Raw genomic sequence first — 72,089 nt, 5'->3', positions numbered from 1 at the left:
GCTCTTTTGACTGTGTGGCAGACCCCATGCACTGGAACAGCTTCCTGAGTGGTCCAGTGACAGTGACCTAAAAACATTACTCACCACAGCACTGTTTCAAACTAAAAACCAATGTAAAACTTATGACCTGATGTATTGAAAAAAAGGTATAGGTAGGCCTCCATCGCTATCAACTGTACACCTTATGGACTAAAACAGGGATATTCAACTGGCGGAACCAAAATTTGACATTTAGTGCCAAAGTGAAAAGCACTATAGTTGTCTTATTTATTGAGAAATGTGTGCGTCGCATGTGGAAAATGTCCGCCCCCCTGAAACGACCCTTTTTTTTTTACATCTGGCCCTCGTAAGAATATAGTTGAATAGCCCTGGAATATAACATTGGCTGTTCCCTTCTTCCCGCTGGTCTTCTGTTGAAATACGAATACTTTCCATATAGAGATTTTATTCACACACATAAGCATGGTATGGTGCGACACACACAAACCATTTACCACTAAGACTTGCATTGAGGTTAGAACTGTGAAATACAGCAGAACAGGCTTTTCAATTCTGAGAAAGTAAAGAAGCAATATTCAGAAAAAGCATTTGAAGAAGCTACTCAGTGGTCCTACTTCCTCCTTTGGAAGACACAGAATAGTGGTTCGATTCTACCTGTGTGTCAGGTGGAGAAGTGTGATTCCTGGCCATGTCTTCATAGACACACTCAGGAATGACCTGGGGTGTGGATCCTCCCTGTTTACAGCACCTCTTCACCTGTGAAACAGGAATGTTGCTTCATTCATATATTATGCGCTACAAGCAATCAAATTGTCTTATTCAACCACTTTTTAATTATTCTTGGACATTGATAAAAAAACATTATGCACCTGAATTGCCCTTTCAGTCACTACAATGACTGGCATTGAAAGGACATTGTGTTTTGACAGAGTTTAGAACAAAATATGAATCTGTACACTAGTGTTATGCTCTGAACATGTTTAGCAGGACGAGGACAACTTTTTGATAAAGGACAACGTTTTGACAGATACACGTGATTGACCCATCACCAAGGCAACCTTCAGCACACTCACCAGTGGAGCAACCCAGATGAGGAAGATGACACACAGCAGGATGGCCAAGATGCTAATGATGATGATGTTTACCACGCCAGATGGGCACGGCTTCTCATTGGCTGGGTGAAAGGGGGTCAGCGTTACTGCAGTAGCTGTAGGACATGGCAGCTGTAAGACATCGTCTATGGAAGACATCACCAAATGGGAAAATCTAATCAGTATGCTGCGGTATTAACACAAAATAACTATCGGAGACAGAGTTGTACAAAAGAAAAGCCCCTGAAGAACAATGTTTCTCAACTTGTTTGTATCCCGGACCAGCACGCTATGGTTGTTTATAATGAAACTAACACTCGAGAGCTGACTAAATGAGTCTGGAACACCAGCCTGTCTGTGAACCACAGATTGAGAAACACTAGTCTGGGTTCTAGATTACACACATTTTTTCTACATGTGGAATTGATTGTTCATTCATGAGAAGAGAAACATATCACATCGCCTATAGCCCTCAAACTCAACTCTGGACCTCGAAGCAACTCCTTATTTTCATTGTTCCCCTCTAATCAGGGACTGATGTAGACCTGGGACACCAGGTGTGTGCAATTCATTATCAGCTAGAACAGAAAACCAGACGGCTCTGGACCTCGTAGGGTAAGAGTTGAATACCCCTGCCCTAGAGTGTAAACACACACCTACCATTCACCACCACCAGAGTGGAGCCTTTGCCTTGGATGAAAAAAGGATTGAACGTGGATTTGTTGAATGTTGTGTAAACACACCAGTAGACTCCTGTGTCCTCTATGGTCAGGTTACTGACGGTGATGGTCAGTTGGTCCACAGGTCCCTCAGTCTTCACTCTGTCCCAGTAGCCTTTCCTGGGGGTCAGCTTGGAGTCACGCTGGTGGTAATACAACACCTCCCTATCCCTGTCCAGCCCAACATACAGGTACATTTCTTCCTGGTCTTTTAGAGTGGTGGAGCACTTCATGGTAAACTTCTCCCCTGTCTTCACCCAGAGAATGACTTCTATAGAAAAGAGGTGAATGAAAAGATAAACCATGATTTGGAGAATTTGTGTAATACATAGATAAACATGTTTCTACAACAAAAACATCAGAGTGGAAATTCAAAGGCTGAACCCGCTTCCCCCCCAGAAAGGGTTAAACACCAAAAACTCAACTTGTATTTTTTCTACATACATTTGTTTTCAGGTAGGGCACAATACACTACTGTGTCATTTTAGTCTCAAAATGTTTAATACCCATCTTAAAAACAGGTGCAAACTGCCTCTAGTGTAAACTTTGCTCCTGGTGCAAAAAGGCTTAACAGAGCCCAAACTGGTGACTCTAAATTCAATGTTGGGAGAAAAAAAAGTTTGTCTTATTACCTGTTGCTGTGGTGATGTGCTGAGAGAGAAACCGATCGACAGCAGACACCAGTGCAGTAACATCTCCATCACTTAAGCCCTGGTTACTGCTGCCTCTCTGTCGGTCTGACTTTTAAAGACAGAGGAAGTGGCGTCAATGTCATCAAAGCCCCTTCTAAACCACCACTCCCTCCTCAACCATCAGTATTGAACATTATACACCATCTAAACAACAACCCTTAATTGAATTATCTTTTTGAGATATGCGTAGTCATCTTAGCGTCAATGGGTGTATTGTAGTAGCCTACTAAAGTACTGCACTTTGTCTGGGGAAATGATTCAAATTGAACTCATTCTGTCTTTCATCAGGGTACCATTTCCTGTACTATCACCATATGACCCCTGGATCATTTTCACTTTTCAATGCTAACTTTATTTATCTTTTTGCTGTTACATTACCCAACTTGACACACAACAACACACACATCACAGGCTGGGGGCAGCCTCAGGAGATCTAGGGTAAGCGGGCCTTGCTGAAGAGCACAACAGTGGAAAGTAGCTGATGGGATATTGAAGCCAGCAACCCTCTGGCTGCCAGTTCACTCAGTTATTGAGGAGAGACTGCCGTCTAGTGTCAAGCTAGAACAAAACAGGCAGAAAGAAAAAGGTTTTATACCATTCCACAGAAGAGTCTATTAATGTGTTTATTAACAAGTAATCAATTAGATTTGAACTAACAAGACTGTTGTTCTACTGTGATAAATAAAATTATAAAAGACTAACTGAAAAAGTACAACAGAAGGAAGAGACGGCTATAAATCCCATAAGTTCAATGGCATACATATTGTAATGATGTAAATAATCAAAACATAATAGAAACATGAAATCTGAATACTACATTTAGCTTAGTAACATAACCCTACATAAACCTTCGGGAGTTTTTCTCCCTCTAAATATGTAACCTGTTTGCCTGACAACTCAAACTGAATTATTCCGCTGCTGTATCATTCGCTACGTACTTCAGTCTGAGACTGCCATCATTGAAGTCATTTGTGATGACATCAGAATGAGAGGTGTTGTACAAAACAAATTAATCAGCGATAGGATCATCTCTAACCAATCAGAGCATCAAAGCCAATGATGAATTTTCAAAACGGTGCTTTACTCACCTGTTCTGGCTCTGGCCCAACCCATCGGTTTGTAGGACCTGTCAGATGGTCTAGAATGGATTTCCATTCTAGAATTCACCGGGGGGGTAACTCAGATCCAGATTCATTGCGGAGAAGAAACTAGCATCAGTGGGCGTGGTGTAGCGTTTGGCTGGAGCAAGGAGTTTGGGTAGCCAGGCGAGCAACCTGTAGGGTGTATGTGGATTGTTTAGACCTGCAGACAGAACAGGTCTCAGGTCTCATGACATCCACTTTGTTCATCTTTTTTTTTTTTACGCAAAACCAAACGGAACACAACAAGAGCTGATAATGCTACTGAACAGACATGAACCATATGCCTGTAAAGTTAAGAGTCCTGATACATATTGAGCCAAAGCGTCCCAGTTTCTGTTCCGAGAGCACCGTCTCTTTAGCAGTAGCACAATCAGGATTCTCCAGATTAGAAGATGACAGCACACAGCAGGGTGGTGGAGACGCTGGTGATGATGCTGACCCTAATAGAGGGTAGGTTTTCATCAGACATTCATATCCCAGGTGGGGGTGGAAGATCCTATATATAGGGGCAGTACTCAGTGACATCACTTCCTGAAACAGGAGGTAAAAATGTGGGCCTCCGGCGCCGACAGAGATGCCGTATTTTGTTTTTTTTACGTGTTATTTCTTACATTGGTACCCCAGGTAATCTTAGGTTTCATTACATACAGTCGGGAAGAACTACTGAATATAAGAGCAACGTCAACTCACCATCATTACGACCAGGAATATGACTTTCGCGAAGCGGATCCTGTGTTCTGCCTTCCACCCAGGACACCGGAATGGATCCCAGCCTGCGACCCAAAACAACGATGTCGTAAAAGATGCAAAGGAAGCGGTCTTCTGGTCAGGCTCCGGAGACGGGCACATCGCGCACCACTCCCTAGCATACCACTCGCCAATGGCCAGTCTCTTGAAAACAAGGTTGATGAAATCCGAGCAAGGGTAGCATTCCAGAGAGACATCAGAGACTGTAACGTTCTTTGCTTCACGGAAACATGGCTCACTCGAGAGACGCTAACGGAGTCGGTGCAGTCAGCTGGTTTCTTCACGCATCGCGCCGACAGGGGGGGTATGCCTTTTGATTAACGAGACGTGGTGTGATCATAACAACATACAGGAACTCAAGTCCTTCTGTTCACCTGACTTAGAATTCCTCACAATCAAATGCATTATCTACCAAGGGAATTCTCTTCGATTATAATATATTCTAATATAATATATAATATAATATATATTTACCCCCAAGCAGACGCATCGATGGCCCTGAACAAACTTTATTTGACTCTTTGCATACTGGAAACCACATATCCTGAGGCTGCATTCATTGTAGCTGGGGATTTTAACAAGGCTAATCTGAAAACAAGACTCCCTAAATTGTATCAGCACATCGATTGCGCAACCAGGGCTGGAAAAACCTTGGATCATTGCTATTCTAACTTCCCCGACGCATATAAGGCCCTCCCCTCCTTTCGGAAAAGCTGACCACGACTCCATTTTGTTGCTCCCTGCCTACAGACAGAAAATAAAACAAGAATCTCCCGGCTTCAGGTCTGTTCAATGCTGGTCCGACCAATCGGATTCCACGCTTCAAGATGGCTTCGATCACGTGGACTGGGATATGTTCCGCATTGCGTCCATCCTCCCCTCCTGCGTCCATCCATAGTTTCCTAGGAACGCGAAGCGAGGCGGCCATCTCTGTCGGAGGCAGAAGTTGTTTAACCACAATGTCTGTCACGTTTGGGGGTCTTTTGAGAGAGAGAGAGAGAGAGAGAGATAGAGAGAGAGATGAAATTCACACAGGACACTGGATAAGAAAGGAGAAATACTCCAGATATAACAGACTGACCCTAGCCCCTCGACACATAAACTACTGCAGCATGAATCCTGAAGGCTGAGACAGGAGGGGTCGGGAGACACTGTGGCCCCATCCGACGATACCCCTGGACAGGGCCAAACAGGCAGGATAGAAACCCACCCCCTTTGCCAAAGCACAGCCCCCACATCACTAGAGGGATATCTTCAACCGCCAACTTACCATCCTGAGACAAGGACGAGTATAGCCCACAAAGATCTCCACCACGGCACAACCCAAGGGGGGGGGGGGGGGGGGGGGCGCCAGTAAGAATTCCGGCTCTCACAGACCTATTAGTTTTTCTTTAAGAAGCACTCCTGTTCTCCACTCATTACCTGTATTAACTGCACCTGTTTGAACTCGTTACCGGTATAAAAGACACCTGTCCACACACTCAATCAAACAGACTCCAACCTCTCCACAATGGCCAAAACCAGAAAGCTGTGTAAGGACAGGACCTGGTCAATGACCTGAAGAGAGCTGGGACCACAGTCTCAAAGAAAACCATTAGTAACACACTAAGCCGTCCTGGATTAAAATCCTGCAGCGCACGCAAGGTCCCCCTGCTCAAGCCAGCGCATGTCCAGGCCGGTCTGAAGTTTGCCAATGACCATCTGGATGATCCAGAGGAGGAATGGGAGAAGGTCATGTGGTCTGATGAGACAAAAATATAGCTTTTTGGTCTAAACTCCACTCGCCGTGTTTGGAGGAAGAAGAAGGATGAGTACAACCCAAGAACACCATCCCAACCGTGAAGCATAGAGGTGGAAACATCATTCTTCGGGGATGCTTTTCTGCAAAGGGGACAGGACGACTGCACCGTATTGAGGGGAGGATGGATGGGGCCATGTATCGCGAGATCTTGGCCAACAACCTCCTTCCCTCAGTAAGAGCATTGGAGATGGGTCGTGTCTGGGTCTTTCAGTATGACAACGACCCGAAACACACAGCCAGGACAACTAAGGAGTGGCTCCGTAAGAAGCATCTCAAGGTCCTGGAGTGGCCTAGCCAGTCTCCAGACCTGAACCCAATAGAAAATCTTAGGAGGGAGCTGAAAGTCCGTATTGCCCAGCGACAGCCCCGAAACCTGAAGGATCTGGAGAAGGTCTGTATGGAGGAGTGGGCCAAAATCCCTGCTGCAGTGTGTGGTCAAGAACTACAGGAAACATATGATCTCTGTAATTGCAAACAAAGGTTTCTGTACCAAATATTAGTTCTGCTTTTCTGATGTATCAAATAATTATGTCATGCAATAAAATGCAAATTAATTACTTAAAAATCATACAATGTGATTTTCTGGATTTTTGTTTTAGATTCCGTCAGTTGAAGTGTACCTATGATAAAAATGACAGACCTCTACATGCTTTGTAAGTAGGAAATACTGCCGATTTTGCAGGTTATCAAATAGTTGTTCTCCCCACTGTATGTACAGCAGGACCAAACGGGAATAATAGGTAAGAGCAAGCCCATGTAATGCTTTGGAGGTTAGCAGTAAAACATTGACATCAGCTCTTGCCTTAACAGGAAGCCAGTGTAGAGAGGCTAGCACTTGAGTAATATGATCATTTTTTGGGGTTCTAGTCAAGATTCTAGCAGCCATGTTTAGCACTAACTAAAGTTAATTTAGTGCTTTATCCGGGTAGCCGGAAAGTAGTGCATTGCAGTAGTCTAACCTAGAAGTGACAAAATCATGGATACATTTTTCTGCATTCTTTTTGGACAGAAAGTTTCCGATTTTTGCAATGTTACGTAGATGGAAAAAAGCTGTCCTTGAAACAGTCTTGATATGTTCGTCAAAAGAGAGATCAGGCTCCACAGTAACGCCGAGGTCCTTCACAGTTTTATTTGAGACGACTGTACAACCATCAAGATTAATTGTCAGATTCAACAGAAGATCTCTTTGTTTCTTGGGACCAAGAACAAGCATCTCTGTTTTGTCCAAGTTTAAAATCTTGGTTACAATGATCACGTTCCCGCACTGACTGACTGTGTGGAGGCTCATTGATTTAACGTTACGTTAGCCAACATGCTACACTGGCAAAGTTATGAATGACATAGCTGTCGGCTATATTAGCCACGACTTAGCGTTCTTTATGCAGCTTCAAAGGTCGAACAAAGTTTGAAGTTGTTGCACCTCTGTCTGTCATTTTCTTCCCACATGTTTTGCAAGTTGCAATCCGTTTTTGTTGATACAGTGTAGTCTTTATATGCGAAAATAATAATTTGGGTTATCATCTTTCCAAGGGCTCCATCTGAATTCACTCGCCGATGTTCCTCTGCACTGCCACGCTCAACTTTTTCTCAGCTGGTACAATTTGATTGGCTGCTGTCAGATTCAAACTGTAATCCGTTAAATGAAGAGTTGACGCACAGCACACTTTTTTAATAGCATAATTTTTAACATTTGGGCTTGGGGAGGGTATCAAGTCATTTCGAGTCAAAAGGCGCAAGTCCAAGTTAAGTCACGAGTCATTGGTGTTAAAGTCAAAGTTGAGTTGCAAGTCATCATATTTGTGACTCAAGTCCACATCTCTGAAACATACACTTAGTGTTACTTTCTTAGCTACAGTATACATACAGTGCCTTGCGAAAGTATTCGGCCCCCTTGAACTTTGCGACCTTTTGCCACATTTCAGGCTTCAAACATAAAGATATAAAACTATTTTTTTTGTGAAGAATCAACAACAAGTGGGACACAATCATGAAGTGGAACGACATTTATTGGATATTTCAAACTTTTTTAACAAATCAAAAACTGAAAAATTGGGCGTGCAAAATTATCTCCCTAGCATATTACATCATTTATGCAGTAGCATTCAATACATTTTTGGGCTCACTGTTGTTGTGCTGTGCTCACTTGAACAGGAAGGTGGTGCGGCGGTCCTTCTTGTGGGCAAATTCTGTCATGAAACTTTGTCATCTAAGTCTGACGTTCTCTGGATTTATGGCGCTTTCAAGACAACTGGGAACGGTGGAAAAAAAGATGGTTGAATCATGACTTCAGTGATCTTCAGGTCAGAGTTCTAGACACTGGGGCGACAGGCAGCCTAGTGGTTAGAGCGTTGGACCGAAAGGTTGCAAGATTGAATCCGAGCTGACAAGGTAAAAATCTGTCATTCTGCCCCTGAACAAGGCAGTTAACCCACTGTTCCTAGGCCATCATTGAAAATAAGAATTTGTTCTTAACTGACATGACAAGTTAAATAAAAGGAAGAGGTCTGAGTTCCCGAGTTGGATGACCATTCAAAATTTATTTTCCAAGTTGGAGCTCGGTTTGCAATTTCCAAATTGCTGTGTATTGTTTATGTCGAATGGCCGATGAGTACTGATACCTTTAATCTATAATTTCTCTTCATATGACAAGGACTGAAAAGTATTTCCCAGTAGATTGTTGAATTGATTCATGATGATGACTACTTGTCTAGCTTGCTAGCTAAGAATCTTAAAGTATTATGTCAGTCCAATCAAAGCTACTGTAGATATAACGTGATTTGACGTCATTTTATCTGTGGCCAATGACCTTGAGCCTTCCTGGATGGGCACTTCTAATGTAAATCTATGACAGCACCTAAGGGGGCTTGAACTGCCTAGCTCATAGTGTCCCCATGAGTTTCCCCATGAGTGACAGAACACTGAGCCAATCACTGCGCAACAAGAGAAGATTACCAATGCCTACACTCTGTATTTTCCGCTGGCTGCCGCTCCACCACAGAAAGCTAGGCTGAAACACCTGCATTTTGGAGCTGCCTTACTCAAGCAAGAAAAAAAGAGGCCATGTTTGTATGCGGCTCAATAAAAAAAATGTTTACACTGTTTGCAAACTGATATGTGACACGTATTAATACCCCAAAAAGTTGGAAGTTTACATACACCTTTAAACTCAACATTTCTGACATTTAATCCTGTATAAATTCCCTGTCTTAGGTCAGTTAGGATCACCACTTTATTTTAAGAATGTGAAATGTCAGAATAATACTAGAGAGAAATATTTATTTCAGCTTGTATTTCTTTCATCACATTCCCAGTGGGTCAGAAGTTTACATACACTCAATTAGTATTTGGTAGCATTGCTTTTAAATTGTTTAACTTGGGTCAAACATTTTGGGTCACCTTCCACAAGCTTCCCATAATGGCCAAGTTGGGTAAATTTTGGCCCATTCCTCCTGACAGAGCTGGTGTAACTGAGTCAGGTTTGTAGGCCTCCTTGCTTGTGTAGCCGATGCGAAATTGCTAGCTAGTTAGCGGTGGTGCGCGCTGGTAGCGTTTCAATCGGTGACGTCACTCGCCCTGAGACCTTGAAGTAGTGGTTCCCCTTGCTCTGCAAGGGCCGTGGCTTTTGTGGAGCGATGGGTAACGATGCTTTGCGGGTGACTGTTGACGTGTGCAGAGCGTCCCTGGTTCGCGCCCAGGTCGGGGCGAGGGGACGGACGTAAAGTCTATACTGTTACACTCACACACACTTTTTCAGTTCTGCCCACAAATTTTCTACGGGATTGAGGTCAGGGCTTTGTGATGGCCACTCCAGTACCTTGACTTTGTTGTCCTTAAGCCATTTTGCCACAACTTTGGAAGTATGCTTGGGGTCATTGTCCATTTGGAAGACCCATTTGCGACCAAGCTTTAACTTTCTGACTGATATCTTGAGATGTTGCTTCAATATATCCATATCAGTTTCCTGCCTCAACTTAGTGTATGTAAACTTCTGACCCACTGGAATTGTGAAACAGTGAATTATAAGTGAAATAATCTGTCTGTAAACAATTGTTGGAAAAATGACTTGTGTCATGCACAAAGTAGATGTCCTAACCGACTTGCCAAAACTATAGTTTGTTAACAAGAAATGTATGGAGTGGTTGAAAAACGAGTTTTAATGACTCCAACCTAAGTGTATGTTAACTTCCGACTTCAACTGCATGTATGTTTTTTTAGCTAAAAAGGTGGTGCCCGCCGCTGTTGCATTCACATAACTAGAGGCATGTTAAAGCATATCAAAGTTGTATCAAGTTGCGTTCATGTCAACCCTCTTTCAGATAGTTTTTTTCTCAATGTTAATAGAACTTAGCCCATATCTCTATCTCTTCCCTCTAGTGCAAGGATCATCAACTAGATTCGGATTGAGTGGATGGTCGAGGGGGCGGAACATAATTACAAATCATTTGTAGACTGCAAATTGACCGCAAGAAGCCCAAACAGATACGTTTGACGAAAACATAATCATTTCAAACCTTGTTAATATATGTATATGATCACATCTCTCTCTATGTGTGGGAATACTTGGGAACATATTTACAAAATTTAAATCATTTGGTGCTGATTTCCTGGTGTTTTTACAGTCCTGGTGTTATATGTCCAACAATGAAAATTCAGAAAACTTGAGGTGCAAAATAAAACCACCGCCCCGTGGGTTGCCAGTTGGGGAACCCTGTTCTAATAGACATGTTGTCTTCTGTTCAGTGTCACATCTCTGACTTGGATTCAATCATACCAGGGTTGTATTCACAAGGAACGAAATGATAGCAGATTGATGAAAATGTGGAGGGACCACCTGAACTTGTCCAATAAGACAATTTCAGGAGACTGAAAAGATTTGGCATGGGTCCCCAGATCCTCAAAAGGTTCTACAGCTGCACCATCGAGAACATCCTGATCGGTTGCATCACCGCCAGGTATGGCAACTGCTCGGCATCTGACCGTAATGCGCTACAGAGGGTAGTGTGAACGGTCCAGTACATCACTGGGGCCAAGCTTCCTGCCATCCAGGACCTATAAAATAGGCGGTGTCAGAGGAAAGCACATAACATTGTCAGAGACTCCAGTCACCCAAGTTATAGACTAACTGCACTGTTAGTTAAGGGCTTGTAAAGTAAGCGTTTCACGGTAAAGTCTACACTTGTTGTATTCGGCGCATATGGCAAATAAGGTTTGATTTGATATTTGTTTTCCGTTGCAAATAGTTTTGCTACGGTGTGCATTAAATAATGCAACCCTGTACTGTTGCTGGGCAAAAAAGTACTTATATAATACATAATGATGGATAAAAAATATATATATATTTGTGCAGTAATTACATACATTTTCCTCACAATGGGTTTACTGCTTTTGGTTCCTTAAAACGTCTTAAAATAGTTTAGATCCACCCCATCAATTATGTCACCCCATCAATTATGTCACCCCATCAATTATGTCACCCCATCAATTATGTCACCCCATCAATTATGTCACCCCATCAATTATGCTTTTTTATTTGTTTATAGATTGTAGTAATTAAAAACAACAATTAAAATCTTCATCCTGTTTACAAAACACGAACAGTGTCAAGGTGTGGGATTTGAAAAGGAATTTCACAGTGTGAAATATACAAAAAAACATACAAAAGATGATTCACATTTTGGGGGGGGACAAAGGAGAAATGCTTTCATCTCAATTATCGCATTAATCACAAACAAAGTCAAATATAAAAACGTACAAAAAGTAGCAACTAAAAAATATGTTATACGGGGTAAAGTGCGGAGTAGGCATATCTGTGCAGAAAACAGGAAGTTGCTTCTTTTTTTTGTCAACAAATCACTTGATATACACTTCATACAGAGAAGAAATAACACATTTTGTTGAACAGCGAAATAAACTAAACTTTACACATGAACATCCCAAACCACCATAGTAGCCAAAAGTCCAAGTTTCTTTGGAAGAGCCCTGACTAGTCCCAAGCAGGCTGGCATATAAATAGATTAATCATTCTAGCTGTATAAAGAGTGCCAACTGCCAATCATGTACTGAAGTAAGAAGGAACTGATACAAGATTTGGCAGGAATTACGGGAGGTGGAGTTTTGTTGTGGACGCCATTCACCTCAAGCTGTCACAGTACAACAACAGATTTCTCAGTCTATATGACAGCAGTAAAACATCATGGGAACTGAAACAGTCATAAAACTGTTGTGGCATTTTCAAAAGTATCATAAACAACCACCAGGTAAACTTGAAACTGATACCAGTTCTCTCCCATGAATCATTGACTCTTGTTTTTCAGGTTTACAGTTGCGTTCCATTGCACTGCCTTCATGGAGGCGAGCCCTGGGCAAGATATAAATATAGACCTGAATTTTCCACCAGCAGGTGGCGCAAGACAAGAAGAAAGGAGTAAGAGGAAGGCCACAAACAAATCCTCTGTGGTAGGAGCAACAGGCTGGCTTTTGGTTAGAAGAGTGGTTGTTGTACAGTCTTGCGAAACCCTCTTTCAGAAGGGAAACCAGTTTTACTACATGTTTTCAGAAAAGTGCTGTTTTTGAATGTTCGCACAACCTTAGTATAGAACCGTGTGTAAAGTTATAGTGATTAGATGGTCTGGTGTTACAGTATAGTAATAACAACCACTGTGGTAGAATCTACAGTATAGGAAACGTGGAATGTTAAACCATGCACCTTGTAGTACAGTGTGTACATTGATTAGATTACCTGGTATTACAGTATACCAATGTTCTGCAGTGGTAGAATCTAGAGCATTATGACACCATGGCAACCCTGTATAGAAACATTGATATATAGGGCAGTTACATATCATTTGTAAACAACCACAGACCTTAAAGGCTGCCATCATCAGTAGATTATGAAGAAACAGATGCCTCAATCAGAATGACCTGAGTGCCAAAGTGACTGTCATCGGACACTTAACAGGAAACAGTCCATCAAAAGACAGTGATGGTGACAAGCCCCTTATTGATCGGAAGGGACTGTTTCCTTATTGAAGGAAACAGTCCCTTCCAGAGACTGCCAGTTAACGAATAATTTACTAGAGACTGTCACGCTGGTCCTGTGGACTGTCACTGTTTAGACCTGGACAGAGGGAGATGGAGGGAGGGAGGGAGGGAGGGAGGGAGGGAGGGAGGGAGGGAGGGAGGGAGGGAGGGAGGGAGGGAGGGAGGGAAAGACAGTGAGAGTGAGAGTGAAAGAGAAAGAGAGTGAAAGAGAGTGAAAGAAAAAGAGAACAAATAATTTACTAAAGACTGGAATGCTGTCACCGTTTAGACCTGGAGAGAGGGAGTGAAAGAGAAAGAGAGAGAGAGAAAGAGAAAGGGAGAGGGAGAGAGAGAGAGAAAGAGAGAAAGAGAGAGAGAGAAACAGAGAGAAAGAGATAAAGAGATACACAGAGAGAGAGAGAGAGCATAATGTTACACAATAATAGAAAGTAAAAACAGGAGAGACTTTTCACTAATCATTACAAGGAGCACGAGTAGCATGTAAACTACAAGATAACCACAAGGTTAACTACAGGACAATCAATCATTTAAAAAAACATGTCCCCTATGAAGCTATGATGCTGAATAGAAAGAGAGCTATTATAAATACAGTAGATGTAGATACAATATGTTTCATATAGATATATTCATTATAGATGTACAATAGGAGATATAGACATGTTAGATGTCGATACAACATACAGTGAGGATAACTTTTCCTTCTGCCTCATCATTGTGACACCTGTCTGTTGGGTGGCCACTGTGACCTATAACCAACAAGGACAAGTCAGAGTGTGGTGGAATGTCATCTACCATTTAAATCTTCAGAGGAACATTGCCTCCTTCAAAGTTCAGTGAAATTAAGAGTCGGGCAGAAAGAGAAAAGTTAGTCAAGATAGCAAATCTTCCCTCACAGTGCAGATAGGCCCATATTTCACCCAGCATTACATAATAGTATGACCCAAATACATAATCTCCCTTCACCACAGCCATGCAGCTAAACTAACAAAATGAGTACAGGGGAGAGTCAATTGTTAAGATTTCCCCATTGAAACAATGCAAAATTGTTGCCAACTGGTTTGGCAAACAATTAGTAATTATCAGCACTCCATTTTCTACTCCACTTGTGATGGATGAAACACTTCCCTTTGACCTACATTCAATCACCATAATAGTCATGTTTAATAGGAAAGCTAAGACCGATACTGTGTGTACAGCATATCAGATATTACGCAGGGACAGATACCAGGACGGACTGGGACAAGAAACCAGGCCCATTCCTGCCCTAGACTTATAGGAAAGATACTGTATGTACAGCATATCAGATATTACACAGGGACAGATACTGTGTGTACAGCATGTCAGATATTACACAGGGACAGATACCGGGACGGACTGGAACAAGAAACCAGGCCCATTTCTGGACAGATACTGTATGTACAGCATATCAGATATTACACAGGGACAGATACCGGGACGGATTGGGACAAGAAACCAGGCCCATTTCTGGACAGATACTGTATGTACAGCATATCAGATATTACACAGGGACAGATACCAGGACGGACTGGAACAAGAAACCAGGCCCATTTCTGGACAGATACTGTATGTACAGCATATCAGATATTACACAGGGACAGATACTGTGTGTACAGCATATCAGATATTACACAGGGACAGATACCAGGACGGACTGGGACAAGAAACCAGGCCCATTCCTGCCCTAGACTTATAGGACAGATACTGTATGTACAGCATATCAGATATTACGCAGGGACAGATACCAGGACGGACTGGGACAAGAAACCAGGCCCATTCCTGCCCTAGACTTATAGGACAGATACTGTATGTACAGCATATCAGATATTACACAGGGACAGATACCGGGACGGATTGGGACAAGAAACCAGGCCCATTTCTGGACAGATACTGTATGTACAGCATATCAGATATTACACAGGGACAGATACCAGGACGGACTGGGACAAGAAACCAGGCCCATTCCTGCCCTAGACTTATAGGACAGATACTGTATGTACAGCATATCAGATATTACACAGGGACAGATACCGGGACGGATTGGGACAAGAAACCAGGCCCATTTCTGGACAGATACTGTATGTACAGCATATCAGATATTACACAGGGACAGATACCGGGACGGACTGGGACAAGAAACCAGGCCCATTCCTGCCCTGTACTTATAGGACAGATACTGTGTGTACAGCATATCAGATATTACACAGGGACAGATACCGGGACGGACTGGGACAAGAAACCAGGCCCATTCCTGCCCTGTACTTATAGGACAGATACTGTGTGTACAGCATATCAGATATTACACAGGGACAGATACCGGGACGGACTGGGACAAGAAACCAGGCCCATTTCTGGACAGATACTGTATGTACAGCATATCAGATATTACACAGGGACAGATACCAGGACGGACTGGGACAAGAAACCAGGCCCATTTCTGGACAGATACTGTATATACAGCATATCAGACATTACACAGGGACAGATACCAGGACGGACTGGGACAAGAAACCAGGCCCATTTCTGGACAGATACTGTATGTACAGCATATCAGATATTACACAGGGACAGATACCGGGACGGACTGGGACAAGAAACCAGGCGCATTTTTGCCCCTGGAGGCCCCCATACCTGCCCTGTACTGATGGGACAGATACTGTATGTACAGAATATCAGACATAAGGGCCCAATGTAAACAAAGTATCTCACTCTGAAGCAACACTAAAGAGGAACTTAAAATCAAATGTTTTAGTAAATACTGAATATTGAAGGACTGCCTTCGAGCCCCTGTGAAAAAATGACACAAAAAAATGACACAAAACCTACTATATGTTCACTTCTCTACCATAACCCGCCTCCAACGTCGTTTTAGAGAATTTGGCAGTACGTCCAACCGGCCTCACAACCGCAGACCACATGTAACCACGCCAGCCCAGGACCTCCACCTCCGGCTTCTTCACCTGCAGGATCATCTGAGACCAACCAACCAGCTGATGAAACTGAAGAGTATTTCTGTCTGTTTTAAAGCCCTTTTGTGGGGAAAAACTCATTCTGATAAGCTGTTCCTGGCTCCCAAGTGGGTGGGCCTATGCCCTCCCAGGCTCACCCATTGCTGCACCCCTGCCCAGTCAAGTGAAATCCATAGATTAGGATTCATTTATTTATTTCAGTTGACTGATTTACTTATATGAACTGTAACTCAGTAAAATAATTGAAATTGTTGCATGTTGCATTTATACTTTTGTACAGTATACATAAAAAAGCGAATAAGTAAACCAAATGCAATGTTGATGAACAATAAATAGCCGACTAGTGCATTTCATGCTTAATCCATTAATATTGACTTGGATTGAGCATCAAATGCACTGTTTTTCATGGTTAATATAAGCCTATACCACACATGGCTGAAAGCCACTGATCATATAGTAAAGATGTTTATCTACCGTACTTGACGACTGGCTGAGCCTGGGGTATTTTCACTAGGTTGTTTGACTACTGAGGTACTTGGCAGTGCAACTTTAAGGTAAGCATCCCCATTCAGAGCCAAAATGCCAAAGCATCCAGTCCCACTGCACAGGTTCATTTAGCACAAACTAGCATGCCAAGCAGAGATCCATGATACTCAACAAAGCTTCATACAATGATATCCATTCATGAAGGAGTTACTGTCATCGGAATTTCATAATTCCTATCATTAAATTCACTCAGTCTATTTTATAAGAATTTGTAAGATTCCTATTTGCATAAAATAGACAGAGACCAGTCTTATCAAAATTAGATAATAATATTTATTCTCGGAGCTCGCTGCCAAGGAACCACAAACAACAGTTTATCTACAAAATAAGACGTCATAGGTTATAAAATATCCATCCTCCTATCGACCAAGACAAAACAGCTCACTCACTCCAGACACAAACCATATCAAGATTAACTTCTGAAATCTTCTGAAATCTCACCACCATCTATCACTATTCAGCAGACAGCTCCAGATAATGGAAAACCTAGGGAGGCACTCACTGCCTTATCTAAACATCCGAGAGCTAAGTTGAGTCGGTTCAACCATAGGTTAACGACCCTTTTTGCTTACTTAAAACCCACAATCCATTCCTCCCCAACCTGGCTGGAATGATGTTTATTATGTTTAATTACCCCCTGTTTCATGCTACACAATCCCTTCCTTATGAATGAACATTATTAATCAGATATAATAAAACAGGGTAGAGTTTAACTAGTTATAGTTCTATTTAAATGTAGATATTGTTTAGTCATTATTCATAAAATTCCTAACGGTTACACACACACACACACACACACACACACACACACACACACACACACACACACACACACACACACACACACACACACACACACACACACACACACACACACACACACAGAGATCACACATATCAGCCAGGCCCACGTAGCACACAGTCTACCAAGAGCTGTCATCAGTCTGTATTGTATGAGTATGTATGACAATTCATGTACTTACGTTGGGCGGAGCGCCTCTTAAATATCAGCAGTGCAGCAAGGAGTCCAATGACCAGAGATCCTATGACCCCAACTGGGGCTAGCCACTGGGTGGTGGAATCAGAAGCAAAATCATATTTTGAACCTTCAACTGCGGGGGGAAAAGAAACAATTTACAAATTAAATAGGAAATTCACGTGTTTTTGAATTAAATACATGAGGTGCTACTCTATCTGTGACCAGATATAGATGCACAAAGTCCATAATTGAGAACAAATCAAATCAAAGTCAAATCCAAAATCAAATCAAATGTATTTGTCACATACACATGGTTAGCAGATGTTAATGCGAGTGTAGCGAAATGCTTGTGCTTCTAGTTCCGACAATGCAGTAATAACCAACGAGTAATCTAACCTAATAATTCCACAACTACTACCTTATACACACAAGTGTAAAGGGATAAATAATATGTACATAAAGATATGTGAATGAGTGATGGTACAGAACGGCATAGGCAAGATGCAGTAGATGGTATCGAGTACAGTATATACATATGAGATGAGTAATGTAGGGTATGTAAACAAAGTGGCATAGTTTAAAGTGGCTAGTGATACATGTATTACATAAAGATGCAGTAGATGATATAGAGTACAGTATATTCATATACATATGAGATGAGTAATGTAGGGTATGTAAACATTATATTAAGTAGCATTGTTTAAAATGGCTAGTGATATATTTTACATCAATTTCCATCAATTCCCATTATTAAAGTGGCTGGAGTTGAGTCAGTGTGTTGGCAGCAGCCACTCAATGTTAGTGGTGGCTGTTTAACAGTCTGATGGCCTTGAGATAGAAGCTGAACAAATGAAATCAGATTGATTCTTTTTACAAATATATTCCAGTAGACCTGGATTCAGTCAACCAAAATTCAATGTAATTTCTACTAAATAGAAGTTCCAAAATGTTTCTAAAATATCAAATCCAGAGGAAAAGGTTAGCTATGATTGGTCAAAGTCAGTATCAGGTCATTTCACTTGTTCCAACTTCATTTCCAGCAGAGTAATTTTTCAGATTATTTTGATATCTTAAAATAAACACACAGACTAGTGCTCTTTTCTAATCTAAATATAATCTTAATTTACTTCCTATTGCTAAGAACAATTCGTTTTCGCATCAGATGGATAATTTTTATTTGGAAATTCCCAGCCAGGCAGGTCAGAAAAAAACATTTAAAATGGCTGCCACAGGACAGAAACACAACTGCAGAGACAGAATGTTCTGGTAAGAAGGTATTATGATGACTGCACTGAATCGTGATAAGAGGGAGCCTTAGAGACGGATTGGAGACTATGAGCTCTAATTTGCAACTGGCGCAGGTAGTTACAACTCCACTATCATTATTTCATTATTAACCTAGTAATTTCCTATAGGCTCATCAGATGACAAGTAGACTTGGTTAAGCAAACATCGAAGAGCTTCTGGATTCCTGTTGAAACATGCATGGACTGTTTCTTCCCCAAACCAAGACATTCCTTTTCTTTTTTCCAGTTTCAAGGAAGATGTTCAGTCAGATTGAGGAGCATTTTACGACCTGACCTACTCCACTCCTCAGTGACATGTTGTTCTCTCATTATAAGGCTGACTTTTATTGTGCTCGCACATGATAAAGACATCATAAAAAAGGCCTATACTAATAAATGTAGACTTGATTGAGGCTGAATTGTTTACAATTATCAGGGTCAGGATGAGGGAATTACGAGAGACTGGCATGTTTTGGACTTGACCCTGCTTTTACAAAGGATGACATCACAAACATCGTTCATGTATACCGACCACGATGGCAGAACGTACCTGTGGAACATACAAACGGGATCTCAAATGATGCCTTCCCCTCCTGGACTCCATTGGTGTTGTGCACTGTGCATGAGTAGTTTGTGGAACCACCTGCATGTAGCCTTCAGAACTGTCAGTTTACTGGAGAGGCTAAACAGTTTGTCGTCTGTCTTTTTGGCCAGAAGTTCAGCACTGCCTGTGCAGTTTGTGCCAAACTGGTCAAACCACCAGATCAACCCTTTCTGGTGCCCGCCTGTAGAGTTGCAGAAAATGGTCACGTCTGTGTTCTGTTTGATGCAATTCTCAGGACTGGAACTCATGGTTGGTGATTTGTACATAGCTGGAAGAGAGAGAGGAAGATAAATGATATTACATACATGTGGGTGCAGTTCGCAACAACGTCAGCAACAGGCTGGCTTTTGGTTATACGAGTGGTTGTTGTACAGTCTTGTGAAACCCTCTTTCAGAAGGGAAACCAGTTTTACTACATGTTTTCAGAAAAGTGCTGTTTTTGAATGTTCGCACAACCTTAGTATAGAACCGTGTGTAAAGTTATAGTGATTAGATTTTCTGGTGTTACAGTATAGTAATAACAACCACTGTGGTAGAATCTACAGTATAGGAAATGTGGAATGTTAAACCATGCACCTTGTAGTACAGTGTGTACATTGATTAGATTACCTGGTATTACAGTATACCAATGTTCTGCAGTGGTAGAATCTAGAGTATTATGACACCATGGCAACCCTCTATAGAAACATTGATATATAGGGCAGTTACATATCATTTGTAATCAACCACAGACCTTAAAGGCTGTCATCATCAGTAGATTATGAAGAAACAGATGCCTCAATCAGAATGACCTGAGTGCCAGAGTGACTGTCATCGGACACTTAACAGGAAACAGTCCATCAAAAGACAGTGATGGTGACAAAACAGGAGAGACTTTTCACTAATCATTACAAGGAGCACGAGCAGCATGTAAACTACAAGATAACCACAATTACAGGACAATCAATCATTTAAAAAAACATGTCCCCTATGAAGCTATGATGCTTAATAGAAAGAGAGCTATTATAAATACAGTAGATGTAGATACAATATGTTTCATATAGATATATTCATTATAGATGTACAATAGGAGATATAGACATGTTAGATGTCGATACAACATACAGTGAGGATAACTTTTCCTTCTGCCTCATCATTGTGACACCTGTCTGTTGGGTGGCCACTGTGACCTATAACCAACAAGGACAAGTCAGAGTGTGGTGGAATGTCATCTACCATTTAAATCTCCAGAGGAACATTGCCTCCTTCAAAGTTCAGTGAAATTAAGAGTCGGGCCGAAAGAGAAAAGTTAGTCAAGATAGCAAATCTTCCCTCACAGTGCAGATAGGCCCATATTTCACCTAGCATTACATAATAGTATGACCCAAATACATAATCTCCCTTCACCACAGCCATGCAGCTAAACTAACAAAATGAGTACAGGGGAGAGTCAATTGTTAAGATTTCCCCATTGAAACAATGCAAAATTGTTGCCAACTGGTTTGGCAAACAATTAGTAATTATCAGCACTCCATTTTCTACTCCACTTGTGATGGATGAAACACTTCCCTTTGACCTACATTCAATCACCATAATAGTCATGTTTAATAGGAAAGCTAAGACCGATACTGTGTGTACAGCATATCAGATATTACACAGGGACAGATACTGTGTGTACAGCATGTCAGATATTACACAGGGACAGATACTGTGTGTACAGCATATCAGATATTACACAGGGACAGATACTGTGTGTACAGCATATCAGATATTACACAGGGACCGATACTGTGTGTACAGCATGTCAGATATTACACAGGGACAGATACTGTGTGTACAGCATATCAGATATTACACAGGGACAGATACTGTGTGTACAGCATATCAGATATTACACAGGGACAGATACCGGGACGGACTGGAACAAGAAACCAGGCCCATTTCTGGACAGATACTGTATGTACAGCATATCAGATATTACACAGGGACAGATACCGGGACGGATTGGGACAAGAAACCAGGCCCATTTTTGCCCCTGGAGGCCCCCATACCTGCCCTGTACTGATAGGACAGATACTGTATGTACAGAATATCAGACATAAGGGCCCAATGTAAACAAAGTATCTTCCTCTGAAGCAACACTAAAGAGGAACTTAAAATCAAATGTTTTAGTAAATACTGAATATTGAAGGACTACCTTCGAGCCCCTGTGAAAAAATTACACAAAACCTACTATTACAATAAATCTTAAAACAAACTATACTGAACAAAAATATGAACACAACATGTAAAGTGTTGGTCCCATGTTTCATGAGCTGAAAAAAAAAGATCCCAGAAATGTTCCATATGCACAAAAAGCTTATTTCTCTCAAATGTTGCGCACAAATTTGTTTGCATGCCTATTACTGAGCATTTCTCCTTTGCAAAAATAATCCATCCACCTGACAGGTGTGGCATATCAAGAAGCTGATTAAACAATATCATCAATACACAGGTGCATCTTGTGCTGGGGACAATAAAAGGCCAGTCTAAAATGCGCAGTTTTGTCACACATCACAATGCCATAGATGTCTCTAGTTTTGAGTGAGTGTGCATTTGGCATGTTGACTGCAGGATTTTCCTTTAGAGCTGTTGCCAGATAATTTAATGTTCACTTCTCTACCATAACCCGCCTCCAACGTCGTTTTAGAGAATTTGGCAGTACGTCCAACCGGCCTCACAACCGCAGACCACATGTAACCACGCCAGCCCAGGACCTCCACCTCCGGCTTCTTCACCTGCAGGATCATCTGAGACCAACCAACCAGACGGCTGATGAAACTGAAGAGTATTTCTGTCTGTTTTAAAGCCCTTTTGTGGGGAAAAACTCATTCTGATAAGCTGGTCCTGGCTCCCAAGTGGGTGGGCCTATGCCCTCCCAGGCTCACCCATTGCTGCACCCCTGCCCAGTCAAGTGAAATCCATAGATTAGGATTCATTTATTTATTTCAGTTGACTGATTTACTTATATGAACTGTAACTCAGTAAAATAATTGAAATTGTTGCATGTTGCATTTATACTTTTGTACAGTATACATAAAAAAGCGAATAAGTAAACCAAATGCAATGTTGATGAACAATAAATAGCCGACTAGTGCATTTCATGCTTAATCCATTAATATTGACTTGGATTGAGCATCAAATGCACTGTTTTTCATGGTTAATATAAGCCTATACCACACATGGCTGAAAGCCACTGATCATATAGTAAAGATGTTTATCTACCGTACTTGACGACTGGCTGAGCCTGGGGTATTTTCACTAGGCTGTTTGACTACTGAGGTACTTGGCAGTGCAACTTTAAGGTAAGCATCCCCATTCAGAGCCAAAATGGCTGGCTGCCAACTGCCAAAGCATCCAGTCCCACTGCACAGGTTCATTTAGCACAAACTAGCATGCCAAGCAGAGATCCATGATACTCAACAAAGCTTCATACAATGATATCCGTTCATGAAGGAGTTACTGTCATCGGAATTTCATAATTCCTATCATTAAATTCACTCAGTCTATTTTATAAGAATTTTTAAGATTACTATTTAAATAAAATAGACAAGAGACCAGTCTTATCAAAATTAGATAATAATATTTATTCTCGGAGCTCGCTGCCTTGGAACCACAAACAACAGTTTATATACAAAATATGATGTCATAGGTTATAAAATATCCATCCTCCTATCGACCAAGACAAAACAGCTCACTCACTCCAGACACAAACCATATCAAGATTAACTTCTGAAATCTTCTGAAATCTCACCACCATCTATCACTATTCAGCAGACAGCTCCAGATAATGGAAAACCTAGGGAGGCACTCACTGCCTTATCTAAACATCAGAGAGCTAAGTTGAGTCGGTTCAACCATAGGTTAACGACCCTTTTTGCTTACTTAAAACCCACAATCCATTCCTCCCCAACCTGGCTGGAATGATGTTTATTATGTTTAATTACCCCCTGTTTCATGCTACACAATCCCTTCCTTATGAATGAACATTATTAATCAGATATAATAAAACAGGGTAGAGAACAGGGTAGAGTTTAACTAGTTATAGTTCTATTTAAATGTAGATATTGTTCAGTCATTATTCATAAAATTCCTAACACGCACACACACACACACACACACACACACACACACACACACACACACACACACACACACACACACACACACACACACACACACACACACACACAGAGAGAGAGAGAGAGAGAGAGAGAGAGAGAGAGAGAGATCACACATATCAGCCAGGCCCACGTAGCACACAGTCTACGAGAGCTGTCATCAGTCTGTCATGTATGAGTATGACAATTCATGTACTTACGTTGGGCGGAGCGCCTCTTAAATATCAGCAGTGCAGCAAGGAGTCCAATGACCAGAGATCCTATGACCCCAACTGGGGCTAGCCAGTGGGTGGTGGGATCAAAAGCAAAATCATATTTTGAACCTTCAACTGCGGGGGGAAAATAAACAATTTACAAATTAAATAGGAAATTCACGTGTTTTTGAATTAAATACATGAGGTGCTACTCTATCTGTGACCAGATATAGATGCACAAAGTCCATAATTGAGAACAAATCAAAGTCAAATCCAAAATCAAATCAAATGTATTTGTCACATACTCATGGTTAGCAGATGTTAATGCGAGTGTAGCGAAATGCTTGTGCTTCTAGTTCCGACAATGCAGTAATAACCAACGAGTAATCTAACCTAATAATTCCACAACTACTACCTTATACACACAAGTGTAAAGGGATAAATAATATGTACATAAAGATATATGAATGAGTGATGGTACAGAACGGCATAGGCAAGATGCAGTAGATGGTATCGAGTACAGTATATACATATGAGATGAGTAATGTAGGGTATGTAAACAAAGTGGCATAGTTTAAAGTGGCTAGTGATACATGTATTACATAAAGATGCAGTAGATGATATAGAGTACAGTATATTCATATACATATGAGATGAGTAATGTAGGGTATGTAAACATTATATTAAGTAGCATTGTTTAAAATGGCTAGTGATATATTTTACATCAATTTCCATCAATTCCCATTATTAAAGTGGCTGGAGTTGAGTCAGTGTGTTGGCAGCAGCCACTCAATGTTAGTGGTGGCTGTTTAACAGTCTGATGGCCTTGAGATAGAAGCTGAACAAATGAAATCAGATTGATTATTTGTACAAATATATTCCAGTAGACCTGGATTCAGTCAACCAAAATTCAATGTAATTTCTACTAAATAGAAGTTCCAAAATGTTTCTAAAATATCAAATCCAGAGGAAAAGGTTAGCTATGATTGGTCAAAGTCAGTATCAGGTCATTTCACTTGTTCCAACTTCATTTCCAGCAGAGTCATTTTTCAGATTATTTTGATATCTTAAAATAAACACACAGACTAGTGCTCTTTTCTAATCTAAATATAATCTTAATTTACTTCCTATTGCTAAGAACAATTCGTTTTCGCATCAGATGGATAATTTTTATTTGGAAATTCCCAGCCAGGCAGGTCAGAAAAAAACATTTAAAATGGCTGCCACAGGACAGAAACACAACTGCAGAGACAGAATGTTCTGGTAAGAAGGTATTATGATGACTGCACTGAATCGTGATAAGAGGGAGCCTTAGAGACGGATTGGAGACTATGAGCTCTAATTTGCAACTGGCGCAGGTAGTTACAACTCCACTATCATTATTTCATTATTAACCTAGTAATTTCCTATAGGCTCATCAGATGACAAGTAGACTTGGTTAAGCAAACATCGAAGAGCTTCTGGATTCCTGTTGAAACATGCATGGACTGTTTCTTCCCCAAACCAAGACATTCCTTTTCTTTTTTACAGTTTCAAGGAAGATGTTCAGTCAGGGGCGGCAGGGTAGCCTAGTGGTTAGAGCATTGGACTAGTAACCGAAAGGTTGCAAGTTCGAATCCCCGAGCTGACAAGGTACAAATCTGTCGTTCTGCCCCTGAACAGGCAGTTAACCCACTGTTCCTAGGCCGTCATTGACAATAAGAATTTGTTCTTAACTGACTTGCCTGGTTAAATAAAGGTGTAAAAAAAAAAAAAAAAAAAAAAAGATTGAGGAGCATTTTACGGCCTGACCTACTCCACTCCTCAGTGACATGTTGTTCTCTCATTATAAGGCTGACTTTTATTGTGCTCGCACATGATAAAGACATCATAAAAAAGGGCTATACTAATAAATGTAGACTTGATTGAGGCTGAATTGTTTACAATTATCAGGGTCAGGATGAGGGAATTACGAGAGACTGGCATGTTTTGGACTTGACCCTGCTTTTACAAAGGATGACATCACAAACATCGTTCATGTATACCGACCACGATGGCAGAACGTACCTGTGGAACATACAAACGGGATCTCAAATGATGCCTTCCCCTCCTGGACTCCATTGGTGTTGTGCACTGTGCATGAGTAGTTTGTGGAACCACCTGCATGTAGCCTTCAGAACTGTCAGTTTACTGGAGAGGCTAAACAGTGTATCGTCTGTCTTTTTGGCCAGAAGTTCAGCACTGCCTGTGCAGTTTGTGCCAAACTGGTCAAACCACCAGATCAACCCTTTCTGGTGCCCGCCTGTAGAGTTGCAGAAAATGGTCACATCTGTGTTCTCTTTGATGTTGGTCTCAGGACTGGAACTCATGGTTGGTGATTTGTACATAGCTGGAAGAGAGAGAGGAAGATAAATGATATTACATACATGTGGGTGCAGTTCGCAACAACGTCAGCAACAGGCTGGCTTTTGGTTATAAGTGTCACACCCTGACCATAGTTTACTTTGTATATTTCTATGTTGTGGTTGGTCAGGGTGTGATCTGAGTGGGCATTCTATGTTTCATGTCTAGTTTGTCTAGTTCTATGTTCGGCCTGATATGGTTCTCAATCAGAGGCAGGTGTTCGTCATTGTCTCTGATTGGGAACCATATTTAGGTAGCCTGGGTTTCACTGTGTTTGTGGGTGATTGTTCCTGTTTTTGTGTTTGCACCAGACAGGGCTGTTTTGAGTTCTCACGTTTCTTGTTTTTTCGTTAGTTTGTTCATGTATAGTGTCGTCAATAAATTACAATGAACAACCACCACGCTGCGCTTTGGTCCGCCTCTACTTCACAAGAAGAGAATCGTTACAGAATCACCCACCACAACAGGACCAAGCGGTGTGGTAATGGGCAAAGGAAAAAGCAGCAGCAGGAGCAGCGCGAGGAGGTATGGACATGGGAGGACGAATTAGACGGTAAAGGACCTTGGGCTCAGCCAGGAGAGTATCGCCGCCCCAAGGAAGAACGGGAGGCGGCGAAAGCGGAGAGGCGCTGGTATGAGGAGGCAGCGCGGCGTCGTGGATGGAAGCCCGGGAGTCAGCCCCAAAAATTTATTGGGGGGGGGCTAACAGGGAGTATGGCTACGCCAGGTAGGAGACCTGAGCCAACTTCCTGTGGTTACCGGTGGGCTAGAGAGACCGGGCAGGCACCGTGTTATGCTGTGGAGCGCACGGTGTCCCCAGTGCGGGTGCACAGCCCGGTGCGGTACATTCCAGCTCCGCGTATCGGCCGGGCTAGAGTGGGCATCGAGCCAAGTGCCATGAAGCCGGCTCTACGCATCTGGTCTCCAGTGCGTCTCCTTGGGCCGGCTTACATGGCACCAGCCTTGCGCACGGTGTCCCCGGTTCGCCTGCATAGCCCAGTGCGGGCTATTCCACCTCGCCGCACTGGCAGGGCGACCGGGACCATTCAACCGGGTAAGGTTGGGCAGGCTCGGTGCTCAAGAGCTCCAGTGCGCCTGCACGGCCCGGTCTATCCGTCACCACCTCCACACCCCAGCCCTCCGGTGGCAGCTCCCAGTACCAGGCTGTCTCTCCGGCCCATCCGTCCAGAGCCTTCCTCCTCTCCAGCGCTGCCGGAGTCTCCCGCCTCTCCGGCGCTACCAGAGCCTTCCTCCTCTCCAGCGCTGCCGGAGCCTCCCGTCTGTCCGGCGCCTCTGCCGGAGCCTCCCGCCTGTCCGGCGCCTCTGCCGGAGCCTCCCGCCTGTCCGGCGCCTCTGCCGGAGCCTCCCGCCTGTCCGGCGCCTCTGCCGGAGCTTCCCGTCTGCCCGGCGCCTCTGCCGGAGCTTCCCGTCTGCCCGGCGCCATCGGAGCTTCCCGTCTGCCCGGCGCCGCCAGCGCCGCCCGTCTGCCCAGCGCCGCCAGCGCCGCCCGTCTGCCCAGCGCCGCCAGCGCCGCCCGTCTGCCCAGCGCCGCCAGCGCCGCCCGTCTGCCCAGCGCCGCCAGAGCCGCCCGTCTGCCCAGCGCCGCCAGTGCCGCCCGTCTGCCCAGCGCCGCCAGTGCCGCCCGTCTGCCCAGCGCCGCCAGAGCCGCCCGTCTGCCCAGCGCCGCCAGTGCCGCCCGTCTGCCCAGCGCCGCCAGTGCCGCCCGTCTGCCCAGCGCCGCCAGTGCCGCCCGTCTGCCAGGGGCCGCCAGTGCCGCCCGTCTGCCAGGGGCCGCCAGTGCCGCCCGTCTGCCAGGGGCCGCCAGTGCCGCCCGTCTGCCAGGGGCCGCCAGCGCCGCCCGTCTGCCCAGCGCCGCCAGCGCCGCCCGTCTGCCCAGCGCCGCCAGCGCCGCCCGTCTGCCCAGCGCCGCCAGTGCCGCCCGTCTGCCAGGGGCCGCCAGTGCCGCCCGTCTGCCAGGGGCCGCCAGTGCCGCCCGTCTGCCAGGGGCCGCCAGTGCCGCCCGTCTGCCAGGGGCCGCCAGTGCCGCCCGTCTGCCAGGGGCCGCCAGTGCCGCCCGTCTGCCAGGGGCCGCCAGTGCCGCCAGTCAGCCAGGGGCCGCCAGTGCCGCCAGTCAGCCAGGGGCCGCCAGTCAGCCAGGGGCCGCCAGTGCCGCCAGTCAGCCAGGGGCCGCTAGAGCCCCTCCGCCCGGAGCAGCTGTCCCTCTGTCCCGAGCAGCTGTCCCTCTGTCCCGAGCAGCTGTCCCTCTGTCCCGAGCAGCTGTCCCTCTGTCCCGAGCTGTCTCTTAGGAGGGTCACCTATCTAGGGACGCTAAGGAGGTGGACAAAGACTATTATGGAGTGGGGTCCACGTCCAGCGCCAGAGCCGCCTCCGCGGACAGATGCCCACCCAGACCCTCCCCTATAGGTTCAGGTTTTGCGGCCGGAGTCCGCACCTTGGGGGGGGGGGGTACTGTCACACCCTGACCATAGTTTACTTTGTATATTTCTATGTTGTGGTTGGTCAGGGTGTGATCTGAGTGGGCATTCTATGTTTCATGTCTAGTTTGTCTAGTTCTATGTTCGGCCTGATATGGTTCTCAATCAGAGGCAGGTGTTCGTCATTGTCTCTGATTGGGAACCATATTTAGGTAGCCTGGGTTTCACTGTGTTTGTGGGTGATTGTTCCTGTTTTTGTGTTTGCACCAGACAGGGCTGTTTTGAGTTCTCACGTTTCTTGTTTTTTCGTTAGTTTGTTCATGTATAGTGTCGTCAATAAATTACAATGAACAACCACCACGCTGCGCTTTGGTCCGCCTCTACTTCACAAGAAGAGAATCGTTACAATAAGAGTGGTTGTTGTACAGTCTTGCGAAACCCTCTTTCAGAAGGGAAACCAGTTTTACTACATGTTTTCAGAAAAGTGCTGTTTTTGAATGTTCGCACAACCTTAGTATAGAACCGTGTGTAAAGTTATAGTGATTAGATTTTCTGGTGTTACAGTATAGTAATAACAACCACTGTGGTAGAATCTACAGTATAGGAAACGTGGAATGTTAAACCATGCACCTTGTAGTACAGTGTGTACATTGATTAGATTACCTGGTATTACAGTATACCAATGTTCTGTAGTGGTAGAATCTAGAGCATTATGACACCATGGCAACCCTGTATAGAAACATTGATATATAGGGCAGTTACATATCATTTGTAAACAACCACAGACCTTAAAGGCTGCCATCATCAGTAGATTATGAAGAAACAGATGCCTCAATCAAAATGACCTGAGTGCCAAAGTGACTGTCATCGGACACTTAACAGGAAACAGTCCAAAAGACAGTGATGGTGACAAAACAGGAGAGACTTTTCACTAATCATTACAAGGAGCACGAGCAGCATGTAAACTACAAGATAACCACAAGTACAGGACAATCAATCATTTAAAAAAACATGTCCCCTATGAAGCTATGATGCTTAATAGAAAGAGAGCTATAAATACAGTAGATGTAGATACAATATGTTTCATATAGATATATTCATTATAGATGTACAATAGAGATATAGACATGTTAGATGTCGATACAACATACAGTGAGGATAACTTTTCCTTCTGCCTCATCATTGTGACGCCTGTCTGTTGGGTGGCCACTGTGACCTATAACCAACAAGGACAAGTCAGAGTGTGGTGGAATGTCATCTACCATTTAAATCTCCAGAGGAACATTGCCTCCTTCAAAGTTCAGTGAAATTAAGAGTCGGGCCGAAAGAGAAAAGTTAGTCAAGATAGCAAATCTTCCCTCACAGTGCAGATAGGCCCATATTTCACCTAGCATTACATAATAGTATGACCCAAATACATAATCTCCCTTCACCACAGCCATGCAGCTAAACTAACAAAATGAGTACAGGGGAGAGTCAATTGTTAAGATTTCCCCATTGAAACAATGCAAAATTGTCGCCAACTGGTTTGGTAAACAATTAGTAATCATCAGCACTCCATTTTCTACTCCACTTGTGATGGATGAAACACTTCCCTTTGACCTACATTCAATCACCATAATAGTCATGTTTAATAGGAAAGCTAAGACCTATACTGTGTGTACAGCATATCAGATATTACACAGGGACAGATACTGTGTGTACAGCATGTCAGATATTACACAGGGACAGATACCAGGACGGACTGGAACAAGAAACCAGGCCCATTTCTGGACAGATACTGTGTGTACAGCATGTCAGATATTACACAGGGACAGATACTGTGTGTACAGCATGTCAGATATTACACAGGGACAGATACTGTGTGTACAGCATATCAGATATTACACAGGGACAGATACCGGGACGGACTGGAACAAGAAACCAGGCCCATTTCTGGACAGATACTGTATGTACAGCATATCAGATATTACACAGGGACAGATACCGGGACGGATTGGGACAAGAAACCAGGCCCATTTTTGCCCCTGGAGGCCCCCATACCTGCCCTGTACTGATAGGACAGATACTGTATGTACAGAATATCAGACATAAGGGCCCAATGTAAACAAAGTATCTTCCTCTGAAGCAACACTAAAGAGGAACTTAAAATCAAATGTTTTAGTAAATACTGAATATTGAAGGACTGCCTTCGAGCCCCTGTGAAAAAATTACACAAAACCTACTATTACAATAAATCTTAAAACAAACTATACTGAACAAAAATATGAACACAACATGTAAAGTGTTGGTCCCATGTTTCATGAGCTGAAAAAAAAAGATCCCAGAAATGTTCCATATGCACAAAAAGCTTATTTCTCTCAAATGTTGCGCACAAATTTGTTTGCGTGCCTATTACTGAGCATTTCTCCTTTGCAAAAATAATCCATCCACCTGACAGGTGTGGCATATCAAGAAGCTGATTAAACAATATCATCAATACACAGGTGCATCTTGTGCTGGGGACAATAAAAGGCCAGTCTAAAATGTGCAGTTTTGTCACACATCACAATGCCATAGATGTCTCTAGTTTCGAGTGAGTGTGCATTTGGCATGTTGACTGCAGGATTTTCCTTTAGAGCTGTTGCCAGATAATTTAATGTTCACTTCTCTACCATAACCCGCCTCCAACGTCGTTTTAGAGAATTTGGCAGTACGTCCAACCGGCCTCACAACCGCAGACCACATGTAACCACGCCAGCCCAGGACCTCCACCTCCGGCTTCTTCACCTGCAGGATCATCTGAGACCAACCAACCAGCTGATGAAACTGAAGAGTATTTCTGTCTGTTTTAAAGCCCTTTTGTGGGGAAAAACTAATTCTGATAAGCTGGTCCTGGCTCCCAAGTGGGTGGGCCTATGCCCTCCCAGGCTCACCCATTGCTGCACCCCTGCCCAGTCAAGTGAAATCCATAGATTAGGATTCATTTATTTATTTCAGTTGACTGATTTACTTATATGAACTGTAACTCAGTAAAATAATTGAAATTGTTGCATGTTGCATTTATACTTTTGTACAGTATACATAAAAAAGCTAATAAGTAAACCAAATGCAATGTTGATGAACAATAAATAGCCTACTAGTGCATTTCATGCTTAATCCATTAATATTGACTTGGATTGAGCATCAAATGCACTGTTTTTCATGGTTAATATAAGCCTATACCACACATGGCTGAAAGCCACTGATCATATAGTAAAGATGTTTATCTACCGTACTTGACGACTGGCTGAGCCTGGGGTATTTTCACTAGGTTGTTTGACTACTGAGGTACTTGGCAGTGCAACTTTAAGGTAAGCATCCCCATTCAGAGCCAAAATGGCTGGCTGCCAACTGCCAAAGCATCCAGTCCCACTGCACAGGTTCATTTAGCACAAACTAGCATGCCAAGCAGAGATCCATGATACTCAACAAAGCTTCATACAATGATATCCGTTCATGAAGGAGTTACTATCATCGGAATTTCATAATTCCTATCATTAAATTCACTCAGTCTATTTTATAAGAATTTTTAAGATTACTATTTAAATAAAATAGACAGAGACCAGTCTTATCAAAATTAGATAATAATATTTATTCTCGGAGCTCGCTGCCTTGGAACCACAAACAACAGTTTATATACAAAATATGACGTCATAGGTTATAAAATATCCATCCTCCTATCGACCAAGACAAAACAGCTCACTCACTCCAGACACAAACCATATCAAGATTAACTTCTGAAATCTTCTGAAATCTCACCACCATCTATCACTATTCAGCAGACAGCTCCAGATAATGGAAAACCTAGGGAGGCACTCACTGCCTTATCTAAACATCAGAGAGCTAAGTTGAGTCGGTTCAACCATAGGTTAACGACCCTTTTTGCTTACTTAAAACCCACAATCCATTCCTCCCCAACCTGGCTGGAATGATGTTTATTATGTTTAATTACCCCCTGTTTCATGCTACACAATCCCTTCCTTATGAATGAACATTATTAATCAGATATAATAAAACAGGGTAGAGTTTAACTAGTTATAGTTCTATTTAAATGTAGATATTGTTCAGTCATTATTCATAAAATTCCTAACACGCACACACACACACACACACACACACACACACACACACACACAGAGAGAGAGAGAGAGAGAGAGAGAGAGAGAGAGAGAGAGAGAGATCACACATATCAGCCAGGCCCACGTAGCACACAGTCTACGAGAGCTGTCATCAGTCTGTCATGTATGAGTATGACAATTCATGTACTTACGTTGGGCGGAGCGCCTCTTAAATATCAGCAGTGCAGCAAGGAGTCCAATGACCAGAGATCCTATGACCCCAACTGGGGCTAGCCAGTGGGTGGTGGAATCAAAAGCAAAATCATATTTTGAACCTTCAACTGCGGGGGGAAAATAAACAATTTACAAATTAAATAGGAAATTCACGTGTTTTTGAATTAAATACATGAGGTGCTACTCTATCTGTGACCAGATATAGATGCACAAAGTCCATAATTGAGAACAAATCAAAGTCAAATCCAAAATCAAATCAAATGTATTTGTCACATACACATGGTTAGCAGATGTTAATGCGAGTGTAGCGAAATGCTTGTGCTTCTAGTTCCGACAATGCAGTAATAACCAACGAGTAATCTAACCTAATAATTCCACAACTACTACCTTATACACACAAGTGTAAAGGGATAAATAATATGTACATAAAGATATATGAATGAGTGATGGTACAGAACGGCATAGGCAAGATGCAGTAGATGGTATCGAGTACAGTATATACATATGAGATGAGTAATGTAGGGTATGTAAACAAAGTGGCATAGTTTAAAGTGGCTAGTGATACATGTATTACATAAAGATGCAGTAGATGATATAGAGTACAGTATATTCCTATACATATGAGATGAGTAATGTAGGGTATGTAAACATTATATTAAGTAGCATTGTTTAAAATGGCTAGTGATATATTTTACATCAATTTCCATCAATTCCCATTATTAAAGTGGCTGGAGTTGAGTCAGTGTGTTGGCAGCAGCCACTCAATGTTAGTGGTGGCTGTTTAACAGTCTGATGGCCTTGAGATAGAAGCTGAACAAATGAAATCAGATTGATTATTTGTACAAATATATTCCAGTAGACCTGGATTCAGTCAACCAAAATTCAATGTAATTTCTACTAAATAGAAGTTCCAAAATGTTTCTAAAATATCAAATCCAGAGGAAAAGGTTAGCTATGATTGGTCAAAGTCAGTATCAGGTCATTTCACTTGTTCCAACTTAATTTCCAGCAGAGTAATTTTTCAGATTATTTTGATATCTTAAAATAAACACACAGACTAGTGCTCTTTTCTAATCTAAATATAATCTTAATTTACTTCCTATTGCTAAGAACAATTCGTTTTCGCATCAGATGGATAATTTTTATTTGGAAATTCCCAGCCAGGCAGGTCAGAAAAAAACATTTAAAATGGCTGCCACAGGACAGAAACACAACTGCAGAGACAGAATGTTCTGGTAAGAAGGTATTATGATGACTGCACTGAATCGTGATAAGAGGGAGCCTTAGAGACGGATTGGAGACTATGAGCTCTAATTTGCAACTGGCGCAGGTAGTTACAACTCCACTATCATTATTTCATTATTAACCTAGTAATTTCCTATAGGCTCATCAGATGACAAGTAGACTTGGTTAAGCAAACATCGAAGAGCTTCTGGATTCCTGTTGAAACATGCATGGACTGTTTCTTCCCCAAACCAAGACATTCCTTTTCTTTTTTCCAGTTTCAAGGAAGATGTTCAGTCAGATTGAGGAGCATTTTACGACCTGACCTACTCCACTCCTCAGTGACATGTTGTTCTCTCATTATAAGGCTGACTTTTATTGTGCTCGCACATGATAAAGACATCATAAAAAAGGCCTATACTAATAAATGTAGACTTGATTGAGGCTGAATTGTTTACAATTATCAGGGTCAGGATGAGGGAATTACGAGAGACTGGCATGTTTTGGACTTGACCCTGCTTTTACAAAGGATGACATCACAAACATCGTTCATGTATACCGACCACGATGGCAGAACGTACCTGTGGAACATACAAACGGGATCTCAAATGATGCCTTCCCCTCCTGGACTCCATTGGTGTTGTGCACTGTGCATGAGTAGTTTGTGGAACCACCTGCATGTAGCCTTCAGAACTGTCAGTTTACTGGAGAGGCTAAACAGTTTGTCGTCTGTCTTTTTGGCCAGAAGTTCAGCACTGCCTGTGCAGTTTGTGCCAAACTGGTCAAACCACCAGATCAACCCTTTCTGGTGCCCGCCTGTAGAGTTGCAGAAAATGGTCACGTCTGTGTTCTGTTTGATGCAATTCTCAGGACTGGAACTCATGGTTGGTGATTTGTACATAGCTGGAAGAGAGAGAGGAAGATAAATGATATTACATACATGTGGGTGCAGTTCGCAACAACATCAGCAACAGGCTGGCTTTTGGTTATACGAGTGGTTGTTGTACAGTCTTGTGAAACCCTCTTTCAGAAGGGAAACCAGTTTTACTACATGTTTTCAGAAAAGTGCTGTTTTTGAATGTTCGCACAACCTTAGTATAGAACCGTGTGTAAAGTTATAGTGATTAGATTTTCTGGTGTTACAGTATAGTAATAACAACCACTGTGGTAGAATCTACAGTATAGGAAACGTGGAATGTTAAACCATGCACCTTGTAGTACAGTGTGTACATTGATTAGATTACCTGGTATTACAGTATACCAATGTTCTGCAGTGGTAGAATCTAGAGCATTATGACACCATGGCAACCCTGTATAGAAACATTGATATATAGGGCAGTTACTTATCATTTGTAAACAACCACAGACCTTAAAGGCTGCCATCATCAGTAGATTATGAAGAAACAGATGCCTCAATCAGAATGACCTGAGTGCCAGAGTGACTGTAATCGGACACTTAACAGGAAACAGTCCATTCTCAGGACTGGAACTCATGGTTGGTGATTTGTACATAACTGGAAGAGAGATAGGAAGATAAATGATATTACATACATGTGGGTGCAGTTCGCAACAACGTCAGCGGGTAAACATCGTTAAGACAGACTTTGCACCTTTTCAACGTCCATCCGAGGGTTATAACTTGGAATGAGATTACTGGAGGAGGGATTTTTAATAAACTGGAAAGACATTTCTTCTATCTCTAACACACGTTCTAATTTAGTCTGTGTACACTAGGCCTGTTGTGTAAACACTGATTGCTCTGGCTCCTGCTGTGCTGTCCAATCACACACACACACACACACACACACACACACACACACACACACACACACACACACACACACACACACACACACACACACACACACACGAAAATAGATCTGAACTCCCCCTGAACACATTCCAGAATGAAACATCCTTACCAACTTTGTGTCGTAACTGTGTGTGTGTGTGTGTGTGTGTGTGTGTGTGTGTGTGTGTGTGTGCGAGCGACAACAACGGAAGTTGAATATAACTTTATTTCAACATGTGGGAATCATAACAGCCTGGCTGAGACACACTTAAAATAATGTAATGTTGTATTCTATTCTTCTTCTATTGACCTCCAAGAGATGCTGAATATCTGATCAGTTTTCTCCTTTCATGAACCTGTGCTGAAAGGTGCTTATCTTTTTATAATCACACTTGGTTTTGCTAAGAACAATTAGTTTTGGCATTAGATGGATCCTTTGTCTTGTAAAATCCCCAGCCAGGCTAAAAAACAACAGCTGGAGGACCGCAGAGCAGAAAGAATATTCAAAATGGCTGCCAGAGATGAGAAAAACAACTGCAGACCTACTCCACTCCTCAGTGACATGTTGTTCTCTCATTATAAGGCTGACTTTTATTGTGCTCGCACATGATAAAGACGTCGTAAAAAAGGCCTATACTAATAAATGTAGACTTGATTGAGGCTGAATTGTTTACAATTATCAGGGTCAGGATGAGGGAATTACGAGAGACTGGAATGTTTTGGACCTGACTCTGCTTTTACAAAGGGTGACATCACCAACATATTCATACCCATAGGTAGCAGGCACGGCAGCACGTACCTGAGACTTGCGGCGCTAACTGGATCACAAATGACGCCTTCCCCTCCACGGCACCATTGACATTGAGCACTTTGCACGTGTAGTTTGTGTAACTGGATGTAGCCTTCAGCACTATGAATTTACTGGAGAGGCTAAACAGTCCATCGTCAGTCTCTTTGGCCACCAGTTCAGCCCTGCGCGTCCAATTGTAGCCATCCTGGTCAAACCACCAGATCAACCCTTTCTGGTGCCCGCCTGTAGAGTTGCAGAAAATGGTCACATCTGTGTTCTCTTTGATGTTGGTCTCAGGGATGGAGCTCATGGTTGGAGTTATGTACTTAGCTGGAAGAGAGAGAGAAATCTATCATACATGTGGGTGATATTTGCTACACCAGTAGTTAGTTATACAACGTCAGCGGGTAAACATCGTTAAGACAGACTTTGCACCTTTTCAACGTCCATCCGAGGGTTATAACTTGGAATGAGATTACTGGAGGAGTGATTTTTAATAAACTGGAAAGACTTTTCTTCTATCTCTAACACACGTTCTAATGTAGTCTGTGTACACTAGGCCTATTGTGTAAACACTGATTGCATATCGTGGGTAGAATTACATTATGGAGGCTAGTTGTGGACATTCCCACTGGTACTACTCTGTGCCATTTGAGCACTGTCATTCTGAAACAGAAAGTAACTCTGGCTCCTGCCAAAAAATAGATCTGAACTCCCCCTGAACATATTCCAGAATAAACATCCTTTCCAAACATCAACTTTGTATCATAACTGTATGTGTGTGTGTGTGTGTGTGTGTGTGTGTGACAACAACGGAAGTTGAATAGAACTTCATTTAAACACATGTGGGCATCATAACACCCTGATGAAGGGTGTTATGAGCTGAGACACATTTAAAAAGCTGTTGTATTCTATTCTTATATTGACCTCCAAGAGAGGCTGAATATCTGTTCAGTTTTCTCCTTTCATGAACCGGTGCTGAAAGGTGCTTATCTTTTTATAATCACACTTGGTTGAACTGTAGACAGTACAGGACTCACCTGTGACACTGAGGCTGGTTGTAGCTGTATCATCACCACTGTCTGTTCTCACCATGCATTCATACACCCCCTTGTCGGCCATCTTGGTCTTTGTCAACAACAAGGACACATTCATATTATCCTTGTTCCAGGATGGCTCAGCAAATGTAAATCCAGGTGTTAGGTTAGATGTATCTTTATGGTATTCCAACAAAAGAGGATCAGCTTCCACCCGCTTCCAGGTCACGGTCAAGATGGTCACATTCTCAACAGCTTTGACATTACACTGCAGCAATGACTGCTGACCATAAACCCCATGGTATTCTTCTTTACACTCCAGTTTGACAAATGCTGTGAGTAAAATATAATTTCAGTGAAAAGAGACAACATCAATAAAGAAGATAATTACTGTTATTGGAGTCAGTTTTATCATAATGTGACCAATCTTACTGAACTTTGAGTAAAAAATGATATACAGTTCTCCCGAACCACAAAGTTAACAATCTGCTGAAAACAATACATCTATTTTTGTATACAAAATTTTCTAACCATTATTATGGCACAACTTACTCTCAGGGGAATTTCCAGCTCTGATACAGGCTAAATGGATCGCAAAAAACAGGAAGGTGGTAGCTGAAGTCATCTTTGGATTCCTGAGTAGGAAGAGAGAAATGTACAATGACAACACTTGTCACAGCAGTATGAGGTAAGTCTGTAGACTGCGTGAGGTAGGTCTATAGACCGCCTATCACTCACAGAGTGGCTCTGGACTGTCGTATGGAAATAAAGTCATAAAACAGAAACAAATACAGGTCAACTAAAGTAAAGTGCTGAATAGGTCTTAATTATACTGAACAAAAATATAAACGCAATGTGCAACAATTTCTACAATTTTATTGAGTTACAGTTCATATGACGAAATAAGTCAATTGAAATCAATTCATTAGGCCATAATCTATGGATATCACATGACTGGGAATACAGATGCATCTGTTGGTCAAAGACACCTTTCAAAATAAAAGGGCCTCCCAGTAATTCTGTGCATTCAAATTGACATCGATAAAATGCAATTGTGTTCATTGTCCACAGCTTATGACTGCCCATACCATAACCCCACCGCCACCATTGGAAACTCTGTTCACAACTTTGACTAAGAAAACCGCTTGCCCAAACGACGCAATACACTTGTCTGCAGTTGTGAGGCCGGTTGGACTTACTGCCAAATTCCCTAAAAGGACATTGGAGGTGGATTATGGTATAGAAATATACATTACATTCTCTAACAGCAGCTCTGGTGGACTTGCAGGCAGCATGCCAATTGCACTCTCCCTCAAAACTTGAGACATCTGTGACATTGTGTGGTGTGACAACACTGCACATTTTAGAGTGGCCTTTTATTGTCCCCCAGCACAAGGTGCACCTGTGTAATGAGCATGCTGTTAATCATCTTCTTGATATGCCACACCTCTCAGGTGGATGGATTATCTTGGCAAAGGAGAAATGCTCACTAATAGGGATGTAAACAAATTTGTTCACAACATTTTTCTGGGATCTTTTATTTCAGCTCATGAGACATGGGACCAACACTTTACATGTTGCGTTTATGTTTTTGTTCAGTGTAAGTGCATAGTGAATGAGGGCCTAACACAGGCCATCAGGCAACTGTCCCCTATTAAACTATCTATTTGTCACCTCCCATCTGAATTGTCAACATGCCTGTTTCAACTATTTGTTTGGCAGGCAAATACAATCAAATGTGAACATTATACAAATAGACAAAAGAGAATAACATTTTACATTTTAGTCAGACACTCTTATTCAAAGCGAATTAAGTGTTCATCTTAAGATACACTATGTATATACCAAAGTATGTGAACACCCCTTCAAATTAGTGGATTCGGCTATTTTAGCCACATCCGTTCATGACAGGTGTATAAAATTGAACACAAATCTATGCAATCTCCATAGACAAACATTGGCAGTAGAATGGCCTTACTGAAGAACCCAGTGACTTTCATCGTGGCACCGTCATAGAATGCCACCTTTCCAACAACTGTAAGTTGTTGTAAGTGTAAGTGCTGTTATTGTGAAGTGGAAACATCTAAGTGCGCAAGCTCACAGACTGCGACTGGCGAGTGCTGAAGCGTGTAAAAATGGTCTGTCCTCGGTTGCAACACTCACTACCGAGTTCCAAACTGCCTCTGGAAGCAATGTCAGCACAAGAATTGTTCGTCGGGAGCTTCATGAAATGGGTTTCCATGGCCGAGCAGCCGCACACAAGCCTAAGATCACTATGCGCAATGCTAAGTGTCAGCTGGAGTGGTGTGAAGCTTGCCGCCATTGGACTCTGGAGCAGTGGAAACGCATTCTCTGGAGTGATGAATCACACTTCACCATCTGGCAGTCTGACGGACTAATCTGGGTTTGTCAGATGCCAGGAGAATGCTTCCGGCCTGAATGCATAGAGCACTCTATAAAGTTTGGTGGAGGAGGAATAACGATCTGGGGCTGTTTATCATGGTTCGGACTAGGCCTCTTAGTTCCAGTGAAGGGAAATCTTAATGCTACAGCATACAATGACCTTCTAGACAATTCTGTACTTTCAGCATGACAATGCCCCCGTGCACAAAGCGAGGTCCATACAGAAATGGTTTGTTGAGATCGGTGTGGAAGAACTTGACTGGCCTGCACAGAGTCCTGACCTCAACCCCATTGAACGCCTTTGGGATGAATTAGAACGCCGACTGCAAGCCAGGCCTAATTGCACAACATCAGTGCCTGACCTCACTAATGCTCTTCTGGCTGAATGGAAGCAAGTCCTTCCCAGAAGAGTGGATGCTGTTATAGCAGCAAAGTGGGGACCAACTCCATATTAATGCCCATGATTTTGGAACGAGATGTTTGACGAGCAGGTGTCCACAAACGTTTGGTAATGTAGTCTAGATAGATGGATCAACCACATATCACAATCATTGCGAATACATTTTTCCTCAGTGAAGTAGCAATCAGCAAAGTCAGAGCTAGTAAGGGAGGGAAACGTCAATTTTCACACTGAAGGAAACACATTTTATTATTAAGGAAACAATGTGTGGGAGATGACAGTACTGTTAAATTCATTCAAGTGGCCACCTAAGCTGTTGGAGTTATTCTCCCCCACAATATCCTCATTGCTTCTGGAGCCAATGCAGCTGAACAATGCCCAAAGGAATAAACAGCTGCAATGAGAGAATAAGGGATGTTTTCCTCCCTTGTGAGGGCTACTGGAAGGACATTTTACAGAAAGATGCATGAAATAGGCCTATAGATGCAAGAATGCAGGCAATGATCAAGGGATAAAAGGACATAGGACCCCGCTAACATGGTTGTGGTTTGAGAGAAAAAAGCATCCACATAGTATACTTGACATGTGGAGAAATGTTGGATACACAAAATGAAACATCTGCAGGACTCAGAACCTTCACTTTAATGATTGAACATGATTTAACACAGAATCAACCTTGATTGGCTGGGAAGAAACAGCTTGCCTTACCTGCTGCTGTGGTCAATTCATTGAATGAGAAGAAGAACAGCAGCAAACACTTCAGCAGTGACATCACCATCACCACAGCTGCCTGTATACTGCTGTCTGTCTCTGTCTGACATCTACTTAGAAAGACAGGAAATAGGATACATCTGACATCACAGTTCCTCACAGTCAACCACACCTTCATGTATTACTGCAGTCTAATTTAGAATTCTTCATTTAATCAAATTCTATATATGTTATTATAATTTCAATGGTTTATTGTGTTAGTCAAAAAACATGGTGAGTGGAGAGTTCAGATGGATTGCATTGTTATAAAAACACAACAGACCCATCTGTTAATTAACTTTATGGCATTCACATAACTACAGGCATGTTAAAGCACATCAAAGTTACATCATGTTGTGTTCATGTTATTTATCTGTCAAATGTCGATTTTTCTCAATGTTAATCAAACTCAGCTCATATCTCTTCTCACGCTTTGCGTCATCATTTTAATGTGAGGAGAGAAATTCCTCTAGTGGACATGTTGCCTTCTGTTCAGTGTCACATGTCTAACTTCAGTTCAATCAATCCAGGGTTGTATTCACAAGGGACAAAATGAAAGCTGAGAGGGAGAGGGACCACCTGAACATACGATACGTTTCCCGTTGCAAATTGTTTTGCTACGTTTTGCTACTGTGTACTAATGTACTGTCGCTGGGCTAAAAAAATACAGTGCCTTGCGAAAATATTCACCCCCTTGGCATTTTTCCTATTTTGTTGCCTTATAACCTGAAATTATAATATTTTTTTTGGGGGGGTTGTATCATTTGATTTACACAACATGCCTACCACTTTGAAGATGCAAAATATTATTTTATTATGAAACAAACAAGAAATACGTTTTTAAAAAACTGAAAACTTGAGCATGCATAACTATTCACCCCCCCAAAGTCAATACTTTGTAGAGCCACCTTTTGCAGCAATTACAGCTGCAAGTCTCTTGGGATATGTCTCTATAAGCTTGGCACATCTGGCCACTGGGATTTTTGCCGATTCTTCAAGGCAAAACTGCTCCAGCTCCTTCAATTTGGATGGGTTCCTGCTGGTGTAAAGCAATCTTTAATTCATACCACAGATTCTCAATTGGATTGAGGTCTGGGCTTTGATTAGGCCATTCCAAGACATTTAAATGTTTCCCCTTAAACCATTCGAGTGTTGCTTTAGCAGTATGCTAAGGGTCATTGTCCTGCTGGAAGGTGAACCTCCGTCCCAGTCTCAAATCTCTGGAAGACTGAAACAGGTTTCCATCAAGAATTTCCCTGTAATTTAGCTCCATCCTTCAATTCTGACCAGTTTCACAGTCGCTGCCGATAAAAAACATCCCCACAGCATGATGCTGCCACCACCATGCTTCACTGTGGGTATGGTGTTCTCGGGTTGATGAGAGGTGTTGGGTTTGTACCAGACATAGCATTTCCTTGATGGCCAAAAGCTCAATTTCAGTCTCATCTGACCAGAGTACCTCCTTTCATATGTTTGGGGAGTCTCCCACATGCCTTTTGGCGAACACCAAACATGTTTGCTTATTTTTTTTCTTTAAGCAATGGCTTTTTTTCTGGCCACTCTTCTTTAAAGCCCAGCTCTGTGGAGTGTATGGCTTAGTGGTCCTATGGACAGATACGCCAATCTCCGCTGTGGAGCTTTGCAGCTCCTTCAGGGTTATCTTTGGTATCTTTGTTGCCTCTCTGATGAATGCCCTACTTGCCTGGTCTGTGGGTTTTGGTGGGCGGCCCTCTCTTGGCAGGTTTGTTGTGGTACCATAGTCTTTCCATTTTTTAATAGTGGATTTAATGGTGCTCTGTGGGATGTTCAAAGTTTGATATTTTTCTATAACCCAACCCTGATCTGTACTTCCACACAACTTTGTCCCTGACCTGTTTGGAAAGCTCCTTGGTCTTCATGATGCCGCTTGCTTAGTGGTGTTGCAGACTCTGGGGCCTTTCAGAACAGGTGTATATATACTGAGATCATGTGACAGATTATGTGATGCTTAGATTGCACACAGGTGGACTTAATTTAATTAATTATGTGACTTCTGAAGGTAATTGGTTGCATCAGATCATATTTCGGGGCTTCATAGCAAAGGGAGGAATACATATGCACGCACCCCTTTTCCCCCCCAAAAATCTTATTTTTTTTATTTAAAACAAGTTATTTTTTACATTTCACTTCACCAATTTGGACTATTTTGTGTATGTAAATGACATGAAATCCAAATAAAATCCATTTAAATTACAGGTTGTAATTTAACAAAATAGGAAAAGCGCTTAAAGGGGGGAAACTTTTGCAAGGTACTGTATATAAAACATCATTCTGAAGAAGAAAAAAACATTTCCTTTGTGCCGCAATTATATACATTTTCCTCACAATGCTTTTGGTTCCTTAAAACGTATTAAAACAGTTTAGATCTTAGAACAGAAAAGAATGCAGATTAGCCACCCCAACAATTATGATTTTTTATTTGTTTAAAGATGGTAGTATTTAAAAAACAACAAGTGAAAGTATTTACAAAACGTTCAGTGTAACAACTTTCTCACTGTCCTATATTGAATGAACAGTATCAAGGTGCAGGATCTGAACAGGAATTTCACAGTGCAAAATATACCCGGACATTCTATACAATAGATTATTTACATGTTATATCTGGACAAAGTAAAAAAGCTTTAATCTCAATGATGTATTCATAACAAACAAAGTCACATATAAAAACATACCAAATGTAGCAATAACAAAGTCTGTTATATGGGGTTAGATGCAGAGCAGGCCTCAAGCAGGCATATCTATGTGCTGAAAACAGGAAGTTGACTTTAAAAAAAAAAACGTATTAACAAATCACTTGATAATCACTTCATATATAGACAGGATTCCTCTCTCATCTTGACCTCTTACACTACGAAATAACATGTCTTATTTTTTGTTTGAATTGGGAAATAATCATAACTTGACGCACAAACATCTCAAGCCACCATAGTAGATCAGAGCCAAAATCAACAACAACAAAAAAGATCAAAGTCCAGCCTTCTGTGGAAGAGCCCTGGCTAGTTCCATGCTGACTGGCGTAGAAATAGGTTCATCATATCTGTATCTACAGCGACAACTGCCAAGTGTGCACTTAAGTAAGAAGGAACAGACACTGTCGAGGAGTTGGAAGGAATTGTGGGAGGTGTAGTCTTGTTGTGGACAGCGTTCACCTCAAGTTGCCACAATACAACAACAGATTTCTCAAGTCGATTTGCAATGCCATCAACAGCAGCATGATAGCAGTAAAACATCATGGGAACTGAAACAATCATTATGTAAATAGAAGACAATTGCTGCCCCACAAAAGGTTTTCTAAATGTTTTCCCACATTTTTCATAATCAACCACCAGGTGAAAAAAAGGAAGGAGAAATCAAAAGAAACTGCTGGGGTAGAACTGTTGAAGCAACAGGCTGGCTGCTGGTAACAAGGTTGGGTTAATGTTACAATACGTTCCAGAGGTGACACAAAGTCAAGTCAAAGGTTGAATTCAAAATGGCTCCCTGATTTCCTTCTAGTCAAAAGTGATGTACTATTTATATTTAGCCTAGCATTTCTTCACATACACATTGGAGCAGAATCAAAGTAGAGTATCTACCAGAACCGTCTTTTCAGAGGCGAAACCAGTTTACTTCATATTTTTTGGGGGAAAGTGCTTTGTACACGCGTAAACAAACAACACAGCAACATTGTCAGTCACCTCCTTGTCTGAAGGACAAGTGGAGAATCAGGTTCATGTCAAGCCTGGCATGTTTTCTTCAAAAGTTTCATTGAATGCAGCCCTACATTGAACACCACACAGTGGCTGCTACTGTAGGCTGAATGATAGAACAGCTATTTCCGTGTTCAAATGTTATAGGAGGCATTTGTTCCATTGTTTTTGATGGTAGACCACTCTGGTAGGCCTACATTATGATCAAATAGCCACAGTAGCCAACTTGACCACTATTAAAACTAACTTAAAAGTGGGTACAGCCTCAGTGTTCGGAAGTGGGACAGAATTTTCACAACGTTCAAGTTTGCGCTCAGCGGAACTGAAGTTTGCTCAGTGATGAAAAAAATCAGAAGAAACATTGCTCATGAAACTTCTAGTGTAGTGTGAAACGTTACAAGGATTAGATGGCTTGGTGTTAAGAGTACAGTTTTAACAATCATACTGGTAGAATCTACAGTATACTGACACTATGGCAACCCCATACCGCAGGGATCATCAACTAGATTCAGCCGTGGGCCGATTTTTTTTTCCTGAGTCGGGGGGGGGGGGGGGACATAATTACAAAAAATGTGTAGACTGCAAATTAAACGCAAGAAGCACAAAAATATATCATGTTTGACTAGAACAGAATCATTTCAAACCTTGCTTACATTTCTATATGATCACGTGTCTCTCTATTCTGCATAGGAATACTTGGGAACAGACTTCTTAAATTAAAATAACTTGGAGCTGATTTCCTAGTGTTTTTATAGTTCATTTATGAAAACTTGGGGGGGGGGGAAATAAAACCAATTTGACCCGTGGACAGCCAGTTGGGGAACCCTGCTGTACAGAACCAATCATGTTAGGCTTTCAAACAGAGACTGTTAAAGTCATCAACCACAGTGTTTAAAGGCTAGTATCTATATAAATATAGACCTGAATTGTCCACCAGCAGGTGGCACAAGACAAGAAGAAAGGAGTAAGAGGAAGGCCACAAACAAATCCTCTGTGGTAGGAGCAACAGGCTGGCTTTTGGTTATAAGAGTGGTTGTTGTACAGTCTTGCGAAACCCTCTTTCAGAAGGGAAACCAGTTTTACTACATGTTTTCAGAAAAGTGCTGTTTTTGAATGTTCGCACAACCTTAGTATAGAACCGTGTGTAAAGTTATAGTGATTAGATGGTCTGGTGTTACAGTATAGTAATAACAACCACTGTGGTAGAATCTACAGTATAGGAAACGTGGAATGTTAAACCATGCACCTTGTAGTACAGTGTGTACATTGATTAGATTACCTGGTATTACAGTATACCAATGTTCTGTAGTGGTAGAATCTAGAGCATTATGACACCGTGATGACACAGTGATGGTGACAAGCCCCTTATTGATCGGAAGGGACTGTTTCCTTATTGAAGCATTATGACACCATGGCATTATGACACCATGGCAACCCTGTATAGAAACATTGATATAGAGGGCAGTTACATATCATTTGTAATCAACCACAGACCTTAAAGGCTGCCATCATCAGTAGATTATGAAGAAACAGATGCCTCAATCAGAATGACCTGAGTGCCAAAGTGACTGTCATCGGACACTTAACAGGAAACAGTCCATCAAAAGACAGTGATGGTGACAAGCCCCTCATTTATCGGAAGAGACTGTTTCCTTATTGAAGGAAACAGTCCCTTCCAGAGACTGCCAGTTAACGAATAATTTACTAGAGACTGTCACGCTGGTCCTGTGGACTGTCACTGTTTAGACCTGGACAGAGGGAGGGAGGGAGGGAGGGAGGGAGGGAGGGAGGGAGGGAGGGAGGGAGGGAGGGAGGGAGGGAGTGAAAGAGAGTGAAAGAAAAAGAGAACCGATAGACAGACAGAGAAGGTGAGAGAGAGAGAGAGAGAGAGAGAGAGAGAGAGATAGAGAGAGAGAGATAGAGAGAGAGAGAAAGAAAGAAAGAAAGAGCATAATGTTACACAATAGAAAGTAAAAACAGGAGAGACTTTTCATTAATCATTACAAGGAGCACAAGCAGCATGTAAACTACAAGATAACCACAAGGTTAACTACAGGACAATCAATCATTTAAAAAATCATGTCCCCTAAGAAACCTTGATGCTGAATAGAAAATACAATATATTTTAGACAGATATGTTCATTGTACATGTACAATATAAATATAGATATATTATTTGTAGATTGAACACATGGACACAGTACCTTCTGCCTCAACATCTCCATCATGCCTGGTATCTGGTTGGTGGTCACCTAAAAAAGAAAAAGGCTAAGTCAGAATATGATCTGTGACATATTGTGGAGGAATGTCATCTAACATTTAAATCTCCAGAGGAACATTGCCTCCTTCAAAGTTCAGTGAAATTAAGAGTCGGGCGGAAAGAGAAAAGTTAGTCAAGATAGCAAATCTTCCCTCACAGTGCAGATAGGCCCATATTTCACCCAGCATTACATAATAGTATGACCCAAATACATAATCTCCCTTCACCACAGCCATGCAGCTAAACTAACAAAATGAGTACAGGGGAGAGTCAATTGTTAAGATTTCCCCATTGAAACAATGCAAAATTGTTGCCAACTGGTTTGGCAAACAATTAGTAATTATCAGCACTCCATTTTCTACTCCACTTGTGATGGATGAAACACTACCCTTTGACCTACATTCAATCACCATAATAGTCATGTTTAATAGGAAAGCTAAGACCGATACTGTGTGTACAGCATGTCAGATATTACACAGGGACAGATACTGTGTGTACAGCATATCAGATATTACACAGGGACAGATACCGGGACGGACTGGGACAAGAAACCAGGCCCATTTCTGGACAGATACTGTGTGTACAGCATATCAGATATTACACAGGGACAGATACTGTGTGTACAGCATGTCAGATATTACACAGGGACAGATACCGGGACGGACTGGAACAAGAAACCAGGCCCATTCCTGCCCTGGACTTATAGGACAGATACTGTGTGTACAGCATATCAGATATTACACAGGGACAGATACCAGGACGGACTGGGACAAGAAACCAGGCCCATTCCTGCCCTGGACTTATAGGACAGATACTGTATGTACAGCATATCAGATATTACACAGGGACCGATACTGGGACGGACTGGGACAAGAAACCAGGCCCATTCCTGCCCTGGACTTATAGGACAGATACTGTATGTACAGCATATCAGATATTACACAGGGACAGATACCGGGACGGACTGGGACAAGAAACCAGGCCCATTTCTGCCCTAGACTTATAGGACAGATACTGTATGTACAGCATATCAGATATTACACAGGGACAGATACTGGGACGGACTGGGACAAGAAACCAGGCCCATTCCTGCCCTGGACTTATAGGACAGATACTGTGTGTACAGCATGTCAGATATTACACAGGGACAGATACCGGGACAGACTGGGACAAGAAACCAGGCCCATTTATGGACAGATACTGTATGTACAGCATATCAGACATAAGGGCCCAATGTAAACAAAATATCCCCCTCTGAAGCAACACTAAAGAGGAACTGATGGAGGATGTGGTTAGTGAGGAGATTTGGAAGGGTGAGAACAGACAGACATGTGTTCCGGGTGAGTGGCCACAGTTCCCCAGTTTTACTGTCCAAGGCTGAGTGGCGAGTTTCACAAACCAAAATCATGTGAATGCTTGCCTGGTCAAATATCTGTTTGACCTACTCTTGCCAACTCCATGGCTCATTGTCAAGACAAAAATGTTAGGCATGACAATGAGTGACAAGGATTTGGCATGATAGACCAAACAGACTGGCACTCAGGCTATGTGAGTGCATTATGGAGTGTTGTTGTAATTTATAACAGCTATAAAAGTATTATAAAAAGTTCTAATTTATAAGTTATAAAAGTATAAAACAAAAATATAAAACATCATTCCAAATATGATGCTGGTCATTATAAAGTATATGTATTGCTTGCACAGTGTATTCTGTGAACTGTCTAGGAAAGATGGGAAAGAATAAATCTAAAGTGACAAATAAACATAAAATATTCAATATTTCAATAAATAGTGAATATCGAAGGACATACTCATTAACGGAAAGGTGGACTGCCTTCGAGCTCCTCTCAAAAATGACACAAAACCTAAATGAAATCAAAAAAGATCATCTTTAAACCAAAAGTAATGTTGATGAACAATAAATAGCCTACTAGTGTAGTTAATGCTTAATCCATTAATAGATAATAGTATTATTATAATAGTATTCACTGAGTATACAAAACATCAAGGACACCTGCTCTTTCCATGACATAGACTGACCAGGTGAATCCAGGTGAAAGCTATGATCCCTTATTGATGTCACTTGTTAAATCCACTTCAATCAGTGTAGATGAAGGGGAGGACACACGTTTTAAGAAGGGTTTAAGCCTTGATACAATTGAGACATGGATTGTGTATGTGAGCCATTCCGAGGGTGAATGGGCAAGACAAAAGATTTTAGTGCCTTTGAACGGGGTATGGTAGTAGGTCCCAGGCGCAATTGTAGAACTGCAACACTACTGGGTTTTTCTACGCTCATCAGTTTCCTGTGTGTATCAAGAATGGTCCACCACCTGAAGGACAACCAGCCAACTTGACACAACTGTGGGAAGCATTGGAGTCTACATGGGCCAGCATCCCTGTATAACGCTATCGACACCTTGTAGAGTTCATCCCCTGACAAAATGAGGATGTTCTGAGGGCAAAAGGGGTTTGCAACTTAATAATAGGAAGGTGTTCCTAATGTCAGGTATACTAAGTGTATATTATAATAGTAATATGGATTGGATTAAGTATTAACTATACTGCTATTCATGGTTAATAGCATGCCACAACATGTCACTGATTTGACTACTATAAATGATTGGCTGAGTTGTGTAATACCCCATGCAAAGGAAAAAATGGATGGCTGCCAGAGCATGTAGGCTTGGCAGAGGCAGGACCACTGTACAGGGCCACTGTATTGTTGACTATGTTTTGTTTATTCCATGTGTAACTCTGTGTTGTTGTATGTGTCGAATTGCTACGCTTTATCTTGGCCAGGTCGCTGTTGTAAATGAGAACTTGTTCTCAACTAGCCTACCTGGTTAAATAAAGGTGAAATAAATAAGCAGGTTAATCTAGCACTAAGCTAGCATGAAAAACATATACATGATCAGATACATGATCAAAGCTCCATGTAGTGATATTTGTTAATGGAGTTATACACAGACAACAGTCTCTACTGTATGAGTATGACAATTCATGTACTTACGTTGGGTGGAGCGCCTTTTAAATATCAGCAGCGCAGCAAGGAGTCCAATGACCAGAGATCCTATGACTACAACCGGGGCTAGCCAGTGGATGGTGGAATCAGAATCCAAATTGTCAGCGTTCATTTCTGGACATACAAAATGGACATAAATTGGGAGTTACAAAATAAATAGGCAATTGATATGAAGTCAAGAGAAAAAGGTTAGTTGTGCTTGGGTCAAAGTCAGTGTCAGGGCGTTTCACACACACAGACTTGAGCTCTGTTCAAATCTGCATGTGTCTTAATAACCTTTTACTGCGGTGGGCTAAATCAAGGTCACACAGAGAGATTGTTAGTCTAAAACAAATCTTGAAGACTGAAATTCAACAAAACCTTTTGACATAGAAACACCGAATTTGTTTAAAAAATAAAAAATAAAAATCTTTATTTGGTTTTGAAATTCTGAAAAATATTCAGAATCATTTCACCCATGAGGCCAAAGAGGGCACTTTTGGTCATTGACAGCAGGAAAGGGCTACTTAACTTCCCATTGCTAAGAACAATTAGTTTTGGCATTAGATGGATCCTTTGTCTTGTAAAATCCCCAGCCAGGCTAAAAAACAACAGCTGGAGGACCGCAGAGCAGAAAGAATATTCAAAATGGCTGCCAGAGATGAGAAAAACAACTGCAGAGACAGAATGTTCTGGTAAGAAGGTATTATGATGACTGCACTGAATCGTGACAAGAGGGAGCATTAGAGACAGATTGGGGACTATGAGCTCTAATTTGCAACTGGTGCAGGTAGTTACAACTCCACTATCATTACTTCCCTCTCTATAGACCAATTGGATCAGATCAACCTAGTAATTTCCTATAGGCTCATCAGATGACAAGTAGACTGGGTTAAGCAAACATCGAAGAGCTTCTGGATTCCTGTTGAAACACGCATGAATAGAGCTTGCCGGCTTGTAATCCTAAAACCCGCAAATGAGTTATTCTTGATTCGTTCAGCCATTCCTATGGCGAAAATTCATGGGGGAAAAATACGGTTTTGAGATAAACGCCGAAAATAAGGTCTGAGGTTAACACAGGTTTAGGAGATTTTATACATTTTGTTCTATGAGATAATATCAGTCAGGGCAACATGACCTTTATGAATTATGAAGCCTTTATGTGCTTTACTAAATGACATAAAGGCTTCGAAATTCACAAAAAGTTATGTTAACTGACGAAGATTTATCTCGTAGAACTAAACGTATAAAATCTCCTAAGCCTTTGTTTACCACAGACCTTATTTTTGGCCTTTATCCAAAAACCCTAGAGAAACTAATTTTCCCCATAGGCTTTGTCCAACAAACCATTGGGGGAGTTAGTGCCTACAAAAATATGCCATTACTATTGCTCTCTGTTGTTTCTTACCCAAACCAACACAAGCATTTTCCTTTTTTCCAGTTTCAAGGAAGATGTTCAGTCAGATTGAGGAGCATTTTACGGCCTGACCTACTCCACTCCTCAGTGACATGTTGTTCTCTCATTATAAGGCTGACTTTTATTGTGCTCGCACATGATAAAGACATCATAAAAAAGGCCTATACTAATAAATGTAGACTTGATTGAGGCTGAATTGTTTACAATTATCAGGGTCAGGATGAGGGAATACGAGAGACTGGAATGTTTTGGACCTGACTCTGCTTTTACAAAGGGTGACATCACCAACATATTCATACCCATAGGTAGCAGGCACGGCAGCACGTACCTGAGACTTGCGGCGCTAACTGGATCACAAATGACGCCTTCCCCTCCACGGCACCATTGACATTGAGCACTTTGCACGTGTAGTTTGTGTAACTGGATGTAGCCTTCAGCACTATGAATTTACTGGAGAGGCTAAACAGTCCATCGTCAGTCTCTTTGGCCACCAGTTCAGCCCTGCGCGTCCAATTGTAGCCATCCTGGTCAAACCACCAGATCAACCCTGTCTGTTGCCCGCCTGTAGAGTTGCAGAAAATGGTCACATCTGTGTTCTCTTTGATGTTGGTCTCAGGGATGGAGCTCATGGTTGGAGTTATGTACTTAGCTGGAAGAGAGAGAGAGAAATCTATCATACATGTGGGTGATATTTGCTACACCAGTAGTTAGTTATACAACGTCAGCGGGTAAACATCGTTAAGACAGACTTTGCACCTTTTCAACGTCCATCCGAGGGTTATAACTTGGAATGAGATTACTGGAGGAGTGATTTTTAATAAACTGGAAAGACATTTCTTCTATCTCTAACACACGTTCTAATGTAGTCTGTGTACACTAGGCCTATTGTGTAAACACTGATTGCATATCGTGGGTAGAATTACATTATGGAGGCTAGTTGTGGACATTCCCACTGGTACTACTCTGTGCCATTTGAGCACTGTCATTCTGAAACAGAAAGTAACTCTGGCTCCTACCAAAAAATAGATCTGAACTCCCCCTGAACATATTCCAGAATAAACATCCTTTCCAAACATCAACTTTGTATCATAACTGTATGTGTGTGTGTGTGTGTGTGTGTGTGTGTGTGTGTGTGTGTGTGACAACAACGGAAGTTGAATAGAACTTCATTTAAACACATGTGGGCATCATAACACCCTGATGAAGGGTGTTATGAGCTGAGACACATTTAAAAAGCTGTTGTATTCTATTCTTATATTGACCTCCAAGAGAGGCTGAATATCTGTTCAGTTTTCTCCTTTCATGAACCGGTGCTGAAAGGTGCTTATCTTTTTATAATCACACTTGGTTGAACTGTAGACAGTACAGGACTCACCTGTGACACTGAGGCTGGTTGTAGCTGTATCATCACCACTGTCTGTTCTCACCATGCATTCATACACACCCTTGTCGGCCATCTTGGTATTTGTCAACAACAAGGACACATTCATATTATCCTTGTTCCAGGATGGCTCAGCAAATGTAAATCCAGGTGTTAGGTTAGATGTATCTTTATGGTATTCCAACAAAAGAGGATCAGCTTCCACCCGCTTCCAGGTCACGGTCAAGATGGTCACGTTCTCAACAGCTTTGACAATACACTGCAGCAATGACTGCTGACCATAAACCCCATGGTATTCTTCTTTACACTCCAGTTTGATAAATTCTGTGAGTAAAATATCATGACAGAGACAAATTGACAATAATACAAGACAGAATTACTAGTATAGTAGTCAGTTTTATCATAATGTGACCAATCTTATCGAACTTTTAGTTAACAATCAGCTGAAAATAATAAATACATTTTTGTATATAACATTTTACAACCATTATTATGGCAGTCATGGCACAACTTACTCTCAGAGGAATTTCCAGCTCTGATACAGGCTAAATGGATCGCAAAAAACAGGAAGGTGGTAGCTGAGGTCATCTTTGGATTCCTGAGTAGGAAGAGAGAAATGTACAATGACAACACTTGTCACAGCAGTATGAGGTGTTAGGTTTTAATTATCAGAGTAACTGAACTCGACCCCCTTCATCACTAATCCACGACTCTCCCCCCTTATTAATGTCTGCCACATACGATTGTTTTCCCTACACTCAGTACATTCCAAGCTTCATTGCACCCACCATATACCTTCCTCCTACAGATAACCATTAACTTCTGGTGTAGACCCTCTAAACCTAAGCACTCAATATTTCAATAGGATACCTGATAATTAACCCTATCCCAAGTCCAGGAGTTAGAACCCAGAATCCATCAGAGGTAAGTCTATAGACTGCCTGTCGCTCACAAAGTGCCTCTGGACTGTTCTCCGAAAATAAAAATAAAACAGTGGCTAACAGAAACAAATCCAATTTGACTAAAAGTAAAGTGGTGAATAGGTCTTAACTAAGTACATTGTGAATGAAGGCCTAACATAGCTAAATAGGGGACAGTTGACGGTGTTGCCTATCTACTGGTCACCTCCCATCTGGACTGTCAACATGTCTGTTTCAACTATTTCCTTGACAGAGAAATGCAACAAAATGTGAACATTATACAAATAGACAAAAGAGCATAACACTCACTGAAGGAAACACATTCTATTATTAAGGAAACAATTGTGTGGGAGATGACAGTACTGTTAAATTCATTCAAGTGGCCACTAAAGCTGTTGGAGTTATTCTCCCCCATAAAATCCTCAGTGTTTCTAGAGCCAATGCAGCTACACAATGCCCAAAGGACTAAACAGCTGCAATGGAAGAATAAGGGCGTTTTTTGGGGCTCCCTAGTGAGGGCTTCTGGAGGGACCTTTAATTGAAAGATGCATGAAATAGGCCTACAGATGCAAAAATGTATGCAATAATCAAGGGACAAATGTGCAATATCCCCCTCTTCAATTTGTTATTTAGCACACTCGTTGTCGTAGAATCCCATTACACTTCACTTTAGGGGGAAGTAAATGAGAAGGAAGTTCTGCCAGTACAACTTAGCCCATGAACTTAGCACTTAACTTGATTGTGGTTTGAAGCCAAAAACAAACAAACACTTCCATATAGTATACATGTAGAGAAAGCTCCAAAATGTTTGATATACAAAATTAAACATAACCTGCTTGGAAATGCAGCACTCAGACTTTTCACTGGGCAAATATACATAGTTTTGCGATGCAAATAGACACCCACTGGCAATGGGCACACACTGGTTGAAATAACGTTGTTTCCACGTCCTTTAAATGAAATTATGTTGAACCAACATTGACGTTGAATTGACGTCTGTACTATAATGGGCATTCTCTTCGGGGTGCCGGCTTTTCGGGGTGCCGGCTCATTTGGCTCTGTTCACTTAAAAGAGAAGGCTCATTGGGTTCCCAAACGGTTCTTCTCTCAAAATGTTTAAAAATGTACATAGAACCATGAAAGAAAATGCTAATCTTCAACGTAAAGCTCAAATGAAGGCTATCATTTTTTCAGATTGTGAAATGCGCGTTCAGAAAAAATGTTACCTGGCCAAATATGGAATATTACGTATTTTTTTAACACACAGCAAACATGAGCATGGACCAGATTCACAATCTCCCCTTTATTTATTGTTTCTGCAGTGAAGATTCACCCTCTTTCGATAATTATTTTGTAACCTATCTGCATTAAATTTGAGCTCAAAAATCAATAATCGCAGTATGCAAATCATGGAGCCAATTGGCCGGCTCTTTTTTTAATCGGTAAACGCACACCTGTAAAGCAATATGGTCAACAATTAATAAACTTTAAATAATATAAAGAGAAGCTAGGCTAGAGACACGGAAAACGTTAAAATCTTACCGCACAAATGCTTCAGGTTGTTACAGTGTGGAAGGTTAGAGTGAATCTGATTAAAGATTACACTGACAGGCTGTCTAAACTTTCGGTTTCGATTTGACGCATTGGTCGTTTTATGGTCATTGCAGTACGCAAACCTCTCAACAGCGGCAAGGTGACGGTTCAGGAGAGGGTTGGTCCTTATACCTTAGTGAATTTATATAAAATATCCAAAATAACAAATGATTAAACATTCAAACAAAGGTCTGTTTTAGACATTTTAATAATTTGTCAAATGTACAGGACCACTTAGGGTTAAGTGCCTTGCTCAAGAGATGTTTCACCTAGTTGGCTCAGGATTTCGAACCAGCAACCTTTCGGTTACTTGCCCAACGCGCTTAACCACTTGGCTACCTGCCTAGACCCAGTTCCTTTGCTTTTCTCATGTGAAAATAAATGTCCCCCACAAGTTATCGTTTGTGCACATATGCCTCCGCACATGCAGGACTTCTACTTTGACACGAAGAAAGCAGAGAGGAGGTGGGTCTATCAGGCAAGGGGATAGCATCGTCACGTCGGGACTAGGGGACATCATGGAGTAGCAGAATTCATGGACTGGGGGGCCTTCAATTATTTAATTGAACAAATGGCGGATGGACAGCATTAAATTAACTTTGTCATCATTGGACCGATGGGTGATTGTGTAGCCCTACAGTTGGAGAATACTGTTCTAGAGCCAATTCATCCAAACACTGGTTGACTTTTGAATTTTCTGTAAAGGTCAGAAATGTAGTGTGTTAACATTGGTGTTTCAAGTGCAGGTGCTGCATGAACTTGGTTATAGAACCCATCCACCTCATTGGGAAGGAGACCAGGAAGGGTATTGAGCAGCCTTGGGTCCAGATCAAGTGGGCCTACACAAATACGCAAATAATGCTTGTAAAAAAAGTACAATTATTTGTAAATGACTATAGGTTGATGATTTACTGGTATGTGGATAAGTAATTTAAACTACATTTTATTCAAAAAAAATTTTTAAATGAAAGTGGTTGCCTTAGTCACTCAGTCATGTATTGTAATTAATGTATCTGTTTCTGTGATGAAATGAACATTTCTTCAACATTGAATATCACTGTCACAGCTTGTCACATGTCTGAGAGAGACTTACATGGTTATCAAAATGTCACGCCAGGGTAAACCTACACGAAACACAGCCCTTATTTTAAGTGTTTCTAAAAATCCACTGTGGGAAAAATGATTTGTGGAAAACGATTGGAACCATTTCCCTTCTTGACCGCTAGGTTTTATGGACACCTCCACTGTTGGGCTCTATGGGGCTGAATGGCACAACAAAACAACAAGACGCCACGCTCTCCCAACGTGTCCATCATAGAGCGGGCTACAGAAGAAACATCAAAGAAGATCGATAATCTGTCATAAACTGTCAATCAACTACACAAAACTGTGAGCGAGAACAAGGAAAAAGAAAAGATAAGAAAATGAAATCCAAAAATAATGAGCTGTGTGAGAATGTAGCTGAACTTCAGAGGAACTCTCGCAGGTGGAATCTGAAAATCCAAGGTATAAAAGGGGTAGAGGGAGAGGATATTAGCGAAGTAGTCATTAATATCCTGGGAAAAGTGGCTCCGTGCATCAAAGACAGGCTAAGAGACGTGATTGATGTGGTACATCGACTTGGGAAACGAAGATCTGTTGGACCCCCTCGCAATATCATCTTGCGCTTAACTATGCACCATTACAGGGACATCATATGGAACATGGCCTAGGGGAACACGTTTCTGGACGAGAAGAAGCTCCGCATCAAAGAAGCTCTGATACCGCAGGATCAGGCTGCCAGAGAGAAACTGTGGCCGCTTATACAGAAGGCGCGACAAGAAGGAAAGAAGGCGGGGTTCAAGGGCCCACACGCGTTTATCGAAGGAAGAATGATTACTGGGTAACCAAATTGGAACTGTGAGTACTACCATGAGTACAGTTAATGTACTGCCACGAATAAACATACCATTCTAACTACAACTGATGAACACTTGCCTAAGAATAGGAAGTAAATAGATTTGTTATTCTGTTAACCACCGCTGCCTCAGCTGAGCGTAGTTTTCCGTCGGAGTAATCCTCTCAAGGTTCACTGTTTGTTTTATTGTTCACATTAATACTGGTTGTCTAATTTGTGTTCTTTCTTTTTTAATGCAGGAGTTCGTTTTCAATTCACTCAATATTGTTAGTCTGAATGCTAGGGGTTTGAGAAATCCAACAAAAAGGAGAGCTTTATTTTTATACTGTAAACGCAGTGACTCAGATTTTGTCCTTCTTCAGGAAACTCATTCGGGTGAAAGTGATTTGAAATTTTGGAAAGCACAATGTGGAGATATGGCCTGTTTCAGTCATGGATCAAATCATTCTGCTGGTGTTTTGACACTTATTCACAAGTTTAAAGGTGACATTCAAGAATCCCCATCTTCACAAGACGGCAGATGGGTCATACTAACTGTTAAATTTGACAATGCTATTTTCATCATGTGTAATGTATACGGACATAACTCACATGCTCCTAATAAGACCCTTTTTACCCAATTTACCAGGAAAGTACAGGATTTACGCAACAAATACTCAGAGGCCTTTCTAATTATTTCAAGGGATTTGAATGAAACACCTGATGCATCTGCTGATCGTTTTCTTCCTAGAACGAGTAAAAACCCTAAAAATAGTAACATTATCATTACATTATGCATGGATCTCTGTGTTGAGGATGCCTGGCGTTATTTCAATCCGGATGCTAAGGGTTATATCTGGACCAACAAAACTATGTCACATAAATATAGAATAGATTTATTCCTAATTTCCCCTTTTTTGTTACAATTTGTTGTAGTTGTAGATCATCAGTTGGCTCCCTTTTCTGATCGTCACTTGATTTCCCTGAATTTACAAGCTACTAAAAAATCAAAAGGTACTCGAGGATATTGGAAATGAAACAACACACTTCTTAAAGATACTACTCTCATTGAAAACATCAAATCATTAGCTAAATGTATTTTTACAAGAAAAGACTTGGGTCATGGAAGTAGATGGGAATTTTTCAAATATAAAGTCAGAGTGGTAGCCATTAAACGCTCCAAAGAGCTGATGCGATTAAAGAACCTTAGAGAAAAGGAGATGATGAGCAATCTTGACAGTTTTCTCAAGAAAGATAATCTATCTGAAGAAGAGGAGTCTGTGTTCAGGTCTTTACAACTAGAATTAGAACAGACTTACACGGATCTGGCAAAGGGCGCCTTTGTAAGGTCAAGAGCAAAATGGATTGAAGAGGGGGAAAGAAACACGAGTTACTTTTTATCACTTGAAAGGAGAAACTACAAAAGAAAATCTATAACTACACTCCAAATTAACGAGGTTTTATGCTAAGATCCCATGACAATATCATCATTTGTCAATTCCTTTTATGAAAACCTTTACAGCTCTCAATTTCAGGAAGATGGTTGTGAAAGCTACATTTGCCACATTCAGAGTTATGTACCTGTAATTGAGAATGTTTTCCACTCAGTTTGCGATTCACCTGTGTCAATTGGAGAAATTAGAGGCTCTGAATTCAAGTGAAAAAAATGGAAATCACCTGGCCCTGATGGCCTGTCAGTTGAATTCTATAGACAGTTTTGGGGGTTACTAGAAGATAGGATTTTCAATATGTTTCAAGATTGCATTAGAAATGGGGAAATGGTCTCCACTATGAAACAGGGCTTTATTTCACTGATTCCGAAGCCCGATAAATACCCTTCTCTCATTGACAATTGTAGACCAATTACTTTATTAAATGTTGATTACAAATTGATTGCTCTGGTTTATGCCAAAAGATTAAAGAAATTAATAGATACCATTATAAATTAGACTCAAACAGGATTTATGAAGGGCCGTCACATAAGCTCTAACATTCGTTTAGTCTTGGACCTTATAGATTATTCAGATGCAATTGGCTCAGATGTGGTTGTCCTATTTTTGGACTTCTGTAAAGCCTTTGACACAATTGAACATGAATTTCTCTTTAGGTCTCTTAAACTTTTTGGATTTGGTGAACATTTTATTAAAGTAATTTGCATATTTTACAAATATATAAATAGTTATGTGCTACTAAACCTTAATACTTCCAAAATATTCAGTACCAACAGAAGTGTACGACAGGGATGCCCAATTCCGCCATTTTTATTCCTTTTGTTTGTGGAACTTCTATCTCTAGATATTCTGAATAATGCACATTTGTATGGCTTGACCATTTTTAACAAAGAACTCAAAATCTGTCAACTGGCTGATGATACTACTCTTTTCTTAGGAGACAAGCACCAGGTCGCACATGCCCTTAATGCTATAACTGCATTTTTGATTGCATCAGGATTAATGCTGAATGTTTCGAAATGTGAAATCTTATGTTTATTTGACTCTGATGATAAAGAAATATAAAATATTCCTGTAAAGGACTGTTAAATATTGAGGAATACATCTGTCAAAAAACCACTTAGTCAGACAACATTTGAATTTCTCTCCTAAAATTAAGATAACTAAAAATATATTTAATAATTGGCTACAAAGAGATCTTTCTATACTTGGGAGAGTACTTCTGTCCAGGGCAGAGGGACTGTCATTTTGTGTACCCCTCATTATCTTTATGTGTAAATCCAGTTACTTGTAAAGAGATCAATATGACCTTTCTTGACTTCACCTGGAAAAATAAGTCTCACAAACTAAAAAAATATGTCCTTTCTAACAAAAGAGCTGAAGGCGGTCTAGAAGTGTTGGATTTTGTTGACATAAATAACACTTTCAAGATAAACTGGTTGAGAAAATGTTTGATCAATACTGATTCAATATGGTATTTCATTCCAAATCATCTGTTTAATAAATTGGGAGGTCTTCAATTTTCACTGAAATGTAATTATATTCCTGAAAGATTATCTGCTAAATTGGCTAGGTTTCCCCAACAAGCTTTAATGGCCTGGAAAATATGTTTCCTGCACAATTTTCCCCCACATAAAGCTCTTTTGTGGAATAATTCAGACATAACTGTAAGGAATAAGTCATTGTTCTATCCCAGCTGGCATGAGAGGAATATTGACTTTGTTCTTGATATTTTCGACAACAAGGGTAACATTCTCACATATGAACAATTTATAACATTGAAATAGTTTCCAATACCTTTCAGAAGGTTTATTTCTGTGATCAAAGCCATTCCCAGTGGTCTAACTACACTAATGAAAACTCATCTTAATTTTGTGAATAATCACAAAGTTTATCCAGAACTCAGATTGGAAGGCGTGGGCTTACTTGAGAAATCTTGTTGTAATAAATATATAAGACAAATTCTTCATTCACAAAACCAACTTACACCGAGAGGTGTTTTTCTGGAACATGCTTATTCCTGACATTGTCTGGAAAAAATGCATGGTTAAGGCCTGACAAATACTGTATAACAAACAAAGTTAAGGAAGTGCACTTCAACATTTTACATAAGATATATCCATGTAATTCTATGATTTCCAAATTTGTGGCTATTGATGATATATGTGACAAAGAAGGTGAGGATCTGTCTCACTTGTTCTTTGAATGTAAATGTGTTATGCACCCTTATGCACCCTTATGCACCCTAGTGAATAACAACAAGAATAACATCTTCATGAATCATTATAATAAGATCTTTTCAGAGAGAATATATTTGCACCTAAATTGTATATTTTTTGTATTATTTTATTGATATTTTTGTATGTTTGAGTATTCTTAATAGCTGTGTTTGGTTTGTTAGACATGTTTGATGTAGCAATGTAAGTTGATTTTTGTATTATGAATAAAATAAAAAATACAATTATATATTTTTTTAAATGTTAAAAACATTTAAAGCGTTGGAAGTGGAGAGGACAAAATGGCGACTGCTCTTGAATCTGAAAGTGCGGCAAGGGAAGTCAAATCAAATCAAATTGTATTTGTCACATGTGCCGAATACAACCTTACCTTTAAATGCTTACTTACAAGCCCTTAACCAACAATGCAGTTCAAGAAATAGAGTTAATAAAATATTTACTAAATAAACTAAAGTTTAAAAAATCTAATTAATCAAAAGGTAACACAAGAAATGTACATAACAATAACGAGGCTATATAAAGGGTACCGGTACCAAGTCAATGTGCGGGGGTACAGGTTAGTCAAGGTCATTTGTAAAGTGACTATGCATAGATAATAAGCAGCGCGTAGCATTCAATTAGTTGTTCAGCAGTCTTATGGCTTGGGGGAAGAAGCTTTTTGGTCCTAGACTTGGTGCTCTAGTACCGCTTGCCGTGCGGTAGCAGAGAGAACAGTCTATGACTTGGGTGACTGGAGTCTTTGATACTTTTTTTGGGCCTTCCTCTGACACTGCCTGGTATAGAAGTCCTGGATGTCAGGAAGCTTGGCCCCAGTGATCTCCTGGGCCGTACGCACTACCCTCTGTAGCGCCTTACAGTCAGATGCCAAACAGTTGCCATACCAGGCGGTGATGCAACCGGTGAGGATGCTCTGCAACCGGTCAGGATGCTCTCGATGGTGCAGTTGCAGAACTTTTGAGGATCTGGTTACCCATGCCAAATCTTTTCAGTCTCCTGGGGGGAAAAGATGTTGTCGTGCCCTCTTCACAACTGTCTTGGTGTGTTTGGACCATGATAGTTTGTAGGTGATGTGGACACCAAGGAACTTGAAACTCTCGACCCGCTCCACTTCAGTCCCGTCGATGTTAATATGGGCCTGTTTCGGCCCTCCCTTTCCTATAATTTACGATCAGCTCCTTTGTCTTGCTGACAATGAGAGAGAGGTTGTTGTCCTGGCACCACACTGCCAGGTCTCTGACCTCCTCCCTATAGGCTGTCTCATCGTTATCAGTGATCAGGCCTACCACTGTTGTGTCGTCAGGAAACTTAACGATGGTGTTGGAGTCGTACTTGGCCACACAGTCGTGGGTGAACAGGGAGTACAGGAGGGGACTAAGCACGCACCCCTGAGATGTGATAATGGATGGAAATTAGTGAAATAAAGACTAGAATAAAACGAGCAAAAGTTTTAGTAGAAGGACTGGTCCAATAATGCCTTTCTTATTGGACTGAGCTTTTTGGACAAGGAAATCAATTTGGGAAATCAAGAACTGTGAAGAAAAACAGTGGGAAAGATGGATTCAGTCAAGGTGACGAGAAGCGGCCTTGTTTTGGTTAATTGTGTTGATGAAGAACAGAAGAAGCGTACACTAGATCTGACTAAATTGTCCACGTCAGAGTTAACCTGTACTGATTGTCGGAGCAGGGCTCCTGCCAAAGGAGTTATAGCTGGGGTCTCGTTGGATATAGATGATGGGTACCACTCTCAGTGCACGTCTCCTGACCTGTATGGTACATGGAAGGAAGGAGAAAAGCCTGTCGATATTGTTGTTTGAGGGGACTCTACCTGAATATGTGAAGCTTGCACATTTGAGGTATGCGGTGAGAGCATTTGTGTCCAAACCATTACACTGTGAGAATTGTACAGGATATGGTCACATGTCAAATGTTTGCAGACGGGAGAAGTATGATATTGAAGAATCTGTGAATGGAAAACGTTGCAACTGTGATGGGGATCATACTCCGGACTTCTTTGAGTGCCATGTAAAGGTGAAGGAGGTTGAGGTGTCAAGGATCAGAGCTGTGCAACAGATTTTCTATGTGGAGGCGGTGAAGAGGGTCGAAGGGGCAATAGACAACAGTGTTGAAGATATGGCGGTGGAGGCATTGCAACCAGCTGCTAGTAGTGTTTTAAGTCAATCGGGTGATCTGGATACACTCATTGTGAAGAAGGTGGATTTTGTGGCATTTATAGCCACAGTGATTCATTGTACTGCACTAGTGTCTAAGAAGTCCAAGAAGCTGGATATCATTATATCTGCAGCTGAGAAGTGTTTGGGGCTCCAAGACTTCATGGCATAAGCACTAGAAGGACTATTGTTGTGAGGAAATGTTCCACCATCACAGGAGGCTTCTGAGCCTGTGTTGGGACCTGATTAGAATTATTTTTTTTTACAGAACAGCAGGTTGATTTTGTTTAGTTCATTTCTTTGTTTTGATAGTTTGTATGATATTTTATTTATTTATAAAGCACATTTTTTTTCTCCTTATAATCCACCCACACAGTAGGTGGCGGAATGCACATTTAACAGTTTCGAATGGCATTAAACTATAGAAGAAGAACATCACCATTTAATTCGCTCGAGGCAGAAGATGGCGGAAACTGAGGTTTTGTTTGAAACTGCTAGTGAGTCGGGTGAAGCTAATATGTACAGGAAGTGAGAATGAGTGGGTTACCCTGGCGAAGAAAAAGGGAAACAAGGTAAGTAAAAAAAGAAACCACTAGACTGGTTTTTAGTCGGGAGTGAGAGTTTTGGATCAACGCTACTTGGGAAGTCCATTTAACATCACAAGGAACATCTGGATTGTTTTGAAGGCAAGTGTGGAGGCGGTGAGAGTCACCAGAAGTGGTCTATATTTAGATTTGGTTGTGTCTGCGGAGCAGAGGAAGCGTGTTTTAAGACTCAAAAATATATCAGAGTGGAATGTTTCCTGTACGTATTTTCGTAGCAGGGCGCCAATCGAAGGGGGCTATTTCTGGTGCGGCGGAAGAAATAAAAGGCAGAGGACATTACTGAAGACATCGATGGAGTGGTTGGTGCCCGTCGACTGACCTGTACGGTGGATGGAGAAAATAAATCACAGGACGTTGGTGGCACCTTAATTGGGGAGGCGGGCTGGTGGTAATGGCTGGAGGGGAATTAGTGGAATGGTAATCAACGACGTGTTGGATGCCATTCTACCCGCTTAATTCCAGCCATTATTATGAGGCAGCCTCCACTGAAATAAATTCACTTCATCCATGCTACTGTTTTTGATCAGTCTCTCCCTTCTCGTAGAAAGATAGGATTCATGAAATGCCCTGTAAGAGCTTTTGTGCACAAGCCCCTTCAGTGTCATCAATGTAAAAGACATGGTCATGTGTCAAGTGTGTGCAGAAGGGAAGAGTATCATATGCCAGATGACGTGAAATGCTGCAACTGTAGAGGTGAAAATGCGGCCGCATTCCTGGAGTGCCCTGTTAGGGTGGAGGAGAACGAGGTGGCAAGAAGATTGGAAGGAAGGAGTGTCGGGGAAGAAACTATGATATTCGGAGCCACCACCACTAGTGAAGGTTTCTCATCAACCGAAGGACAGTGAAATGCTACATGTTAAAAAGGTGGACTTTGTATTATTTGTTGCAACGGTCATAAACTGTACAGGCACAAGCGGAGAAGAAGTAAAAAAAATAATAAATTGGAATCATTGTGAATGCCGTTGACATTTTTGGGGGTCTTTGTGATTTCACAGCAGAGGCCGTGCAGGAAATCCTGTCGGGGAATGTACCGCCATCGCAGTAGCCGACCAGCAGAGCTTGTGACTTCACGCTCCAGACCAGACACTGGGGGCCCTGCTTGGAAGAAACCAAGAGTGCATGCAGTTTTTGCCAAACAATGAACACGGTGCAAAAGCAACGACTTCATAAGTGAAAGCCATGACATTTGGTTGTAACATTCCTTTCCAATTACTGTCAGACTGTGCTTCAAAGTGTTGAACACCACCCATTCATCTGTGAGTCACATATTGGAGCTTTTGCCAATGACACCGGATGGAGTGAGGGACAACTTAAACCTCATGCCCATTACCCAGCAGGCCTGTGACTACAGCACTATAGATGCCAGGGGCTTGGATCAGGTACATAAAGTGCTTCTGTCAAATAACTCTTACAAATCTTAGAGAGAGTGTATGAAAACAATGGACTCAGGGAGGGAGGAAGAGGAGGACAGGACTCACAGATGAATGGGGGGGGGGGGGGGGGGGGGGGGGTATTCAAAACTTTGATGCACAGCCTGACAGAAATTGGAAAGGAATGTTACAGTGAAATGTCACGGCTTTCACTTGGCCACAGCCAGGGCATTTTGCAGTTAATATGTACAGTAATATTATTGAACTGAATCTAAATGTATTTAGATAATTGAGTGACTACACAGCCAACTGCCCTATTCCCATCAGAAATAATGATATAGCAGTGTATGGTCAAAAGTGACTTTCATGTTAATTTTATTTTCCTTTGTGCTAATATTGAGACTTTTACAGCGATAAACCTGCATGAATTTGGATGAAAAAGTAACGTGGTGATGTAGCCTAGCTTGACCCTTCAACATCTACAGAGCAGCACTTGAAAAATGCGAATTCACTAAAGCCATGTGTGCAATTTCATTCAAATGATATTTGAACAAAATTGACCTGTGGGTGTAAATACCTACCTGTACATTGATTGAACCACAGGTTTTCCTGTACAAGGCAGACAGTAAAATAGGCATCAGACCTGTAAGCGAGACCATGACAGAAGTTTGAACTACAACTCTGGATACTTTGCTTAACGTACCAAATTGTGTCCAACATCGAGAATTAAAAGATTATAGGCAAAACGAGAACTAGGCAGAGCTGTCATAAGGTCACTTGTCATTCTATCAGATGGAGTACCACACACAAACAGGCATACTTTAACCTGTTGCTGAAAAAGTTTCCCTTTTAAAGAACACCCAGCACTCATAACTGCCATTAAAGTTATAACTTTGACATGTAAAAAGCACAGATACAATTATTATTAAAAAAAAATCAGATTCTCCATTTCATGACATTAGTATGCCCATTCTCCAGGGTTGTAGTCTCGGTCTCGAGACCACACTGAGTGTCTCGGTCTTGTCTCCAGGTGTCAGATACATTTGTACTCGGTCTTGTCTCGGACAGTGAGGACTCGTACCAACTGACTGAGTAAAAAAAACGAAATTAGCAGTGTCACATGAATACCTGCAGTCTTTATATCTATTCTAGACATGTTTGCACAGTGGTGAACCTATTGGACCCAGTCCTTCAGTGTGTGGCAGGTCCGTACTGCTAAAAGGACAGTAATGGTAATACCAGTGCACTAGTCGAGGCTGCTGAGGGGAGGACCATTCATAATACTGGCTGGAACGGAGAGCATGGGAATGACATCAAACCATGTGTTTGATACCATTCCACTGATTCCGCTCCAGCCATTACCCTGAGCCCGTCCTCCCCCAATTAAGGTGCCACCAACCTCCTGTGCAGTGCACTCATGTAGGAGAGTGCACTTTTTGTAAAAACACAAAGGGCCAGTGGTGTAGTGGAGGCAACAGTCTATGCAGGTATACACACTTTTTTTCTCTCAATGGGCATTGCCTATATTCACTTCTTTACACTGATGTGCATGAAAGTAGTGTAGTGGAGGTAGTCGACTTGTCAAGTATGTAGTACAATAGAGAAATAATGCACAAAACAGCCTACACAATCCCAAAGGCGGCGCATACACAGCCTAGTTTCAGCTGAATATCATCTGCAGGCAGTAAGAGTGTGCAGCTCTCAACTGGTTTTGGCATGGAGCAGCTCACAGAAGAAGGACATCGGTAGCGGGTAGGGTAGGTAGGAAAGACTGTTCAATTCATGATTATCTACCGGTAAGTGACAACTAAGGCAACAATGGGTATGCGAACGAGGTATTGAAAAAGATTGGTCCAAATTCTTGGTTAGTAGGCTATATGTGAATTGCAATTCGGTTGTCATGTGCTGTTTGCATAAGGGGTGTAGGTAGGCATGAGTGGGCTTGGGTGGACACAGGCCAACCCACTGGGGTGCCAGGCTCTGCCCAATCAGTTTGAGCAAAAAGGAAAATATTAAAGATTATTAATACAAAAATACTACTCAGACCTCCAAAATGGTCTCCTGATGTGGTTTAAGCATTGTTGTCGTTTGTCTATTCTTAAAAAAGTGATTTTGAGAGTGAAAATGGGAAATAATATATAGAATAACGAATAAAAAACCATTGGAAAACATAGGATTTTTCACACAGGGTGATTTTCCTTCGCTGGGTGGGCCTTTTTTGGAATTATGTTTTCTTTTTTTTGTTTCTGCTCAATCTGATTGGGCAGAGCCTGGCTCCCAGTTGGCCTGTGTCCAAGCCCACTCATGCCTACACCCCTGATTGGCAGAATTAGAGTATACCCACTTCTCCAGGTACCACTACACCACTGCACAGGGCAGATGGACAGCAGCATGATATCAAAGGATAAGCAGTTCTTTCACTTGAACATAATAAGCCAGTAGTTCCCAATCCGAAGACAACAAGAACACAACTATTAGTCTAAGCATTTCCCAATCAAAATTTCCCAAATCTAAACTATTACTTCCCATTGCAAAACACATTTCACATTAACCACAACAGTGACCAAAAATTTGCCTGATTTAAACATCTGGAAAATACACATTTTCAACGTCTGTAAAATATGTATTTTCAACAACAGGAATATACAGTGGGGCAAAAAAGTATTTAGTCAGCCACCAATTGTGCAAGTTCTCCCACTTAAAAAGATGAGAGGCCTGTAATTTTCATCATAGGTACACTTCAACTATGACTGACAAAATGAGAAGAAAAAAATCCAGAAAATCACATTGTAGGATTTTTAATGAATTTCTTTGCAAATTATGGTGGAAAATAAGTATTTGGTCACCTACAAACAAGCAAGATTTCTGGCTCTCACAGACCTGTAACTTCTTCTTTAAGAGGCTCCTCTGTCCTCCACTCGTTACCTGTATTAATGGCACCTGTTTGAACCCATTACAAATCCAAATGTGATTGGTTGATTCACTCAATTGTTTCACCCCAAAATCTTTCTCTATCTAGGTTCTGATGGCCTAGCTAGCTATATTTATCTCCCCAGAAACCACCAAAGAAAAATCCTGATTGGATATTTTTTTATCTTCAGTGTTAACCCTTTCCTTTCCAACAAAACTGAAGATATTAAATCAGAACAAAGTTGAATATATAACTAGAATTATTATTATTTTATAAATCCTTAGCTCTTGTTTGATTGTTCCCTACTGTGTTTGGGTTAGTAACAAGTTGTAGAGTGGCTCTATTTGCCCTTAGCAAGCAGAGGAAGAGGAGGACGGGGTGGAGTCTGGAGAAAGACAGAGGTAGGGAAGGAAGGAGAGGGAACTCAACCCAGTTGGATTTATTGTATCATATGTCATCGTATTACTTATCATACGCGATCAATATCAATATCAACGTAAACAAAGAGGAGACAAGCAGCATCAACAGGTTTCCATTGGCACCGGGATGGAGTGAGGGACAACTTAAACCTCATGCCCTTTACCCAGCAGGCCTGTGACTACAGCACTACAGATGCCAGGGGCTTGGATCAGGTACATAAAGTGCTTCTGTCAAAGAACTCTTACAAATAAAAAAAAAAGAGCGGGTATCAAAACAAAGGAAAACAATGGACTCTGGGAGGGAGGAAAGGAAGAGGAGGGTGGGACGAAATCCCTGGACTCAAATGAACGGTTTGTGAATAGGATGGCAGAGTTGGGAGAAAGAGAGCGATAGGGAAGGAAGGAGACCTCATCCCAGGATGAGGCTGGACATGCCCTCTGGGGAGTTCCTGTGGCCTGATAGCATCCCTGCGGCAGGCTGGGAGAACCCTCCTGACAGCTGGAGCGTCTCGTCCCCCTGATCTGGAGCAGGAATGGCCTCTGCACTTAAATCATTATCTAAACATGGGAAAGGAGACAGGATATCATACCAGAGACTCTTAAGCATTTAAGCATGTGGTAATAGCATAGACAGAAACAAGCCTATATGCACTAAATATTCAACATTTCAACATAGCTGCGGGAAGTAAGGGTGGTGCTGCAGCACTCCATGATAAATAAATACAAATCTTTTTTGTAGAAAATGACTGCACTAGGCCTTCATTACTCCTGTATGACAGGAGAAAAATACTAATCAGCAAGAGCACAAGAAAAACATATTAAACTGTCCTCACCAGCATTCCCCATGTCAAGAGGAGATTTTTGAATTTAGAATTTAATTGAACCTTTATTTAACTAGCCAATCTCAGTTAAAGAACAAATTCTTATTTACAATGACGGCTTACCCCGGGCCAAAGCCGGACGACGCCGGGCCAATTGTGCGCAGCCCTATGGGACTCCCAATCACTGCCTGATGTGATACAGAGATGAATGGAAAAATGGTAAGTGATTAGAAAACATAACAGAAAGGAGTAGGGAAACTACATGAACACAAAGTGAAAGAGAAAATCCTCAACATTGTTTAACTTTGAGGAAATGGCAACATGGGAAATTCTAGATTGATATCGCACCCACACACGAACACAGTGTTAAGACGTTATCTCGCCTCGGCGTTGGAGTCTTCGTGGCTGTTGGAGGAGGACTGGGCAGCACCTCAGTGGGGCAAGGGGCTCTCCACCAGTTTGATTCTCATTTATTGCCAGCGAATTGTCTGGCTAATCAGCCAAGTGATAGAGAGCTACATTCTAATCTACAGACGTCTATTGTCAAAAGTGATAACGTTTTAGATGCTTGATAGCGTTATAAGCGGCCGAACACCTCATCTAATGAAGTAGAATGAAACTAAAACTGCTTAGCTTGGCCATTTCATTGATTGACCCTCACAAGGGGTTGCGAGTTATGATGTAGAAATGAAAGTTTGGAGGAAGTGTGAGAGTTCAATTGGAAAAACTCCAATTCAACATCCTGCCTGCGGGACAAGCCAAAAACCACTCAGTCTCCCCACCTGACCTTTCAGACAGCATGCGGAACTCCCCTACTCAACAGCTGCTAATCAGATAAGTCCGTTGGATTTATTGCATCGTACATCCTCGTACAATTGACAAAGCATGAGATCAATATCACTATCAATGTAAACAAAGGAGACAAGCAGCGTCAATAGGTTTCTGACAAAGAGTCCTCGAGTGAAGGGCTGTCCATGGATGTCTATTAGAGCAGTCAGTGTAATGTAATGAACTGACTTAATGACCCCACCACAACGAGATCCTCTTGAAAGCTCTGTTTTTGAGGACTCAAAGCACCGACTAGGTTAGTCCAAGGGGGCTTTGACTGCTTTCATTCCACATTTGGCAAACAGAGACAACGTTAAGGCACAAGCAAAACCCTTGACACCGTGACACATAGGCCAGAGACAATACGTGGCAGAATAAACTCAACCACACCTTTGTTTCGTCACAAAACCGAGAGAGCAAGACCTGTCCGGTAAAGTCCAGTTAGGAAGGCCGAGTGTCTGCGGGTTTTCGCTCCTTCCTTGTACTTGATGAATTAAGGTCACTAATTAGTAAAGAACTCCCTTCACCTTGTTGTCTAGATCTTAACTGAAAGGAAAAACCAAAAACCTGCAGACACTAGGCCCGCCATGGAATGAGTTTGACACAACTGATTTACAGCATCAGACTACTAAACAACCATTGGTTTAGAACCACAGAGAGTTACTGCAAGTTGAAATGAAAACAAGGACTGGCTCCACTATTCCAGTACCATTTCAACTTCAACTTTTCTATATAATGTGTGTGTGTGTGAGAGTGAGTGAGTGAGTGAGTGAGAATGCGTGCAAGTAGGAAAAACATGCCTACTCACCCGATTTGTAGAGCAGAGGTGTCAAACGGATTCCATGGAGGGCCTAGTGTCCGCAGGTCATGTTTTTCTACTTTTAATTAACACTTAGACAACCAGTTGAGGGTAGTTCTTTCCTATTTAGCTAGGACAACGAGATGCAAAAATGTGTTTGTTTTCTGCAAATGATGTTCTGCTTTTGATGTGTTGGGAGTGGTGTGAAGCCAAATCCAAACTGGCTTCCCTTGACACTTTTTCTTTAGGTGCGCCAGGACAATTCACAGCTGAGCTCACTCAGTTTAGCGCAACACTGATTGGCTACTATTATTATAATTATTTGTTTAATCAAGGGAGACCATATGCTCGTTGGCTTCCCTTGCATTCAATGCAACAATGTCAATCTTTTTGACCAGACAGCATCAGATAGATGGCCTACACATACTAAGGAAGAGGGGCAATGTTTTACTCGCAAATCATGTCCAATCAATTGAATTTACCACAGGTTTCTACAATCAAGTTGTAGAAACATCAAGGATGCGCAATGGAAACAGGATGCGCTGGGGGGGGGGGGGGGGGGGGGCTGGTTTCCCTTGGCATCCATGAATACAGGCTACTGCAAGGCCTGACAGTGACACAGGGGAAGAATGGCGGCATGACAAAGGAGGATTCACTGGGGACAATGCAGAGATCCTCATCAATATTCCAGCATGGCTCAGACTCAGTCCTGCTGGAATTCAGTGTCGGAAGGAACTGTGTCAATAACAGAAGTGCACACAGCCACTGCATTGTTGGTTAAGGGTTTGAAAGTAGGCATTTCACGGT

At 41.7% G+C, this 72,089-nt stretch overlaps 2 protein-coding genes and 3 long non-coding RNA genes across 6 annotated transcripts in view; all 5 read right to left on the bottom strand.

Moving 5' to 3' along the window:
• Positions 1 to 2,081, bottom strand: part of LOC149978802 (uncharacterized) — a 2,429-nt gene extending 348 nt beyond the window's left edge. Inside the window, exons 1-3 of the long non-coding RNA XR_016485778.1 lie at positions 1,835 to 2,081; positions 1,074 to 1,237; positions 1 to 756 (exon numbers count right to left, since the gene is read on the bottom strand). The exon at positions 1 to 756 is cut by the window's left edge and continues 348 nt beyond it. This is a non-coding gene — a long non-coding RNA (uncharacterized LOC149978802). The remainder of the gene's footprint in view (positions 757 to 1,073; positions 1,238 to 1,834) is intronic.
• A 31,263-nt stretch (positions 2,082 to 33,344) lies between these two features.
• Positions 33,345 to 35,836, bottom strand: LOC149978801 (uncharacterized). The gene is made up of 2 exons (XR_016485777.1): positions 35,691 to 35,836; positions 33,345 to 35,225 (listed from the first exon to the last, which is right to left on the bottom strand). It is a non-coding gene; the product is annotated as an uncharacterized LOC149978801 (long non-coding RNA).
• A 486-nt stretch (positions 35,837 to 36,322) lies between these two features.
• On the bottom strand, positions 36,323 to 55,850 carry LOC110485817 (CD276 antigen). Its single transcript, XM_021557000.3, has 4 exons — positions 55,747 to 55,850; positions 38,494 to 38,576; positions 37,945 to 38,274; positions 36,323 to 37,234 (listed from the first exon to the last, which is right to left on the bottom strand). Exons 2-4 carry the CDS (start codon positions 38,564 to 38,566, stop codon positions 36,879 to 36,881), a joined length of 759 nt encoding a protein of 252 aa, XP_021412675.3. The 5' UTR covers positions 38,567 to 38,576; positions 55,747 to 55,850; the 3' UTR covers positions 36,323 to 36,878.
• LOC110485816 (uncharacterized) lies at positions 43,934 to 56,242 on the bottom strand. Of its 2 annotated transcripts, XM_036940484.2 has the most exons (8): positions 55,747 to 56,242; positions 53,800 to 53,882; positions 53,279 to 53,608; positions 52,232 to 52,552; positions 50,496 to 50,621; positions 49,294 to 49,347; positions 47,427 to 47,474; positions 43,934 to 46,970 (listed from the first exon to the last, which is right to left on the bottom strand). In XM_036940484.2, the coding sequence occupies exons 2-8, from the start codon at positions 53,870 to 53,872 to the stop codon at positions 46,927 to 46,929; spliced, it is 996 nt and encodes a 331-aa protein (XP_036796379.2). In that variant the 5' UTR covers positions 53,873 to 53,882; positions 55,747 to 56,242; the 3' UTR covers positions 43,934 to 46,926. The 2 variants fall into 2 exon arrangements, with proteins under 2 accessions (XP_036796379.2, XP_036796380.2); XM_036940485.2 differs by lacking the exon at positions 49,294 to 49,347 and having other exon boundaries at positions 55,747 to 55,880.
• A 12,587-nt stretch (positions 56,243 to 68,829) lies between these two features.
• LOC149978800 (uncharacterized) lies at positions 68,830 to 69,851 on the bottom strand. The gene is made up of 2 exons (XR_016485776.1): positions 69,779 to 69,851; positions 68,830 to 69,392 (listed from the first exon to the last, which is right to left on the bottom strand). It is a non-coding gene; the product is annotated as an uncharacterized LOC149978800 (long non-coding RNA).
• Between the last annotated feature and the right edge of the window lie 2,238 nt (positions 69,852 to 72,089).

The sequence above is a fragment of the Oncorhynchus mykiss genome, chromosome 13, assembly GCF_057628025.1.
Source record: "Oncorhynchus mykiss isolate SJ-2025 chromosome 13, ASM5762802v1, whole genome shotgun sequence".
In the NCBI taxonomy this organism is placed as follows: domain Eukaryota; kingdom Metazoa; phylum Chordata; class Actinopteri; order Salmoniformes; family Salmonidae; genus Oncorhynchus; species Oncorhynchus mykiss.
Note: the sequence above shows the minus strand (reverse complement) of the source record. Positions and strands in the feature narration are given on the sequence as shown.

Coding starts and splice junctions, on each gene's coding strand:
- LOC110485817 (XM_021557000.3), bottom strand. CDS start 38,566: ATGACTTCAGCTACCACCTTCCTGTTTTTTGCGATCCATTTAGCCTGT. Junction 38,275..38,493: donor AGCTGGAAATTCCCCTGAGA/GTAAGTTGTGCC, acceptor TTTTACTCACAG/CATTTGTCAAACTGGAGTGT. Junction 37,235..37,944: donor AACCAGCCTCAGTGTCACAG/GTGAGTCCTGTA, acceptor TCTCTCTTCCAG/CTAAGTACATAACTCCAACC.
- LOC110485816 (XM_036940484.2), bottom strand. CDS start 53,872: ATGACCTCAGCTACCACCTTCCTGTTTTTTGCGATCCATTTAGCCTGT. Junction 47,475..49,293: donor GTCCACCTTTCCGTTAATGA/GTATGTCCTTCG, acceptor TTTCTTTTTTAG/GTGACCACCAACCAGATACC. Junction 46,971..47,426: donor TGGAGATGTTGAGGCAGAAG/GTACTGTGTCCA, acceptor CCCTCTGTCCAG/GTCTAAACAGTGACAGTCCA.